The following is a 72,089-nucleotide window of genomic DNA, read 5'->3' on the forward strand; positions in this document are numbered from 1 at the left end:
TAATGAATGCCTCTGCCAGGCTGTTCTGGGTGTGAACATGGGGTATTGGATGTTCAACTTCAACCCCAACTGACATGTAATAGTCATCAAAAGTTTTAGATGTGAATTCTCCAGCATTATCCAATAAAATAAATTTGATCGGATAATCAGGGTGGTTAGCCCTGAGCTTGATAACCTGAGCCAACAGTTTGGAGAATGTAGCATTCCTTATGGATAACAAGCACACGTGTGACTAAAATGTAGGGACGTCAACCAAAACCATAAAATATGTAAATAGTCTGCAGGGAGGGTGAATTGGTCCACAAATGTCCCCCTGAATCCTTTGTAGAAAAATAGGAGGATTCGAACGAATCTTGTCATAAGAAGGCTTAATAATGAGCTTTCCTATAGAGCAGGTTTGACATGCGATTCCTTGATTCGAACCTAAACTTCGGGTTAGTGGATGTTTGTGTGATGATTTGAGGATATAGCGCATTGCTATTTGTCTAGGGTGTCCCAAACGATCACGCCAAAGTGTAATTTCATGCGTTGTCCTAGAGGTAGGGGCGGCTACATAGTGGCTTTCTCTAAGGCGTATGGTCATAATATACAGACCACTTGAGATAAGCTTCATCTTCTCTAGAATACACTTCTGGCCATATTCGTAGGAAGTTATGCATAGAAATTCAACTCTATTTTCTACATAGGTTTCAATGTGGTAATTATTATCTCTAATGTCCTTGAAACTCAGCAACGTTCTTCTGGAACACGGAGAATAAAGTGTCTCATCAATTAACAAGATTTTACCATTGGACAAAATTATACGTGTCTTACCGTATCCTTCGATCAGGTTGGATGTGCCTGAGAGGGTTGTCAAAGGTGCATTCTTAGGTATGAAGTTAGTGAAATAGATGTGCTCACGCAAAACGGTGTGCATGATTGCACTATCCACCAGACAACTAACTTTTCCACTAGTCATACCTTGACATAAAAATTAATTTGAATCAGTTACATGCATAAAAGTTCTAAAAACAAATATCCATTCAAAATAATTGAAGTATTAAAGGGTAGTAATTAATTAAAAACTTAATATCCAAAAACAAATCACCAACAAATAATCCAAACATAAAGGAAAAATGTTCAAAATTAAACCAAAAAACAAGGGAGGTTCGGCCACATAGTGGAATTCGGCCCCATTATTTCTAAATGTAACTGAAAATAGTTTATGTCTAAGATTTTAATCTTCCGTAGGGGTAACAACCTCTTGAAAGTCAGAAATCTCCATCTTGGTACTCTCCTGTTCATCCACTTGCATAAAGTTTGATTCAAACTTCTTACGACGAGAAAGATATTCAGCTAAAACCTTCTGGGGAGCACAGCAAACACGGGACCAATGGTCATTTGAACCACAGTAGTAGCACATGTCTGCATCCATGGTTTCAAGTACTTTGCCCTTATTCTTCAAGTTTGGGGCCTTAAGGGCAAGGTTATGGTGCTTCTGGGCTCGGTTTTCTCCCTTAGATAGGCCTTGCCTCTGTTGACCTTGACATGATGGCTTCTGGCCGCCCTTACCATGCCTATTTTGGCGTTTTGGGCATTGGTTTATGCTATAATGTGCTTCAGGCACAACAGTCGCCCTAGTAGGTCGAGCTTGATGATTTTTCATCAACAGTTGATTCTACTTTTCAACAAGAAGTAAAACAGAGATCAAATCTAAAAACTTAGACAACTTCTAAGCCCTATATTATTGCTACAGGCACTGTTCTAAAAATCCCCACCTGGCACCGCCTAGGCCCTGCCTAGGTGCTAGGCGGTTAGCCACTGTCCCAATTAATGCCTAGGCATTTGAAAATTAAGAAAGGGCGCCTAAACCAGCTGAGGCGCCTGCCTAGGCATCCCCTTGGTTACAACTCACTTAGACAGAAAATAGATAACTTCATTTTGCATTTAATATTTTTTTTCAATAAATTGGAAGAGACTTGTTGAATACTTAAATGAGCACACACTTTCTGCTTGTTCCCCATAGTTTCATTATGTTCTAATACTTCATAATACATATATCATTCTATTTTGTAGTTGATGAAATTATATATATTTTAAGTATAAACAAACACTTATTTACACGAAATATAATGAATTTACTTAAATCCGCCTAGTTCACCTAAGCGCCCACCTAGATCCCACCTAGCCGCCTAGCATCTTTTAGAGCATTGGTTGCAGGACAATATTAGTAACAGAGAAGGTCGAATAGGTCTCCTCTAGTAAATCATCTTCGGTCAAAAAGTCTCGTTACATAACTTGAGAATTATATTCATTCACAGACTTAAAGTCTTGGAAGCGCAGATGGCTTTAGGCAAAAAGATGTCCTTTTGGTGATCAAAACGTTCAACCAAAGCGACCCAAAGTGCTCGTGGATCTTCCTTATCAAGGTACTCAGTTTGCAGTGCGTTACGAATATGTCTTCGGATGAAGATCATGGCAGTGGCTTTCTTAGCTTTGCCAACTGGGTTGTCCGTCTCATCTTCAATGGTGGGACGCAAATTCTTTGCAGTGAGGTGGAGCTTCACATCTTAGACCCACTTGAGGTAGTTTCTTCCAAAGACCTATAAAGCGGTGAAGTCAAGTTTGTTCAAATTCAACATGTTCCTATCACAAAATAAATGGACAAGATGTGGTTAGTGTAATGGAGAAAAAATAAATCCATTCACGTAGGAGTAGAACATTCAGGTTCTAATAGACATGTATTGGTTTAAATTTTCATGAAAAAAACTTCAGGTTTTCATGGGTGATGCTTTTAAAGAAAACTTCAGGTTTTCAAACAAGGCATGTTTCTAGAAACTTTAGGTTTCGAAATAATTATGAACTTCAGGTTCATATATTCTTGCAGACAAACACAAATATATATACAGAAATATGCAATTAGAACTTCAGGTCTAGAATTATAATTGAATTAATTATTTGGACTTTGGGCCAAAAATTAAAGTGCGGGTGAAAAATTATAAATCCCATAGGGCCTAAAAAAAATAGGCATTTAAACTCGGGGCCCAAAATAATAGGCCAAAGCCCACGGGTGGGCAGAGAAAAATTGGTGTCTTGAGGTCCAAGCCTAAATCTAGGCTGGATATGAGGCGGGTCGAGCCAGTGCAATAAGCCCATATGCAAAGAGTTGGGTTGCAGGCGCATGCCCAAATGGTAGAGGCCCAAAAGAGGGCGCCAATTATGTGCATCACGTACACTGATACACCAACACAGGGGTTAGGATTTAGTGTGGTGCGGGTGCATAGAAAACACCAAAGCCCGATTGGGCTGGTGTGACACAGCTAGAAACGCAGCATTGGGCCGCTGTAAGGGAGCCCAGTAGAGAAAAAGGAACAAGGTTGCGAGCCGAGAGAAAAGTGAAGCCCACTGGGCTTCGAGACCAAAAGAAACGCCCTAGCCTAGCTGAGTGTACATACCGGAGAAGGAGACCGGCGTCGTCGCTTCTGACGGCGGTGTCTTGATCAAGAGTACTCGGGGGTGAGTCCATGAGTTAATGGTGCATCAAAAACCCATCATCGTGTGGCGGAGGGGGTATCTTCGACGTCAATGAATGATGAACACCATGGAATCGAAACGAAAAATTTCGAAGAAGAAAAATCCGATAAAATTTCAAAGAAATCTCGGCCATATCCGTAATCAACAATGACTACAGGTCATCAAGGTTAGCCTTGGCTACACCAAATTAGTGGCCATGGTGGTGGTGCACATGTCCGAGCCCAATAGGACAAGGACGACGCCATAGGCGTCACGTGATAGGTTCAATGGAGGGATTCAGGCCTTTTTGGCTCACAGCTCACGGCTCGGGGCTCCATGGCTCGCGGCTCCATGGCTCGCGGCATGGTGGTGTTAGGATGGGTTTAGAGATAAACCCTAATTTAAAGTTTTTCAGATTATAATTTAATTCAATTGCATGCATATTCAACATATAATTCAATGCATGAGCATATATTTGATGCAATTCATGGCATAAAAATTATGGATATAATGTATACACAATTTATGTAGAATCTAATATTCAAAAAACATAAAGTTAGGGTCATGCATTATGGTGAATGTTCATGCTATCAGGACTACAAAAATATCGAGATAAAAACTGCTGTTTTGAAATAACCTAATTGCATGATGATATTGATGAACTGGTTTGATGCAGAAAACTTCAACGTCAGATTCCTAAGCGCATCGGTAAGAGTGTGCTAATAACGTGTTGTGGCCTATATTTAACTAACAAGGGAAAGTGGACCGGCGGCGCAGAGTGAGATGTGTTTGTAGGGTTGTATAGAGGATGTGTTATTTTCCCTACACAGTGCCTTTATTTATAATACTAAGGGAGAGAAGAATCCTTCTCCTCCAAGGAATACAAGTCCTAATAAGAAAGAATAACTAGAATCAAATCTATTGTTGTTGTTGTTGTTGTTGTTGTTGTTGTTGTTGTTGTTATTTTAGTAATTGATATTTGTATTATTATTATCATTATTATTATTATTATTATTATTATTATTATTATTATTATTATTATTATTTTAGTAATTAATATTTGTATTATTATCATTAGAAAACCCCATCACGAATAGGCTAGCTCAATTGCCTATCATGTGCTTAACCATAGTTCCTCGGCAGCACCTCGAGGTGCATTTAGTTGTCTTACATGAGACTCAAGATATTCCACACTCCATGGCAACTTTCATGCATCCATTATGCCTGCCCGTCCGAACGTGATGCCCCTTATCATTATCATCTACCGCCCTTTTTTTCCTCCCAACTATTCCACAGAAGACTTAAGCCCATGCACTGGGTGCTCCGCCGCCTGTGAGGATTCAATCAAAATGGGATTAGAGATGAGCGACTTTCGTTCCTCAGGATTAGCCATATTGGATGAATGCCCAGGAATGTGAAGGGGGGACATGGCGAGTAATTTCTACGGCAGCTGCAGTCTAGATAGGGATATAAGTTGAAACAAGATCAGAAGCCGTTACAAGAATATTTAATTGCCCTGTGAACATCGACTGAATTGAGAAGAAGCACTAGCAGTTTTGTAGGTCGTCCCCCTCCCCTTTCTATGATCATAAAGCCCCTGGATCCCTTTTTTTTATCCCCCCCCCGTCTCTAAACAAAATAAGTAAGGCCCCATCCTTTCAAAAAAGGGAGGTAGGGGGAAACGCCTGGCAAAGGCCTATGCTAAAGTAAGAAAGAAAGTACGTAAAGTACTACTTCACTATCGGTCACCCAGAAATATTTAGCCTTGTAAGGTGGTCTTTGCTAATTCACACGGGATTCCACATGTCCCATGCTACTCAGGTTAGAGCGCAAGCTAGTGATGTTTTCAGCTACTGGACTCTCGCCACCTAGGGTGCGGCACTTCACTGCTTCGCCTAGCAGCACGACGTTTATATTGCTCTCCCACAACCCCGTTTTTAGGGTTTTAGGCTGCTCCCGTAATTAAGATTTGTATTATTATCATTTCAACAATTTTTTTCTATTAATTTAGTGTTAGTAATAATTTTGATACTCATAATTAGTTTCTACCACTCTTTACTCTGAATGAACGAATATAATAAAGACTCATCTAGGCCGTCAATGAGAATGCCAAAACTGTTACTTTTTATTTATGTCATCGAGCTAACTCTAATTAATTAGAATTGTTGTTAAGGATCGTGTTAAACTTAAATATTTTCTTTGACTTCTTCCAAATAGAATTATGAATAATGCTACACTTATCACATTTTTCATACTACATTCATATCATTTTTCTAATAGAGGTAGAACCCACAAACACATATGAGTCTCATCTCTATGATCGAATGATGATAGTGCAGGTTTCTTAACTTACAGTTCTTTTATAAGTGTTAATAGAGAACAAAAAAAAATCTAACGTACATGCACTCCTTTTCCGTCGAGATCATTACGTACATTTGCCACAGAAGGTTTTAGATTTTCAGATAATGGTACAGCTACGACATGCAGTACTTGATTGATATGGATATAGACTAGCTAGGTTTATAGCCGTATAAGTTCTTCTTTGATGTTACAGGAAGAGCCCCAAAACATTGTTAAGGATGACAACCTTGAAGCTTCCATTCACTGGTATTCGAAGGAGGAAGAAGACAGACGATGAACAGTTAATTGACAACAACTTGAACAAATTGACACCGCAAAAATTAGGTCTTGATATCGACTTTAGCGGTAAATCTGAGGAGGAGGACCGGAGGACGGGCCATCTCTACAGAAAATTGTTCTTCCAACTTTGTATTGATATAATAACCCTGGCGGTCGGTTGGTGCCATACAACGTCATGCAGAAGATCAAATCAACAATTCCTTTCTGCATTTTGGAGGTTGTCAGCGCGCGTCAAATGTTTCATTCATGAATACCAACGATAAAATATCTACAGAGTAATTCATATAGAACGGAACAATTCGTCCATAACAAAGTCAAGCCATAAAAATACATCTAGCTGGTTACAAAAAGGAATTGAACTTAACAAACGAGAGTATCAGACTTACATCTATGTGAATGTGCGCTGGAGCGGGACACTAAAAGAAAATGGAGACAGTTAAAGTCAATTAATTACAACTATAGTAAGCATCAAAACTTTACCTAGGTGAGATTTTTTGTTCCACTAGATGATCGATAGGAGGTAAATTATGTTGATTTTAGCTATCTCTTCACCAGATGGTGCTAACCGACACATTTTGCGTCACGGGAAAACACGTTTCGAGCTCATCCTAGTAGCCTACAAGATTGACTTTAGCCTTTGGTTTCATATCAATATAGCATGGTCCACCATAGACAATGAAAGAGGAGACTCAGATCACATTGTAATTAGATACTAATCCAAGATAACTTATTTTAACCCTACGTTGTGGAATATGTACGTAAGATCACGCAGCAACTTGCAATATGCTGATTATGTGATCATGAAAACTATGAAAACTATGTTACATGATAAAACGACAGTATGGAAATATTATCGTACATGTTAGATTATCACTTTCAAGAATATAGGCCAACAATGTACGTCAAGTTTACCGGTTATAAAGTAAAGATGCTTTAAAAAAAAAATGACCTTTCTTTTAATTAGATATAAACAGTCAATACAAGAATTGAACTGACTATTCTAACATAGTGACATCATGACATCGTATAAAGTGAAAAATGATGAAGTGTCAGATGACTCAACTAGTAATTATAAATATATACGAGCAATTTCACCCATTGGAGGAGGATATGCTTTGTACATTTGTTTAAATGTGAACTTTGTAAGTCTGTTCTTTGAAAATAAAACTCATTTTTTCCTCTGATAATTTAATTTCAAATATCAAGCAAAGCAAAGCATTACAACAAATATAATTAATTAAAATAAAAGGCGAATAAAGAAGATAGTTGGATATTTAAAGAAAAAAATTTAAACTATTTACCCTTTTTTTCTTTTTCTTTTTTTTTTCTTTTTTCTCATTGTTTACGCTCAAAATCTGCAGGTTAACAAATTAAAATATAAGAACCTTGGTGGGCTTCGGATATTGCTAAAATGAAATGGACACAAAGATTTAAGTGGTTCACCCTTTAAAGCAGGGCTACGTCTACTGTGTTGCTCAGATTCTATTGATTGCAAGGCTAAAAATAGCACTCGGGTAATATATGAACCCCTTATCATCGATCGTCTGACCCCAATACAGGAGGCTCTCGCCCCTTTATATAGGCCCTCAATGAACACCCAACCTTGGACCTTCCCAACTTGGCATTTAATGCGCCACCTATGTAGACTAGCATACTAACATCTTTTTGCCTATTAACCAAACATTCGGCGGTGAAGTGACAGACGTTCAGTTGAGAATGCATGCTTTTTCATAATGGTGTGAGCCAAACGTCCCGCTCCGAGCACCTTTACTTTCCATCTTTGATCTTTGTCATTGTCTGTGATTCACCGCATGGCCTAGTTGTCCCCTGGGAGACCTTCCCTAGAGACGTATGGCATAAAGCTGTCAACTTGCCCACATGCCCTTGGCGGTGAGAAAGTTCTTTACGTATCCTGGTCGAAGTGGGGTTATAAGCAGTCGGCTTTAGTGCCCGAGATCATTCTTTTCTAAGCCCCTTAGGTCTTGGGCGTCTTGAACTTCTTCGGGTTTTCATGGTTTTCTTCCCAACCTGCACCACTATATAGGCCTAAAAGTGCCCTACATTAACACCCACTTCTCTTTTTGTTTCTATATTTAATGATTAGATTAATCCTGATCATTTGATTTTTCTTGTTCACACTCTAGAATGTGGCACATGGCACAACAATAACTTGTCCGATTTTTTTTAGTTGGAATTCCAACAGTCCAGATTATTAACGACTCTTATCATGCCACGTTAGGCAGCCATTATGCTTTCTTTTAGAGTTGCAACAGCGGGGCCCACAACTTCAGAAGTCGTCGGCCCACTCGACTAAGATGCAAGTGTATTACACGCACTAAACACAGTAAAAAGGGAAACGTGGTTGACATCTCGCTGAAATCAACCTTGTCCTCTGGCAAAAGGCTGGGCTTTACTTGTTCGGGCTTTTGGGCAAGCATCACATGGTCCACCACTTGCCCTCTTTAATTTGGCCTGTTGGAGGTGATTTTTGGGGTCGAAAGGCATCTTTCAAGCCCTTGCTCTTACCATCCATCAATGGGTGAAGTGCTCGAATAATATGTCGATGGTAACATTTGAAGATGACTTAAAACTTAAACCAAAGAAAACATTTACGCTACCAGATGTGAAAGCTCCATGCATGCTCAAGCAAGAAAAACCCAATCCAATTGTTTTATTGAGCCACTTGTCCATTCTTACTACCAAATTTTCACATCAAAACAACGTGCTTTCTAGCTTTTTGTTTTGTACTCATCACTCTTTGTATGCGTGACACTTCACTCCTTAAGTATGTGCTACTTACTTGTTGCTCAATGGAATTTGCAGACTAACAATGCAGAGAGAGAGAGAGAAAGAGCAAAAGAGCCATATCATATGTAACAATGGAAATTTCAATGATCCATTAATACAAAGTAGAACAAATGATCAACCAAACAGATAACATGACTTGACTTTACTTGACTGATTTAATAAAGAATTTCAATATTACATAAAAAATCAAAGAATAAACAGAAATTGAATTGACTCTGAATACTAACGACAACATGGACCGCGAAGAATTGAAATCGAATGTCAACCTACAACTGCTGTAATTCTTACAAAACAAATGATTCTGACACTATCCGACCGACAATTTATCTGCAACAAAAGAATGAATGAATTGAACGCTAATGACAGATTTCCCCTACCTACAAAGAATTATGTATCCCTTTTTTCTCTATGCAACAATGGAATCAAAAGTGACTATTGTGTACGAAGAAGAAACTAAAATCCGCGGCTATTTAACTTGGTTCCGAAAATGATGACGAGCTGCCTGCTACATCAACTGTTGTCCATGCTGAGACTGTGTAAAGAGGCTGATCCATCCAACTTAGAGTAAGTGCCTCTGCTGCTCCGTCTTTCTCTTGCTTCTTCACGGCGTAACTCTCACTGGCATACATCTTTAACAGAAACTGGCTCTGAAGCATTTCCCTCTCCGTTATCCCTGCGCATCGAAACCCTCCTTGCTCCATCCACTTTCTCCACTTCTCAAAGCTCTCGTGCCTCTCCAACCTATCGCTTCCTTCACAAGCAACAATGTTCCTAATCTCTCGCGCAAACATTTCCTCTACTTTGATCCTGGCCTGGCTCCCCAAGGGAAGGCTAGAACCAATCGAGTCAAATATGGCAGAGTAGTACTTCAATGAGTTGGAAACTCTTGTCTCCAGCCTAGCATTATTGTGCTCAGCCTCTTGCTCTGCCATAAGAACTATTGTCGGGTTTGTACTTCGAACGAGTCCTAAGAAATCCCTCAGCGCTCCTCCTGTCATGTCATAAAGTGTTTTGTGCAGTTGGAAAACACAATTCACAGCCACACTCTCATGCTCCTTGACATGAAGCATCCAAACCCTCACATCCTCCAACCTGTCCACAACCGGGTGAAACTCGAAAGGCAGATTCAGTGCCCCCGCAAATCCAGCAAGCCTATCTCCCGTCTCGTTGAGCTCTTGCTTCGACTCCCCTATCCCCGTGATCCTAACATGGCTCGGAGGATTGGTCCTCAACGCCAAACTCTGGAACAAACTAGGCCACTGCAACCCTTGCTTGATGTCGAAATCTATGATGTGAACCCTGTCCTTCCCTTCAAAAGCTCTCAGTAGTATCTCATTCGAAGTGAAATGAACAAACTTTGGAATTGCGCTAACCTGGTTTAGAAGCCTTACCGCAATCCCAGAGTCCTCATCCCTTCGATCAAACTCTCGAGGAGTGTTGATCTGAAACACATGAGGCCAAAGCCTAGTGACTCTCAGAGATAATGCCTCAGTGTAATAAGCAGAAAGCCGACTTATAGCACTTCCTTTCGGCGAAGCAAGCTCCCCCAACTTAGCTATAAAATGGTTGATCGCTGCAATGTTCTTCAACCCAATTGCCTCCACACAAGCTGTAAGCAAGCTAACAAGCTCAAACCCTATATGCTCTGCTTCACTCTCATCATCATCATCCTCCTCCTCCTCTGCCACAACCCCTGCTCCTCCATATGGGACATAAGGATTCCTAGTCCCGTTGCCCGCTTCGTGTTCCGAGGCACTCTCATTTACCCTCAATGCCAAGCTCTGGCTCTCTGATGAAGTACTCGACGCCGCTGACGCTTCCCTCACCAGTCCACGGCTATCCTCCCCACCTCCATCCTTCTTACCTAAGTCAGTGATCTCAGTCACAATTGAGTCCAACCAAGGACTGTTTGACAATGGCAGAGGCTGCGAAATCGCCTCCCCCGGAACATAACAAACCCTCTCGTCATCCCCTGAACATGTCAGAGAAAACGGAAGCTGAGCCGTCCGCGGAGGGAGTTGGAAACCAGGCTGAAACCAAAAATTCCCACCACCCAATTGGCCTAAACCCAAACCACCGCCATTATCCCCACAACCCCTTTTCCTCTTTGCCCTGTTTCTGCAAGACTCATCATCATCCACCGGCTCCGCGAACCTCTTCCCTATCTTCTTCTCCCTCCAAAACTGATTACGATTCTCCTTCCCAGCCTCCACGAACGCCGCCGTTGCCGACACAGGACCGGTTGTAGCCAGAGGAGGCAGCCGGATGCTCTGCTTCAGGGAACAACTCCCCGCCTTCGAATCGATCGATTTCTCAACCGAAAGCCCCACAGGCCTAATGGGTTGCGACCTTGAGGTGTCCTTGCGGGGAAAACTGCATGGTAAGTCCAATCTCTGCGTGCTCATTGATGGTAGCTGGAAACTGCAAGCTTGTAACTGGGCTGCTGCTTCACTCCTCAGTCTATGCCTTGGTGACAACAATGTGGAACTAGAGCAACCAGCCAACATATTCTATGATCTTCCTAATTTTGTTTTTTTCAATATCTTTTTTGTAAATCTTTGGTTAACTTCTGTGCAGCTAAAGATCCACCCACCCAATGTTTTTTGTTTAATTTCTTTCTCGATCTCCCTAGCTATCTCTTCTTCTTTTCGGGTTTTCGAAAAATGTATGAACGTTTGAATGAATGTGTGAGATTAAAAGAGAAAATCTAGAGGGATAGACTATGTGAGTGAGTGAGTGAGTGTGAAAAAATCAACAAATAGGAATCCGATGAGTGAGTAAATCAATCAAATGGTGTTTGTGTACAAGTGTTGTTTTTCCTATATGTATTTTGTTTATGCAACAAAGAACAGATTATGCTAAAAAAAATTCCCAAACCCAAATAAAAGAATCAAAGAATTTTAATAAATTCCTACAAGAAGAACAAGATCATCGGATTCCGAAACGTTCAGAGGAAGCTCATTGGGAAGAAGAAAAGGTGTGATTTTGCATCACCATGGAGAAAAAAACAGAGTGGCGGATGATCAAACTCTGAGAAACTTTCAGGCCCCGACCAGCATTTGAATCCTCCATGGAGATCACCACCATGGCTGAAGCAGAAGCAGAAGTAGAAGCAGAACCCAGAAACCCTTTAAGCTTGCATGCATGAAAAAGATGAAGATCCAAGCAACTCTCTCTCTCTCTCTCTACCCAAAAGAACCAAAAACCATATAACCCTTGTGTTCTAATATACTAATAGGGCTTTTGATTCTCTCTCTCTCTCTCTCTCTCTCTCTCTCTCTCTCTCTCTCTATAGACAATCTCCACGACTGTCTCGATCATGGAATTTTTCATTCAATTTTGTAAATTATGTGAAAAAATGGAGGGCAGGGAGGAGTGAAAACGGTGTTGGGAAAAGACTGAGGGGGGAGTTGGGATTTGTGGGCCGTGGATTGAGATCCGACGGCAGAGAGTGATGGGGTATATGACCGTTGGGGGTTGTCGGTGAAATATAACCGTTGGGGGGAGGGGGTTTGGTGTACGGAAATAGGGTTTAGTCTGTGTTTTTTTTTGCTTTTTGTTTTTGGTAGGGGATGCGTGGAGTCTGCTAATATACACGTGGGGCGCACGTGCCTGTGCTTGCCTGCACTACACTCGACCGTTCGGGTAGAGTCATCATTGGGGCTTTCTGGATTTTGTTTAATTTCCACTTAACTTAATTACGTATGCTTTAACTTCCTTAACTTCTTTCATGGGCCCTCTGACCAGGCAGATTTTTGACACGTGGTGATCAAGCTTCTGCCATGTGTACCTTCCACTTTGTACTTTTTTTGTTTTCGTTTTTGATTAACACATGGCAGAATATCGACAGACGGGAGTTCGAACTCGAGGTTTCTTCCAACATAAGAAGTGTTATCGGCAGTTGCTCATTCATGTACTATTGATTTCTACTTATCAATGTGCGGACTTAAACCCACAATAGGCTATCAAATACCAACTTCTCTTTCTGGATCAAATTCACTTCCAACATGTGGCACACTTGATCCTACGTCATTTGATGTATCATCAAGGAATAAAAACCCCTTGGTCATGTGCCCACATACAATTGATTTTAGCTTTCTCTTTTGAATGTCTAGTTTATACTTAATTATGTAGTTAACTTCATGTGTTGTCTCACTTGCAAACAACGTATTGGATGAGTGCATTATTAAGTTATGCATAACCAAAAAAAAAAGATTGTCCAGCATATGTACATCTAGCATAAGAATGCTGAATTTGAAGGTAATTTATTATTCATCGTTACAACCTTGTTTTATAAAAATCTGTGAATTAAGATGAGTAGGGAGGATGGAGGAGGCTTGGTGTGAAGAGATCTAAAGGTTTGAAGCGTTTTTACGGAGAAAAATAAGTAGATTATAAGATTAGATAATAACACATGACACTATATGAATGGTCGATAATCTTACTAAAAATCGGATCGGGTATTACGAATGGAAAATGACACATGACACTACATGAATGGTCGAGAATCTTAGCAAAAATCTACGACGATAATGACATGTGAAGGATAAGACAAAAAAACCATTAAAAATTAAAATATATATATTTGTGAATAATAATCGTTATTGCCCTTACCCTTCCTCCTTCCAAACTGGTGAATTTGTACAAATGCAATTATTGTTTAAAATGAAAAAGAAAAAGGGCAATTTTATTGCTCCGCCATTGTCTTCTACCAACTTATAAAGATGCTCTTACATAAAAGGAGTAATGTTCCAAAACCTAATATGGTGGGATGGGGGAGAGAGAAGGTACAAGCCTAGGAGGGGCAGTTTGGTTTGGCTTTTACCATGCCACATGATTGATATTGAAAAAATAATATCCCCAAATGCTACAAATTGGATGAAATTAACCGAATACGTCATGATTTCTGCTAACTCTCTTGATCTGAAACGAAAAAAGTGAAACTGCAAAAAGACTGTTAAAGTAGTAGAGATGCTGTAAAATGTATATCATTGATAACACCAAAAACGAATCACCAAAACGAAGTTGCCGCGAAGGAGGGATGATGAAATGGAAACAAATGATAATATTCCTCCACACCCAAAAGTACTGTCTCTTAGCACCATTACTTTACCGTTTACCCCTTTCACTTTCCACTTTCTGCTTTTTAGAGTATTCGGATGCAGAGTTAAAAATAAAAACAAACCAAATAAAAGAGCAATTCTTCAAATTCCACGCCCATGTTTCACACGGTATGTTCTGAGTTCGATTATTGGTGCTGGTGAATCACACAATAGTAGCTAGAATGAGGCTAAAATGCATCTGTGAATCTTCTCGGCTCTTAGAAGGGTGGACTGCCGTGGCGAAACCATCAGCTAGTCCCCTTTTAAGAGGAACAAAAAAAGGAACCAAGGGGAGAAACTTCAATGACACAAGTGTAACGCCCCTATGGCGTCTCATATTGTGAAAGTTGCTCTCCTCACGAAGCCTTAACAGTTCAATAGGTCGGCCTCTACACCCAAAGGTTCCATCCGGATCTTGCATATAAGCATTCATTCTCCTTGTCAAATTATGATTTTACATGTGCATAAAAACTCTTCTTTTCAAAATTTTCAAAAAAAAAAATTCTATAGGGCTCCGGGGTAGCAGAAAAGATTTTAAAATGATTTTTATGATTCTCCAAAGTATCCGATACTCCAAACATTTTAACTGTTTGATCTTTGATCCTAACACACAAAAGACTAAGACTCAATGGTTAAAAAACTTGGGATACTCAGACGCAACATAAATTTTTGGTATATTTTGATTAGTTATTGACATCTTTGATTTGCAAGTACCGAAAATGTACGTTCTACGTTTACGGAGCCAACTAGTGTTTGATCCGACCTAATGCCGATGTTGAGTGATGGGTGGTCGGAAATCGTGTCCATAAGCAGTAGCCGTTTCACATCTTATGATCAATTCTCCCACATCTTAAAGCCACAAGATGAACAAACACAAGGAAAAATCATGCAAAATAGCGGTAGTAATAAGAAAACGACATCAGAACACATGTTTGAAAATTCCGAACGCACAGGATTGAAGTTCAATCCAATGTAGTACCACAGATATAGAAAATCGTTAACTATAGTGGTACTGATGGAAACATAAAATGACCTTAATTATTCTGCATTTAAATTTGATTCTGCCCATGTCCTCAAATCCATGTATGAAGCATTTCATCCAAACATCCCCCAAAAACCAATTGAAAACCAGGATTTCATTCAACAATATATGCGTACAAAGTAAAACTGTGTTCTACCTTTCTACATTTTAGAGCCAGCTGCTATATCGACTCCAAAAACAAAGCCTCTTGTTTGCTGGTAAGTCCAAGTTCATTCAGCGTCAATGCACTTTCTCCTTCGCTAAAAGCACGCCTGGGGAATGGCCTCACCTGTTTACAATTAACACCTCAAGATGTTTAGGATTCATAGCATTCGTACGCAGTTTTGTTCTATTTTCTCCATGAAAACAATTAAATCAGTATAACAATTTGCAAAGATTGACAACATGGAATCACTGAAAGTTAAATGGGTATTGAATAAATTGTAAACTTTACTCACCACTCTGTAAGAGCCGGGTTTGACCCTTCTGCCAATGTCAATAAAGTCGAAAAAAGACTGCAAACAGTCACTCTTGTTTAGCAAGGAGGATGGGCAAAGAGTTAACTCAGTTAAAGACATGTACATTCACAACAATTACCTGCAGCTTGTCTGTCCTGAGAAATCGACGGCCGTGGCGGCTGCCATCTGGCATTCGCACCAGAAGGGTTACAGCATTCTCATCATCTGATGCTGGTTCTTGAGGGAGAGTAGCTTCTTTTGCTGCTAATTGCCTCTCCAATTCCTGCAAGGAAGGCTCATAGAGAATGAAGATATTAGCAACTCTGAAAGTAGAACTCACTAAAAAATGAGTTGTACAATTATGTCTCAGTGTCAGTATACACAAACATACGCAGTGAATGCAAATTTTTCAAATGAAAGTACTAATTGCCCACCACATTTGGGAATTGTAACACCATCTGAGCAGAAAGTGTCAATCATACCAAAAATAACTCCGACACTAAATCCCCGGATGAAAACCAGAATTTCCAAAATGCTTAAATTCATAGCCTTCTTTTACATAAAAGTAAACTAATTATTGTCCATTAAGTTCTTGATTCAGTCTCCATAATAAACTTTAGTTCCTAACTCCGGCTGGCTTAAAAATACAGAATACTATATAATTCATTGGAGTAGAAACTACCAAGTCATTTTCCATCTCAAATGTCAAAAAGTTCGTAATTTTATTGGCAAAACGACACCTACAACTATTTATAGAGAAGTGGCTCCATTCATTCCCATCCTAAATTTAAAAAAACTCATTCATTTTAAAATTCCCACTTCTTATCTTTTTCAATTTAAAAAATGAAGAATGAAAATAACAAAAAGGGCAGTGAACTTTTCAAATTTTGAGAAAAATTGAAAATAAAAGAAAAATAGGATGGGAAAAAATGTTCAAGTGAAAGGGTGGGATGCGCATATGGAGTAGAGCCACTTTTTAGAAAACTCACTAAATAAATTAATAGAGAAAAAAGTCCTCTTTAAAAGGAAAAAAGCCAATGAACGATCTTTGCAAGAGTGGTATATGAGGAGAAAAGGACAGAGAGTAACATAACCAACATCAAATAATCTAAAAGTAATAAAGCATGTGTGCATATGTAGATAAAGTACCTTCTCCTCCTCGATTTTCCTCCTCGATTCTTCCTCTTTTAGTCTGTCTTCTTCACGACGAGCTTCAGCTTCCTCAATAGCCTTCAATTCTTTTTCTCTGTCAGCTTGAAGTGATGCAAGATATTCATCGTCCTGCATGTATCAAGTTAGTACAACCAATCAAACCACTTTTGGTGGCCAACTTTCAGACGTTATTTCCAGTATTTAAACCTGTTGTTCACGTATCAACCGCTGCGCTGTAAGAGAGGGTGAAGGAGGATGAGGTGATGGCCAGACATACGAACTGTCAGGCCGCATAGCATAGGGAAGGCGATATCCGGTCCCTTCAGGAATTCCACCAAACATTGCAGCCTCAAGCATCACTGCTTCGTCATGCTCCTCTGAAGAAATGCCTCCCCACTTCAATTATAAAAACAAGGTCCAGTTTTACTTGGTGTAAACATTTATCAACGTGATCAATTAACAACAATTTCAAACACTCATCAGAAATTATAATATCATAAAGAAGAAGATACCTCAGAAGGGAAGACGCTCTCACTGTGCCTAGGATGACTACCCATATCCTGCTCTCCAGGACTTGAAGGTGAGTTATCCTCATCAGCTCCAACTTCTTTTGCAGTCGCCACATCGCCAGAAGACATGCGCATGGACCTATGTCTGACAAGAGGCTGCTCCTCCACATCTTCAGTTTCTTCTTGGATGGATGAGCTTCCTGCCTCCAACCTAATACACTTAAACCACCCTCATCATATATAATGTTATAACACTTCAATAGCAAATAGAAACACAAGAAATATACCTTCCATTGAATGCTGCTAACTTTCCCAGCTCCACCTCAGCTTCCTTAGAAGGTACTGTTTCTGATGGGCCAACATTTTCCTCCTGGCCACGCAATGTTTTCTCTTGCTCTGCTTTCTGGACTCAGTTCATGTTAAAAAACATAATATGGATACCAATAAGGAAAATAAAACAAAAAAGGAAAGCAAACCTTCAGTGACAATGAAACTGCATGTGCAAGTTCAGGATCCTCTAGCTGAGGCGGCCTTTGCTGAGGCCCATTATCATCAAACTGGGGCATCAAGAAGAGAAGCAATACAAAGACAATCACTTAGTATATAAACCATGAACACAAGGTCCAACCCAACAGCTGTAGGCTATGGCACATACACTTGAAGCACCAAACTGTTGATTTGGTTGGTTTTCTTCAACTTCGCGTTTTGAAGCCTCAATTGCAGCTTGAATCATTTCTTCTTCAATATCATTGCTATAATCCTGCGAATCATCAAATCGAGGAGCACTAAGTCCAAAATTTGGGTGATGAGATCCATCACCTGAAGACATATCTTGCGGTCCACTCCTTTGACCAGCCTGAACAGTTGGGGCAGCTGGAATATCATCATCATCTTCCTCATCGATTATAACAGTCTCAGGGATACCTGGGCCATATCCCTGCTCTGTTCCAGTGACATCATCAATGATAGGATCATGGCCAGAATGGCCAGATGGCTGATCGCCATCTTTGACTTCAATGGGGATCTCCCTCACCTCTCTTGGATGAGTAACAAATGGAGTACGGTTTGTAAAATCTGTACTACTATCAAATATGGTTCTACCAAAGTGTGGATTAAGACTAGAAAATGGATTTATATCACCGGTTGCAGATAGAAGTGATAGAGGATCTCTCCGAGGTCCAACTGGAACTGGATCATCGATATCCATAAAATCATCTTGAGCTGAAACAGGTGTATCATGCACACTGGATGTGAAAAGGCATAAATGTTAGAGCTGGAGGCAACGTCCAATAGTTGATGATATGTCATACTAAATATTTAATAATGAGCAACAGAAAATGAAAGCATACTTCACCGATGTGCTTCTATCTCCTTCAGTAAAGTACGCATTCGCAGCTGCATTGAGATCGCCACCATGCTCCTAATTGCACGCAAATACAACAGAAGATCTATAAGAAATAATAAATAGACCAACATGCTAAAGAATTTATTTATTTTATTCATTTTCGACTTAGTTGTCTAATAAGTCAAACAGGAAAGAGCTTCCTCAAAAATCCAAGAGACTAAAACATAAACCTACTCAAATATAAGTTAAATAGTTTGCTTGTAATAGTAATTGGGAAAGAAACAACCATAGTTCATATGAAGGTTGTATAACTTGTATTAGATGGAGCTGAAGTAAGTTGTCTTTCTAACTACAAAGCATTGAGGCATCCAACTCCAAGAAAAAAACAGTTGCAGCATAGATACAACCAGATACATTCAGCATCTATAGTCACGGTACCAACTTATCAATGGCTGTAATCAGATACAGTTGAACCGACTATTCAACACCCAAAAAGTTGTGCAGGTACCAGTACATTCACAAACCCTCTAACTTCAAATAATCCAACGTCTAACCAACCGTTCACCACCTCTAATACCCATATTTCTAGCATTTAACTGATCAAAGAGAAAACTAAAAGCATAATCCTCTAACCGTACAATGGTAATCTCACTATGCTAAAACAACCATCTATCCTCTACCCGCTGTCCATTCACAACCCTAAAAAACAATCTTCAATTTCTTTCGTGATCAATCGAGCAGCGCAAGTAACTCCGTTTCTACTTCAGATTTCCATAATCAAGAGCCCACCATTTAACTATAATTTTTCAATAACTTTAGCAAAGAGTAGTTAGCTGATGAATAATACAATCAAATAACAATCCAATTAATACACACTTTATCTCAACGAACTATAGTCCACATCCAAATTTCAAATATTCTAAATAAGCATCAATCCAAATGCTCTCCAACTCAAAATTCCCAATTAAAATTCACAACCCAATGCAACAAAAACCCTAATAGCAACATTACCCTAGAAAACGAGAACTAATTCCGCGATTCGGATTTAAAGCTCAGAATTGAATTGGGAGTTGAAGAGTTACCTCGAGCTTTTGCACGGCGATGGTTTCGGAAGCGCCCGTGATGTTGATAAAGGTCTCGATTGCTTCCTGATTAGGCCTCGCCATGGAAGAACTTCAAGCAATTTTTGGAGCTCCGATTCCCAGTGTTTGCTGGTCTTTTATGATTTCTGAATTTTGTTCCGGAGAGTTGGTAGTAAAATTAGTAAGAGATATTTATGTGTGGAAAATATGGGCTGTGTTCTCTCTGTGTTTATGTGTATACATATACATATGTAGAGGGGGAACTAAGGCCGTGTTTGGAATACAGTTTGTTTGGGATTAAAAATAAATAAATACATAAATAAATAATCTTGAATTAACGATATTATCTACGCTAGGGGAATGAGGGTGAGGTTAGCCTCACAATGGGCTAACAATAATATGATTCAAATTCGCCTTTGACGAGAATCACACCTAATACCTCTTACTTATAATTGAAGAGGAATAATACTAAATCGTAGTACATTGTCAAAAACTTTAGTATTAAGATTCAGTAATATTTCGCTTTACTTGTAAATTAAAGATACTAAGTTCGATTCGTGTGAGCAACAATGGTTACGAAAAAATTATAAATAATGGGGGTTAAATTAATTGAATTCTTGTTGAGACTTCGGGTTCCATTTCGGTTGTAGGTGTAACCAAACCACCATTAAGAATATGGAAGAAAGTAATAATAGAAGTCGACTATAAAAGTTGATTTAAGTAGTATGATTCGTCTTAATTATTCTAACTCGTTCAATGTGTATCTTAGTCTGATTTCTTGCATATGTCGTTGTATTTAAACTAAAAAAAAAAAATAGCCAAATAAAAAAGTTTAAATGGTGAAAGTGCTTTTCGGCCGTTCTTCTCTAGTCTCCCACGTCTCCGTCTTGAAGGGCAAAAAGCATCGGAGACACATCGCACAAGTGCACCCGGATAACTTGTTGACACTTGACACATTGCACAAGCACACCCAGATAACTTCTTGTCTAAGCAGGCTATAAAGGACACATCAACTTGGGTTTAATAGTAAATTTGCATACTAGGCATTAGGCTCACTTCTTTTGGAAAAGAAAAAAGATAATGAGAAGAAGATTTGAAATCTCAAAAGCTCGTAATCAGTGGGTCAGAAATTTTGAGTCAAACTCATACGGTACGTCAAAAAATTTTAGCTCAATGATTCTTATAAAACATGGCTCTCACAGCTATTTGTGAAAGACTTAGCTTTGGTTGTAAATTATATTGTAGGTGAAGTTGGCTAGAGGAGTGTACTTTACTCTTAACACTAAGTTTAAAGCCCTATTCTCGTAATTTACAAATATTTAATATAATTATCACATCATTTGTCAAAACAAACAGATAAAACACTACGTCCAATTGTACTAAAACTCTATTTATTTGAGAAGATTTGGTGTTCATATATCATATAAACATACTATAATTTATACTTGTCTCATCAAGTATTGTACATTCACGTGAATTAATAATTTTATTTTAATAAATATAAATTATATATAAAAAAAAAAGTTACGCATTGATATGTTCTCAGTACTACTTTGAATTTCTTAATATGTTAGTTGTGTTTCTAAAATTTTATATTCGAATGATTGAGATTCCAAACTTTGTTTATGTTGTTCATACCATGACAAAAACAAAACAGAGTTAAAGGAGAATGATGGTTCTTTGGTTTGGTATAGAACATTGCAAGCTGTGTTTTAAAATTTCGGTAGCCAATATGTAAGTTGTCGACTAGGACCCGACTTACTAGAGTGTTGGAGATTTGCACTTTGATGATGGAGGCATCATCGTGAGGCGAGTAAAAATCTTCTAGATCTCGATCGCAGAACATGGGGATGTTGGAATCTATGGTTAGTGGTTTGTTGATGGAGGCCACTATTCTTGTTCTTGCAAGCCACTGTTCTTCCTTTTCAGGTGTTCCCCAAATATTCTTGCTCACTATATATGCAATTTACTCTAGAGAATGCTTCTTTTCCTATGCATGGGACAGGGTGGAGACCCTAAAGCCTTCTGGACTTCTTACAGTACTCATCAGGGGCAGGGCGCTGAGGTGGTTCTTTGGAGGTCAAATCGATTACTTCTGTCTTTTAGGTTGCTAATTCTTTGAAGCAAGAAACGGCTTCTTTTAGGTCCTCAATGTGCATTTACATGTTGGCGAGTCTTGCAGATTCTATGATCAGTGGGCTTCGCTGGACGCTTTCTAGGGATGAACAAATTTCCATGCCGTCTTCCCACATGTAATCCATGACGGTGGCCTCGTCATATCCTTGGTTTACGTCGTCTTGGAGGATCATTAGGCCATTGTCATTAATCGAGATTTCAGACATGTCAGTTGGTAGAATAATTTGGCCAAGAGGAATAAAAGTTAAATACTCAATGAAAGCACCAATTGTTGGAACCAAATACGCGCACCGTTATGTGTGGAGAAAGTGCTCGAACTCGGCTACCTACAAAACAGTAAACAACCGTGAGTAAGCCTAGGACCTGGGGTGTGCCGAACAAAGGTCTTAACAGTCAAGTCAGTGAATAGTTTTAGACTCAAGTAGTGGATATGAGAGTTCAAATGTTTAGATTGCATTACCAGAGATAAACCCTAGATGAGTGTACTTATACTGTGGAGAGAGAGAGAGAGAGAGACCTTTTTAGAATATAATCCTTACTCTAAGCCGAAAGAATCCTAGAGGATGTCTAGAAATAGATATTGCATCATCTTAGGACTTATGATTATTTGCAACGCACACCAATTTCTAGATTGTAAGAACTCCAAGACTTAAAGAATCTGATTATGTCCATATCTGGATCAAATCGTGTGTCTTGTGGAACAAGTATCGTAATCTAGTGGAGTCGCCAGGACTCCACCTATTGAAGACAGATGTCTCTTGATCATGGTTATTGTGTAACCAATGCCACATCACCCTAAGTTGTTAAAATGTTTGTTAGGTGGTTAAATGAATTGTTAGTTGGTTAATTAGTTACTTTGTGGTTATTGTTCAGTATATAATGTACTTCAACTTACAAATGTAATCAATTGTCATTTTTCCTCAAATATACAGAAGTTTCATTTCTCTCTCTAAAGTTTCTCTCTCTAGTTCTTCAATCTTTCTCAATTCTTTAATGTTCTTTGATTCTTTCTCAAAGTAGTTAAATGGTATCAGAGCCACTAGGCTCACGCCATGGATTCTAGTGGTTCCATTGTCATTCGATTTTGTCATCTTCTAGTTTTATTTCTCTTCCATTAAGTTTGTTAGTGCTTCTACAATCATTCTCAATTTTTTTTTCTCTTCATCGTTCTGTAATTTCTAGGTTATTTTTCCTTCTAGATCGTGTGTAGAGATTGTTGGGGGTATATGGGTTTTTGAAATTGTGGTGTAATCTGAATGCAGTTGGCTAGTGAGTTCTTGCCTATCACCTGTTCAATCTTATGCGTCAATGAATTTTAGTGTTAGAATAAGCGATCTTACATGCCATGTGTTCGAGATCAACTATTTGATGGATTGCTCAAGTTAAAGATTTAAGAAAGGTTCTTCAGTCATCTAAGATATATTTGGAGTTTTTGTATGATTCGTTTATAAATTCTTGGTTCAATTGATCTATGATCCATGTTGAAGAAATTCAAGAGATGTCCAATTATGTGAGTGAAAAGCTCATATCTTTGGTTTTTGATTATGGGTTTCTTTGTGTCTGATGGAGTTGCCAAAATTTTATGGAAATTCATGACACTCGTTAATTGTCTGCCATGGGTTTGTCACTATGCCTAAGAGAATTGGGTTTTTTTGTTGGCCTTTTCATTTTGCTGTGAAGATTTCAATGGAGTAAGAGAGTGAGATCATAAATGTTATGGACTCGATCGATTGCCAGAGACCTGATGTAAGAGACGACGTCTAATTGATTTTGGAATCGATCCATTCGGAAGTAGCGAAACAAGATGGGAAAATTCCTCCAATTGGTGGTTATGATCCTCTAGTGGTTGCTTCGGCATCTCCTAAGTTTGGCAACTTTCTCTTAATTCACCAAAATCCTAATTCTTGATAACTTGATGTATCTACCAGTGATTTGTGTTAGTTGGAGATGTCGTCTATATATCCAATTGCTCATATTTCTCTGCTTGAATACTGCTTTATTCTTAATTCCTTCTTGAATCTTGCAATTACTACTGCTGACTTGTGCCAAATTGAGAAGTACGATGTTTGGGAAGATTTTTAAGAAGTATATTGAGGAGTTCGTGGAAATATTTTTATTCCATCACATCCTATAATATCAAGTCTAACAAGCTTAGTTGTCGCATGTATCTACTATAACTCCAGTTTTATGTTTCTTAAAGCAATGAAATTTGAAGAAGTCTTTTACGGTAAATCCCACGAAAGGCTTTTACGGTAAATCCCACGAAAGGCAATCCTACATAGATGTTAATTTTCTATTGTTGAAAATGTGAAGGCCGATGCCATTGTTAAAAGAAGTTGTTTATGGTAAAATCCACAAAGGGCGATCATGTGGTACTATAGTTAAGGCCAATGCTATATTATAGTTTTGTTAATTTTTTGTTGTTGTAAATATTAAAGGCCGAAGCCAATGTTGAATGAGATTGTTGACGATAAATCCCACGAAGGATAATTCCGTTTAGAAGTTGATATACCGGCATGTGGATATGTTCCAACTCCTTTATAGAAGGCTATTATTTGTGAAACTATGATTAGAGGCAGAGGAATCACTGGTTAGAGGCAGAGGAATACAAGATGTCATGGCTTTTGGATATGTGCATCATAATTGTTTCAAGTCTTGGAGAATTGGTTCCTACATTTTGTTTGTAAGGGTTTTGGTTTGCAGAAAGATTTTGTGTTCCCAGAAACTACAGAGAAAAAAGCTGAAAAGTAGCTCATTAAGAAATGCTTGAATTATATTGTTGCTGCTCATTTATCTAATCGTTTGCATGCTTAGGTTCAGTTGTATTAGATCTTCATGATGCTAGTGATATCTTCCTGGAAGTAGGGAAGATGTCCAAAAACGGTGGTGCTGAAAAGATTATTAGTTTGACATTTATTATTTTTGTATTGCCTTGGATCATACTGCAACTCATTTACTATCCACTCTAGATCCTTTTGAGTACAAGCTATGGAGTCATCTTGACATTGGACAAGAGCAAACATTCTATAGATGGACCAATATTTTACCATGTTAAATACTCTCCTATACTACTACTTTTTCTTCACATTTTCTGGTGGGTATTTGTAACATCACACATTGCCTAGGGGAGTGGATCTTGTAAGCTTTATATGTATATTCTCATCCCTACCTAGCATGAGGCCTTTTGGGAGCATTGGCTTTGGGTTCCGTAGGAACTCCAAAGTTAAGTGAGTTCGCGTGAGAGCAATCCTAGGATGGGTGACCCACTGGAAAGTTCTCTTGTGAGTTCCTAGAAACAAAACTGTGAGGGCGTGGTTGGGGCCCAAAGCGGACAATATTGTGTTACGGTGGAGTCGAGACCGAGATATAGTGGGGGCCTCAGGCGGGGATGTGACAATTTGGTATCATAGCCAATCCCTGGTCAGAAGTATGCCGACGAGGACGTCAGGCTCCTAAGGTGGGTGGATTGTAACATCCCACATCGCCTAGGGGAGTGGATCATGTAAGCCTTATATGTATATTTTCATCTCTACCTAGCACAAAGCCTTTTGGGAGCTCATTAGCTTCGGGTTCCGTAAGAACTCCGAAGTTAAGCGAGTTCACGTAAGAGCAATCCCAGGATGGGTGACCCACTGGGAAGTTCTCGTGTGAGTTCTTAGAAACAAAACCGTAAGGGCGTGGTTGGGGCCTAAAGTGGACAATATTGTGCTACGGTGGAGTCAAGCCTAGGATGCGGTGGGGACCCGAGTCGGGATGTGACAGTATTGATTTATCGGACACTTGTTAAACAAATCCAAGCAAGAGGCCAGCGTAGTGATAACCTTCGGTCAGATAAAGTCTCACACTCTTTCACATTCCTATCAAGGATGCTCGAAAAAGATTACACATCAGCCTTTAAAGAATGAAAGTCTGAAGCAATCTCAGGCTCAACAGTTCACTTACATTGCTGCAATCTCAGGCTTGGTACCTTAGCTGAGATTGAAGGGGGATGAAGACAAATGTCTCTTGATCATTGGTTATTGTGTAACTAATGCCACATCACCTTAAGTTGTTATAATGTTTGTTAAGTGGTTAAATGAGTTGGTTGGTTAATTAGTTACTTTGTGGTTATTGTTCAATATATAATGTACTTCAACTTACAAATGTAATTAGTTGTCATTTTTCCTCAAATATACAGAAGTTTCATTTCTCTCTCTAGTTCTTCAATCTTTCTCAATTCTTTAATGTTCTTTGATTCTTTCTCAATGTTGTTAACACCTATTACCCCGGGATAGGGTGATGGTAGCACTGCTCCTTCGTCAGATCTAGCTCCGCTCGGAGCCGGTGAGTCCATGACTGAACTTCTGAGGTAACTATATTCAAATTAGCCTTACTTCAGCCGTACAAAAATCATGGTCCCACAATGCCCAAAACCAAAACTTATGTTATTCCTCCATTAATAGCCTGCAAGTGAACATTATGTGTGAGGCTAAGATGGTCATTTCATCCATTCCGTAGTTGCTCTCCATTTAGAAGCAACTATGGAAGGGATGAAACGAAAATGATGGGGCAGGTCATCGTAATAAAGAACCTGACCTTTTCACGGGTGCCTTCAACTTGGAAAACATAAGAATGGAAACGCACCAGTACTGCATCGATCGTCCAAAGGCGAACATACTATCATCAATATGGATTTTGCAAACAATTCTGTGAAAAATGTGACTAAAATTCATCATACAAATTTTTTTGTTGCTCACTGAATCTTACATCTCATCCACAGCTCAATTTCGACAAAAATGTATTCAAATTGCAATTGGCTTTAAAAAAAAAAAAAACATGTTTGAACTTATTCCTCTTTATTTTGTGGACTTCATTCTCAATAAAGAACATTTCCCAAAAATCCATATCTGTCCTACAACATCAAATAACAAACCGAATAGGAGAACAACATCATTCATTATCCAGATTGAAACAACTATCTCACTAAAATTGACTACCAATTCTCAATAAAAGCGGAGTAAAAACACATCATAAAAGTAGAAAGGTGAATGTGCAATTTTGACTACCTCCGTTACATTATGTGCAGAAGCAACCCATCCGTGAGAACCACCATCTGCGTGAGAAGCACCTGTCACCATTTCATCCCTTCAATAGTTGCTCTCCATTTCATCACTCCCATCTCTAGTGATTTCATCATTTCATCGTCCCAAACCCAGTTGATTTGCTTCTAAATAAAAGAGAGCCTATGGAAGGAATAAAATGACCATCTTAGTCTTACATGTGAGACTCACATGCAGACTACTAACGAGGAACAACATAAGTTTTGGTTTTGGGCATATGTCGAAACAAACTTCATTACAAGGGTTTAAATCCTAATCTTTTTACAACATGGCCTATCTTCCGAATACTTTATTAGCACATGATCTTCTATTTACAATCTTAACTATTTATTTTTTGTGCCACTATCAGGGCTAGGTACAATTTGAGAAAAATTGATAAATAAAAGAATAGGCAAAAGACTCCCATACTCATGGATTTAGATCCTCTCCGGATCCCCTCCCTGGAGATCCCGGTGATCAAGAAACAAGGACCATTCATCAAAGATCGTACGGCCATAATTAAATGCTTTTTACACAAAACGAGATTGCTTTACTTTTAAAAATATAAAAAGCATTTAATTGTAGCAGTACGATCTTGGATGAACGATCATTGTGCCTTGATCCCCGGGATTCCCAGGAGGGGATCCGGAGAGGATCCAAATCCCTTACTCATCACCCCTCAGTCCTCACCCGGCAATCAAACAATCTGATACAGTGAAACGCTGCCGTTCTATACCTTTCAAACTCGTCCGAGTCGTCTCCGTCTCTTTCCCCTAGTGACCTCGCTCCCAAAAAACACAGCAAAGCTGTAAGAAAAATGGAGGCGAAGACGGAGGAGCAGAGCACGAAGAGGAAGAAGCAGAAGCACGGAGGCTTCTGGACATGGCTGGCGGCGTCAGTTTTATTCAGGCTCGTCCTCATCTACTTCCCCAAAAATCTCAACCTCTCCTCCCGCCCCGAAGTCTCCACTCCTCTCACCAGCCTCCGCCGCCGTACACACGCCCTCTCTCTCTTTCTATCTCTCTAGCTTCTCAAAAACCTAAGCTTTCACCTATCTTCTAATTTGCTTTAATTTGGTAATTTTTTTTTGCAGTGGCTGAGGGTTACTGGTTGAAGCAATCGTCAATGTCTCCATATGCAGGATCTATGTACCATGGATCTCCTTTGTTACTCTCACTTCTCGGGCCACTCACCGTCAAACGGTACCGTTTCAGCTAAAGCTTTTTCCCTTTTCCAAATTCTGTTCCCATTGGCATTACTCTCTGTGATTTGTATTGGGTCATGTTTGGTTTCATTGAATCCCAATTAAGTAAATGTGAAATTTTGGTGGTGGATTTTTTTCTTTTTGTTTATCAGTTGGTAATTTGTTGGATATTTTGATTGGTGCTGCAGAATTGAAGGGCAACCCAATCATCTTCTCTGTAGGTAAGAATTATCTTGTATCTTTTCCGTAGTTCCCTCTCTGTGCTGCCCATTATACGAATTCATGTGCTACATGATATTTGGAAAGTCTATGTCGCAGCATGACAACCCGTTATAATTCTCCATGATAGTGCATTCTAGTCAATATTGGGAATTTGCATAGCAGTATAATATGATTTGTCGGATTTTTTTTCCTTGTACTTTATTTGATTTTAGTTGAGAACTTACCAAACCGAAAACACGTTCACAGGCTCAATTGTGACAACAAATTCATCTTTATGTCATATAAACGTGGCACATTACACGTATAATTTAGAGTTCCGTAGTTTTCTTTCGTTGTTCGACTTATTCGGAATATCTAGTCAGACAGTTGATATCAACACATTTTGGGATACAGTTTGGTTTTTGTGGTTGCAGATATATTGAATGCCATGCTTATTCGTGCTACTGGTCAGACTCTTCAGGTTGCATACCGGCAGAGTTTGAAGTCACTAGATCTTGATACGATATCAGAAAGCAGTGGTAGGCTTATTATTTAATAGCCAACCCCACTTAGTGGGAAAAGGCTTTGTTGCTGCTGTTGTATACTTATCGTAACTCCTAATTGGAATAGTCATGTTTTTCTTGTATGAATTCCCTGAACGAAATCCAAAATTGTTATGCCTACCCCAGTGCCGTTCACAAGCTGATGCATTGCTTATATTTTTTGTTTTCAGAGGTCCTCCCTTCTGGAGATATTGCTGCTCTTGTGTACCTATGGAATCCTTTGACAATAGTTGCATGTGTGGGTTTGTCAACATCTCCAATTGAAAATTTTGCCATCATACTGGCCCTGTTTGGAGCATGCAAAAGTAAGCAAACGATAATCCTTCTGACTCGAATGTTTCTATTGGCTTTTTGTAAATTATTTTGTTTTATATTTAAGACTCTTCAGTATATTTCTTTCAATTTCTGTTTGTCATTTTGTTCAGGAGAATTATTATTTATTCAAAATAATAATCTAATACATTCTCAACTTTGGTTACAAGATTTCTTATTTATAGTTTGAGACTATATAGGCATTCATGTGAGGTATTACCCATACAAGTAGCCGCCCTTATATTGTTGTGAGTTGTGACATGAAGTTAGTTACAGACAAATTATAATCTTATTACAGGAAACAACTTTATTGGACATAATGAGTTTGGTTCTTTAAGATTTTACTATAATTCTAAGTGAAGCAGTATCACTTGATGACTGGATTTGTGGACTTAAGTGGTAACGATAGCATGCAATTCCAGTCATATGACATTAGCACATCTATTTCATAATTGAATAATTTTCTGATTCCAAATTCTGAAACTTTCTCAAGGAAAGTATTATTTTTAATTGCATTTGACATATTTTTCTCTAAAGTATGCTTTAAGGCAAGATATTAGAATTTGATTTTGGAATGGGTGAAGGTATGTCGGTCAAGGAAAGTATTCTTTTTAATTTTCAATTAGGATTTTAAAGGATTTTAAAAGAGTTATAAATTCGTGGAGTTTAACGGAGTTCCACAGACTGAATTTTGAGTGAAATCATTAGAAATCTTAGGGGGAGAGGCCTGATTTCCTAAAGCCTAAAAAACACTAATAAAATCCCCCCAAATCCATTAAAGTCTTTCATCTTTTAAAATACTTTAAAATCAAATCCTAATTGAACTACTTTAAAATCCGGAATGAATACACTCGGATTTCTGTGGTGTTTTATAAACTCTTTTAAAGTCTTGATTGAATACCCATGGACTTCCATGGAGTCATTTAAAATCTTGATTGAATACATATGGATTTGTAAACTCTTTTAAAATCCTTGAAACTCCTAATTGAATTTTCCTATTATTCTTCTTTCGATGTACTGCAGGACTGGTTCCCTTGGCTGCTTTTGGATGGGTCATGGCAACACATCTGTCTCTTTATCCTATGATTCTCATAATTCCAGTATGCCCCTTTTTTCATTGACTTATTGTGCTTGATGAAATTAAGAAGTTATCTTCCAATCCATTAATGAAGTTATGTTTCTTATCGAAATATAAAAAAAATAAAATATAAGAATATAATTCTCAGGCATGTTTTGTGTGTTTCTTGCCCTCTCATGCGTAGTAGTAACTAATATTCCTTTTTTTGCCAGATGATTCTTTTATTAGGATATGGTCCAGATACTCCGAGGAAACTGTTGCTACAGAGGAGATATGGTAAAGCTGAAGATGCAACGTCAATTGATAGTTGTCAACAACAGGATAAAGCTATTAATCAATCAGAGCTGCCCCATGTTTTCTCTTGGAGACCTGTCATGCTTTTCTTATTGTGGGCTATTGTGTGGTCAGCCTATGTGTTATTTCTCTGTGGCGTATCTGCTAAACAGTATGGTAGTCTCTGGGAGATGTTTGAAAGGTATCAACAGCACATATGCATCTCCTTCTGTTCAAATTTTCTATTTGTTTGTGCAAAATATGATTTGAAAAAAAAGCTGTTGAAGAGAATGGACTAATCATATGAACATTATGACTGATCCAAGTCCTTAATGAGTTTGATTAAGGAGTCAACTGAAAATAAAAAGCTACTTTACAGTTCGTAAAGGTCATCCAATCCACATGTAAAACTCAGGATATGTAAACATTGAGTCAGTAGAATTGCATATGAAAATTAATTTACAAGAAAACAAACTAAATATATCAAAGTTTTTAAAGCTATTCCAATTTGCCTGGAAAATCTTGGTCAAATTAGTATATGAAGGGAAGCACAGCTGCATATAGACTAGAGCTCTGCACAGGATGTCCTGGCGTAGTCTCCATCCCCCTGCCCTCCCGACCCACCAACAAAAGAAAAGGAAAATGAAAAGTGAAGACTGATGCTACTAAAAGGTTCTTCCTTTAAGAACTGAATAATGATTTTATCCAATTATGTCCCAAGGAAAGCCTTATGATCTTATCTCTTATGCCGAAAAGCCACCATATGAAATAGTTGTAATGGAAGTAAATCCTTTTGTTGTGCGATCCTTATTGTGTGAGTTAGTTCAGAACATGATTAACTGACTAATATCATATGTGGTTGGACTTTTATGCTTGCGTTTAATGATATGAGCATTTGCTTTTTGCCTCATAAATGCCATACATGGGTTGCTCTTAGACATGTTATTTTATTGTTAAACACTAGTCAATAAAATCACTAGTCTAAATTGTTCCTAAACTTTGTGGTGGGTTTTGCAGAATGCATGGTTTCATTCTCACTGTGCAAGATTTGTCTCCAAATATAGGTGTCTTATGGTGAGTCCCAATTTACCTATTTTGCAAGTGGATTTTGGTGTGGTTAAATTTATTTTTGGGGTGTGGCATGAATCTGATCCATCATGTAATATTTTGATGTAGGTATTTCTTTGCAGAGGTCTTCGATTTTTTCAGAAATTTCTTCCTCATCGTTTTCCATATGAATATTCTCTTTATGATATTTCCATTGGCTATACGGCTGAAGCATCGTCCGTGCTTTCTTGCTTTTGTCTACATCACCATATCCTCAATGCTTAAATCTTATCCTTCTGTAAGTTCCCCGTGTGCTTTAGAAGTCTCCTACTTTTCACTGGTACTGAAGCTAAAGTGTCGATGCCTGTGCTTCTTATTATGTGATGGGGGACCTGATATTTTATTCTTGAAATTTTGCTTAGGTTGGGGATTCAGCTCTGTACATTGGTTTGTTGGGCTGGTTTGTTAATGAACTGTCAGGCAAGTCAGTAGGTTCACTTTTTGTTCCCTTTATGCATGTGACATGGTTTGAGATAATAAACCTTATATTTTATGATATGCAGAAATGCGATTCTCGTTCTGCCTCTTCAGCGTTTATGTTGGCGTTTCCCTCCTTAGCCCTGTTATGCACAACCTATGGATATGGAGGGTATGTCTCTCTCTATAGTTGCACTTGTTCTGAATGTTGGCATAAAATACAAATGTTTCTTATGAATAAGGAATTTTTTCAAACTTGCAGGGCACTGGCAATGCAAATTTCTACTTCGCTACTGCAATTACTTATGCTTGTTTGCAGGTTTGTAAACTCTCATCAATTATTCTTTGTCCATTAATACTGTAGAGCATCAGATGATTCATATAAGAGTTTCTATGGCAGAAAAAAATGTACCTTCGGTTATTGTATAGATGATTCATAGCTAGATTTCTGTGAAATAAACCATGAGAGGAAGTCATCACCCCTGCTATACATACTTCCACACTTGAATGAATAAGTCTTGAAAGCATGATCATTTCGTATCAGCTTGAATACCATGCAAAATGACCACTTTAGTGTTAAGTATTAATACTTCTGTATAAGTAAAATAAGTCTTGAAAGCATGATCATTTCGTTTCCCAGGTCCTATATCCTATTTAGTTCTAAAACGATTGTTTATTTAGTATGAGTAAAATACTTCTGTATAACAGATCTAAATGATATTAAAAACTTCTGTATATTGCTCCTGTATATATTGAAAGTTGATAATTGTATTTGACACATTAACCAAAATTTTCCTTATTATTTGATTCCAGTTCACGCTTTCAAAATTGTCAATCTAAATGCAGTAACTTAAAATTACTTAATGTTACCGCTTTAGATCAGCTGATTATGGAAAACCTATTAATAGGTGACGCTGTGAAGCTATGTAGGCTGTAAAATACTTGATAAACCCAAAGGCAGATTTGCAATTTTGATCGATCTGTTAATTTTATGGAATATTTTGGCTTATCCCTCTCTACTAATTTGTGCTTTGGACCATGCAGATTGTTTTGGTGATTGAGAGTGTAAGTGCAATGCTCAATCATGACAGGAAGCTAAGAAAGCTATCGAACACAAAGATTCATGTTGACAAATCTTAATCACTTGCTACAAATGAAGTTTGTCTCTGATGGTTCATCGTCTTAGTAAATTCCTTGCAGCAGAAGTGATTTAACAACAGTGGCTCTTCGTTTAACGGATTGCGTGCAACAGTACAAGGCTGTGTTTACAACGGGTTAGAAGGCCATTACTAGTTTTTGAACACGTTTTCATCAGCATCTATGTAGAGTTTCAAAACCTTCTTTCGCTTTTAATTAACCGTGGGGGTTTCAAAACCTACTACGTGATACAATATTTCACACGTTCTTTTCTTTCTCTCTTCTTTTAAGACAACCTTCGGTATTGTCTTCAAATCATTGTTTCATTTGTACAAAATTGGTTATGGTGGTAATCGAGTCATGCCGTCGTTTGTACAACGTGTTCACTTTCTGAACAAGGTTCTTCTATATGTATTCTCACTGCAAAGGCCACACTGTCTCTGCATTGCAGATGGAAGTTGTCGCTAACATTTTTATCACTTGAATTACATTGTAGAATGAATTGTACCGTCGTTCATACATTACGGTCTGTTTTAGTTAACAACGTCGTTTATCGCACTCTGTTCGTTATAGACATCTTATGAAAAAGGTTGCTCGGTTCATTTTCTTGTCCAGGTTCAGATTTCAGTTCTGCTTTTTGTTAAAATGTAGACATGTTTTGAAAAATGGTGTCTTGATTTCCAACAACTAGGTATTGGATGCTTGTAACGTGTGAATCTCCCCATGTAGATTGTCCAGAGGTCGTATAAGAATGTTGCCTTTATTCTTCTCAAAAACATATATGAATGGTGCCTATGGTACATGACAACTGATTAGGTGCGTCGTTATAATAACCAAGTGATTCTCGCACACATTTTTTCTTGTATGCTCTTTTTTATGTCGGACCTTTGGGTTGACTAATTAAGAGAATCAAGATAGAGATAAACATGGGTGTATGGAAGAAGAAAAGTGGTATTTGGAAATCGTTTTCCTATAAGAATCCATCAGAGAATATGTGTTCTTTAAGGAATTGTTATTGGCACGCGATAATAGTCATCTTACAATTCTCTTATTTATTCATTAGGCAGGAGAGTAGGATGACTATTGCAGAGTGCGTTTTCGTTTGTATATAGATGCGTATTTGTTGTCACCATTTAATATCAATCTAATATTCTCCTAGTTGGTTTATTATCCCACGTAAACCGACCACATTGCCAACACTTCATAATGCAAGAGTGAGTATTGTGTGTGTTGGTTGCATGCCCTAAAAACAATCAAGGTTAGTGAATTGCTTAATGGAGATTAAGTTCATTGACCGGGATCGCCTCGAGATCTTATGTATGTGTACTAAAAATAATACTCGTGTCAATAGGAACCCAATTGTTAGAGTAGTGCAAATTAGTCCTTAGACCTGAAACATCACAATTGTCTTGTAATTAGGTATTTAATATTGGATTATGTTATTAGCACTCTGGAATGAAAGGGTGATCCACGGCGTCTTTGATGTTAAGTTACCTAATCACAACACACGCCGAGATTGAAATCAAATGAACAATTCAACAATAAAGTCTGGGTTTCCTCACCCGTACGTAAGCAAGCTCCTACAAGGCATAAGCTGCGGATTTATTCACTGTCAGAAAAGGCCCTATACGGAAAGTTGGCATCTTTTGACTCGAATTCTCCTCCACAACTTCCGCGACAATCGCCACCTCTCCGCCAATCTGCAAATCCGTACAGAAATCCCCCATTACCACAATATCTAAATTTCAAAATTTGAAAATCCGAAAAGAAAAGAGAAAGTGAAATTCGGGACATTAGAGTTTTCTGTTTACCGCGCCGCTGGGAACGGCCATGTTGAGGACCATCTTTTTAGTGCAGTTCAAGTTTCCGGAATCGGAGTTCTTCTCACACGGAGCAGATGACGAAGAGGAGGGTTTCGTGCCCTAATTTTAGCGTTTGGATTCGCATCGTTTCTGTTATTAGGGGAAGTGTGATAGGGAGAGACGGAGGAGAAGGGCGGTTGTTTTGGGTGGGGGCGGCGGCGGCGGCGCCCCGGGGGGGGGGTGTGGGGAGGAAGAGAGCGCGTATTAAAACTGACAGTTTCGTTTATTCGAAAAAAAAAAAGAAGCAAACGACCGTTGCAAAATCTGCCTTAGATCAATTTAAAATAATAAAAATCGAAAACTGTAAATTTTATTTTTGAAAATTTAAAAAAGCAACTTTTATTTTTGGAACTTGTTATTGACACTTTCATTTTGCATTCTAAATTTTCTATACATAGAAAGAAAAATACACTTGTGAGGAATGTATAATAAAAATTTTAAAGTGCTAATAATAGCTTCCTTATTTTTTAATTTTTATTGTCAGTTATCAAACAAATTTTTAGTATCTAAAAATAAAAATTAAAACCAAATAGTTATTGAATGATACATCTGCGATTTTGAGAGTGTGAATATGCGTAGTGAACGTTGAGATTCTTTACAGATAATATTAGACATTGGTGCTTCCTTCAGTAAACACTTTAAGTGTTTTTTTTTTCTTCAGAATTCATTTACATTTTTACAAATGATTGATTCTAAAAACATTTTCACCAACAACGTTTTCAGTCATTTTAAAAGTACATCTAAACGAAGTGAATCATGGTAGTTTTATGGTTATGTTTGCACTCATACGCAATGAGATTTTGAATTAAAAAATTGGGGATTCAACTAAAGTCACCCACTAACAACCACTAGGTGACCCAATAGTTGAGAGACGAATTCTATGCCGGTATTCTATACAACACATTCTGAGTTCGATTATTGACGTTCATGAATCACATGATAGTAGTTAAAGAGAGACTGAAATGACTTTGTGAGTCTTTTCAGCAAAAAAAAACAAAAAAAAAAAAAAAAAAACGTGAAGATTCCATTTAAATAATTAAATAAATAAAGTCGCCCACTATCAAAATGAAATTGCCAACATAGAAAGTTTGTTACATAATATGTGCGAGCCGAAAGGAAGGAAAAAATGTGGATGAACGCATGCTTCAAGTCATCAACAACACGATTCAACGGTTGGGATTAAACAATTGCCAATGAAAGTCATCAACCCATCTGTTTGCTAGTGCTTGTGTGGTGGCGGTAGAGATGGAGTTTGGACTCTTACGCAAACCAATGGCGGCGTGGCAATAACACCTCTCCGCACCCGACAGCCTCCCTTCCTGTGCAGGCGACACGTGGCGAGCCAGTGATCGTCTGCGAGTGCGCAGACACAGCGAATTAAATAATTAAGAAATAAATTAAAATATTATTTCAGAGAAACATTTCGTTTCGAGCAGACCTGCTCGCGCGATGACAAACTAAAAGAGGAAAAAAAACCGCTATATTTAGCTACTATGCGCATTGCCCGCCCCCTTTCCTCCCCCGCCATCGCGACACCTCGGCATCCACGGCGATGGCCGCCCACGACCTGCCGAAGACTCTGTACAAAGTTATATTCGATCGGTGCCGGAGCCTGGAGGCCAGTCACGCCAGGCATCGAGCTGAGTTCCACCAGCTCGGACACCAGAGGAGGAAGGAGAAGGAGAAGGAGAAGCGAGAAGAGGAGGATGAGGTGCTGACGTCAGACTATCCCGGTTCGCTGTTCAACGTGCCCGGTTTCTTCCTCTCGGGCAGTACGTACAAAGCCGTGTTGGATAAAATGGGCCACGCCATCACCGGCGGATTTAGGATTTCTAGCTCGGGGGTCCAAACATAAAATCTCAAAAAAAAAAAAAAAAATTAGACTAATTTGGTTCCGTATCGCTATTTTTTACTTAATTTGGTTCATTGAATAAATCAAGATTAATCGCAAAGGTAATAAAACGAACAAATTCTCCTCAACAATATAACGCAATTAGTGACTCTACAAAGATAAAATTTGTTAATGTAACATATATATTATTAATTGGGAGTTATGACTAGAGTCTAGGATTAAAAAACTTATATGAATTTGGAAGAAATAAAATTAGGCAGCTAAAGGCGGTGGAAGGGCAAAAGGTGGTGGGGAATAGGGTAACTTGGGTTTAAATTTGGAAGGTCGCGACGATTGGGGCTGAGAGTTCTTAAATATAATTTGGACTAGAAAAGACCGGGGTTCTCGGGCTCTATAGAGAAAACAAAGATATTTTAGTTTTTAAATTTTTATCCTATGGTCCCTTTATGTGCTTAGGTGCGTTTGTTAGTGTCGTTTCCGTCTTCTCTTGTTTGCACGGCTCTTCATCAACAAACTAAGGTGAGTGGACCCTTTCCAAAATGCATGATTTTACTATTAGAAATGCATACACGAAAATCATGATTTTATGGATACGTTTTATGAAACGTTTTTGAGAAAATTGGATTCATGCTTTATGTATGATGTTTGGGCTACTAAGCTCTGATGAGATATATTTTGGAAAGTTTAGGTTTATATTTTTATGTGCTTACTTAGTGGTTATTCATACAATCTGCCTACGGGCGAATGATATCATTATATAGCTTTAGTCAGGTGATGTAGGGCCTACGGGCAAATGATACTGCCTTCAAGCGCATGAAGATTTATTTCTACCTACGGGCGAATGATATCATTATATGACTTTAGTCAGGTGATGTAGGGCTTACTGGTGAATGATACCTTCAGACGAATGAAGAATTATATATGCCTACAAGCGGGTGATGAAGTGCCTTCGGGCAAATGAAGATTATATGCGCCTTTATGATGCTACTAAGCACACTATATATGATATATGTTTTATGAAGTTTTATGGCATACTAGGTTTTTGGAAAAACCTATTACTACTTATGCTATATGAGTTTTCTAAATTGGGGGTTAGTACGTTGAAGAATAACTATTTTAGTACCACTTATATATATAAACTTAGTCCACTCATGTTTTGTTTTAAGCCCCTTAGGACTTAGAATCGAGGCGTACAACCCCGGCATCAAGGCACTCTCGCAGCATATCTTCGAGTCTTCTCAATGTAAGACCCATTTCTTTGTTCGTACATTTTTATAATATTCCTTCTTCAATGTTTTGGTTTAGTTGTATGCTCCGAACACGTTCCACAATTGCATATTCATCATAATTAAATTTACAAGTTTTATTTATGTTCGTTCTTTATTCATAGTTCTCATGCATGTAAGTATGGCTTCGTTACCTTCGGGTGTTGGCCAGCACATGCCTACCCTGGTGTTTGGAGGTTATCGGGGTCGAGCGTGTCAACAAATCTCGTATCTGCTCTGATAACACTTTTCTCTAACGTCATCCACATTCATAATCCCTCTGAAATTGGCAGGAGCGATAGCCAAGCAAATCAGAGCCTGAGCATATCCTGTGTCATAAAGACCACTTGCATCTAGAGGAGTGGTTCTGACCCAACGGCGGGCCTAATCACCAAGCTGGGTACCTCGACAAATACTCATTTACTAATACATGGAATAATGGATGACCCATCAGTCACCTAGTTACTCAAATCCTCAGCCAGAATTTGACTATTAGAAACGGCAGTCGTAAAACCAAAAGCCGGAGGTACAGATGGTTGCGGTTGTTTCCTCAAAATCCCTTGCTACAATGCCAATGCCTCCACAAGGATAAACTTGCCTCTTCCTCCACTAAAGCTTGTGAGGGCTTGCTACAAATTCTCTTATGATGAGGATGCAAGGTCAACAATCTTGTACCCCCCGGACCTGGGGTCAGAAGAAAAATAAACCAGTGCCCGCGCTAGTAAAAGTAAAAATAAAAGAAAAACCAAACTTCTCTTATAAAAAATAACTCTTACAGGTGTACAAAAATAAATCAAAAATCTTAAACCTCTCATCTAACACAATCTCAACTCGTCTACCTTTCTTTACACTTGTAGGAACCTGCAAGGTCTAAAATGTGTAGGGTGAGCGAAACCACAGCTCGATAGGGACATAAATCTTATCAAGGATAATTGTCATGGCTAAACCAAGTGTCATGCTCACATAAATAAATTATAACATGTTATCAAACATAAATTATTTATCATGAATGCATCTTAACTTCAATTACCCAACCCGTTAATCTATATAATAAAACACACAGACTTGCATGTCCCATACCATGCATTTTACCATTGCAGCGGTGGTCCGAATGCTCTATTATAACCCCCGTAACTCAATCAATGCAAATTTCCCATTTTGTTGGTCATCTTGTTCTTCTTTCGGTCGCCAGAGTCCTCACTACTTCATAACATTCCTATAATTTCACTTGGCCACCCTTGCTGGTACCTACAAGAGTCGAACTCAAACAGACAAAATAATATTTTATTTTCTATATCCCAATCTCAAATATTCCAATAAAATCCACCCACTCCAATATGTAATGATGTACGCATATTAATCAACATTACCACAATATCCACATTCTCAACATTAACAGTTATATAAATCATAATTCAATATACATAAATATCAATTTTAGAGATATATCAAGTAGAACACATATTTCACAAAGCTTAAACAAGACAAAATCCCAATAGTGATAAGTTCCCAATAAATCCCTACCTCAAGTCCAAAGCTAAAACGAAGATTCACGTCACTAGCTAAACTCCATGCACTTGATCTAACGTCTTGATCACTCCTAAACCAATGTATTTCTTCCACCCTTATCTTTTCTAGTCTCTCTTTCTCTCACTATATGTATATACACACACGTACATACATATATATTATATACCACCTCTACGTAAACTAGAGCACGCAAATTGTAGTTGGAAAACAAATGGAGCAGAGCTCCTATTTATAGGGATATAAGGCGGCTAACAAAGGCTCTAATTGGTTGGCTTTGGCGGCTGGGAAATGGTGGCATGCTAGTTGTAAAGATTGGGAGGACAAAAGATAAGAATGTCGTAGAAATATTACAGCTTATATAGGTGATGATGCTCATAGTTTTTGTTACAATGGCAGGTGTCATTAAAATGGCAAGCCTAATCACTAGTCCTTACTCTTTGCATGCAGGAAGTGAAAGCATGCATGGCTTAACCAAAAGGTGTACATATATAGTGTCACAAATAATTAGGTAAGTAACTAATACAACAATGAAATGGCTAAAAAGGCTCTAGGTCAAAACAGACTGCTAACAATAACATTAATACAAAGTCTAAAGATACATGATCTCACAAATCTCAGGCGCTTTATCTAAACCGACTTCGGGACCACTTGCCAACCTGGTCTTCTTCTTAGATGTTTTAGCCAGAATCGCTCTCAGAGCTGCTTCAGATCAGTTTCTTTCTTCCTTTTCTTCTTGTCCGCCCTAGGGGCATCTTTAGAACGTTTTGGAGGTTTCAATGCATCTTGGGTCCGAACCCACACATGGTTAGGGATAGGATGGTTAGAGCAGAGGTTGATGATGCCGTCTCTCCCGTGCACTCTCTCTCCGGCACACTACCACTTCCAACTCTGGTGCAAAGTAAGAATGGTTTTGAAGGCACTATCAATAAATTCAGGACGACACCGGCCAAGATTCTGATCATCCATTTTGCATAGAATGTCACTTCCGAGCTTACAAGGGACTCTCGGCTCAGATATATCTCCCTCCTAGTCCCTTTTACCAAAAGAATATCTCTGTACCAATCCTTGTCATGACCCGAAAGCTCAGTGATGTAAGCAGGCCAACGAAGCGTAGATCGAGATTGAAAAAAGTAGCAAGTGCCGGTGCTCTTCCGAAGCTGATAGAGAACACGATATTCAGACAAACCTAGTTCGACATGATACCACTCATTCAGGCGATCGAAGCAGGAGATAATGCGAACAGAGGTCGAAGTAAGGTTACAAAGACCGATGTGGAAGTGCGTGAGGATCTCCTTCCATAGCTGTGACAAAGGAAATCTCAACCTCGAATCAAGGTAACAGAGGTGAATTTTGGTACAAGGACAGAGAGGATCGGAAGGCGTGGGCAGGTCAAAGGTCACATCATCAATATCTTCCCACCAGACTTGACATCCATTAAGGAGATAGACTACGATCCATATGGAAGGCTTGTTCTTCACCCTTATTATTTAATACAAAATTAATCAAAGAAATTGTTATTGTTACTCTAAAAATTTTAAAAACAATTGAATGTATCAAATTTCTACACTTTTATTTTGTGTAATTTTTATGTCATCATCTTTTCTATCTTGTTGTATTAAATAAAAACTAGAAAACAATACGTTATATCCTAAATTATTGGCACTCTTTTGTTCTTACTCCAACTTTTTGATCGGCCAAGAATTTAGGAAAAAAAACCACAAATAAATAAAAAAATTTAAAAAAGAAGAAGAAAGTAGCAATGGGGTGAAGCATACGCGCCATGTAGAGGGAGAGAGCATAGAATTTCACCTCCCAACAACACGTGTTTAAATCAACGGCCCCTCCCTCCTTTGACAAAATCTCAACCGTATAAATTCCCTCCCCTTCATGCCCTTATACTCCGCAGTTCCCAAGTCTAACCATCAACACGTTCCTCACTCCCTCTTCCCACTCCTCTCTCTCTCCTGCAACTGCAAATGCAAGTCCATAACCACCACCACTTTCTTACTCCACTCCCATCCCACCGCCCTTAGCCTTCGCACTCCCCACCCCCAACAATGGGCAAAGCCTCCAAATGGTTCTGGAGCATCCTGGGCCTCAAAAAGCTCAACCCCGCCCACCAACCCCCGTCCTCCTCCTCCTCCTCCTCCCCTAAACCACCCACCAAAGACAAACACCGCTGGAGCTTCGTCAAGTCCTACAGAGAAAAGCGCCACCAAAACGACCCCGTACGGCATCACCAACGCACTGACTCCTCCAACGACACTGTCGACCCCAACAAACACGCAATCGCCGTGGCAGCCGCTACCGCCGCCGTGGCCGAGGCCGCAGTCGCCGCCGCCCAAGCGGCCGCCGCGGTGGTACGGCTGACCAGCAGCGGGCGGTTCGTCAGAAGCTCCGCGGTGCACGGTAGCCGCATCGGAATTCGCGAAGAAGAATGGGCCGCTGTGAAAATTCAAGCTGCTTTCCGAGGCTGTTTGGTTCGTATCCCCGTATTAATTCCTTTAATTTTTTAGTCTACCGTTAATCTCTGATTAAGTTACTGGGATCAGCATTGTGCCTGGAAGCTGACACGTGTCCCTTCTTCCATACTTTCTGGTTGGTGCTTACACAAACAGTACCACTTCTTCTTCTATCCAGTTCCACTACTGCACTGTTGCACCTTCTGTAACCGAAGGCCCGATGCGACGTCGTTTCGGTCTTGGTAAAATTATTCTAATGCCCAGTCGGGCTGCATCTAGCTGTACATTCCGTGTCGTTTCTCCGAAAACGGCAACGCGTGCAGCTTCTTTCACTGCCATTTCTAGGTACCCCTATACATTTTTCAATGTTGGAAAGCCCACTATAATGCGCCGAGGGCTGCGTACTGCGCTACTATCCAAGGGAGAGCGTGTGGACCACTGGATCTCCCAAAGGGTTCGGTACACCCACACATGGCCCTTCAATTTAGAGGCCTTCCATTTTTGTTGTGTTGGTGTTTTCAGAGAGAGAGAGTGAGAGAGAGAGAGAGAGAATGGATGATTAAGTCTTGGTTGTTGGTGATTGGAAGTTTGCATAAAATCTGGTTTCTAATTTTGTTTTGTGTGAATTGTCTTTTGTTCCGTGCATTTTGTAGATGGTTTTTGGAAAAAGGTATGTGGATGAGTTGGTGTTGCCGTGGTGACAAATTTGTCAAAATGTCAATGTCATGGATTTACTGTGGCTTTTGGGTTCTTTGATTCCCTCCCACTTGCAACTTAGTATTATAGTCCGGTGATATTCGTATTATCCATAATAAATTTGTAATAATATAGTTCAAATTTGTTTTTGACAAGAATCGAACTTAAGGTTTTTCGCGTGAAGAGAAATAGGAGTTGTACCAAGTGGCTGTACAATTGGGTTTTCAGTTTAAAAGTTTTGGCTTTTTTGTTTTTACTGCACTTTGTCGTTTGGGTTTATAGTGATTTCTTAAAGCTTTTGGATTTTCCGCTTTTACTGCACTTTCGGGTTTTTCTTAGTAACTACAGTGTTAATTTCAATTGAGTTTTCAATGATTTCTTAACGCTTTTGGCTTTTCTCTTACATTCGGGTTTTATAATTGCAAAATTATTTTTATTGGGTTTTTTAGTGATTTTTTGAAGCTTTTGGCTTTTCTGTTTTTACTGCCCATTTGGGGTTTTAAAGTCTTAAAGCTTTTGGCTTTTTCAAGTGCTCTCTCAGTTAGCCACAACAAGTGATTCAGTGGAATTGTGGAAGACTTTCAAGTCAGGTTCGCTCTCTGATTTTTGGTACGAGGCACGAAATTGGCAAAACGCGGATGATTTTCTAGTTGAAAGTTTTGAGACGACCTGAGCGATTTGACTGTGGCCAAGGATGGACTGAAATGTCTTTAGTCTTTCTAGGCCCCACTAGGGATTAGTCTTACCCTTCAGGCAGGATACCTTAGGCTTGGGCAAAAAAATTGCTTTCTCAGTGTTCGATCTTTCCTCATAGTAGCATAGTAGAAACCAAAAGCTAAAGTGTTAAGATTAGCTAATTTAATACAAGCGACGAGTCATGTGGGGTGGGGGAGTTAGTAGGATGGGACTTGCTAAATCTAATCAAGTTTGTTTAACAGTCACTTTTTTGTTATATGCATTTTAGTGGAGTGGAGTGGGTGGATGGCTAAACGTTAAACTCCATGCCTGTTGCCGTTTTTGCCTGTTTGGTCCTGCCCACTTAAAGTCTGGTGGGTTCCTAAAAAGAATTTGCCTAATTGACTTTGTAGGAGGGGAGGAGGAGAGACTCCAGGGATGCTACGGTCATGTCCCAGATCAATCATACAATGCTATGTGCTTTAACTTTCCCACACGTCACTGTATGATTGTCCGGGACGCCACAGTGGATCCCGGGGATGTAGGTAACAGGAAGTCCTTACTGGGTGTAATGTAGGTTGGGTTCTTCAATTTTAAATTAATATGCAGACAGAGATGAGTCAAACAGTGGATAAAAACTTCTTACCATTTTGCAAGGGCTGGCAGTGAAATGTCCTTGTTTGCTTATTGTCATGCCAGAGTCATAGATTTATTTGGTACCACTGGCCTAAAATTGTTTTCATTTAGGCGCCTGTTTCATTCGAATTCTACGTTGGTCTCCTTGGCGCCATGTTTTGAAACGTCATTGAAGTTTAGGCTCTTCAATGAATCAGATTATGATTCTGTTTACGTACTGATGCTCCGACGAAGAGAAACCATGTCTCTTGGTTTTGTTATCAATACCTTATGGCCTGATTATAATCGAAAATGTTGGTTTGTGAAACGTTTTTCATTATTACTTTGGTTGTTAGTGATCAGTATCATCTCCACTGTGTTTTATTAGGTTTTCATAAGCTAACGTACTTTATTGAATGGACATTTTGAAGGCAAGGAGAGCATTGCAAGCATTAAAGGGATTGGTGAGACTTCAGGCGTTGGTAAGAGGTCATATTGTGAGGAAGTTTTATGCTGACCGGTTACAGCGACTGCAAACCATATTGCGAACGCAGGCAAGAGCTCGAGTAGGGAGGGCCCAGATTTCTGAGCTCTCGCACTCAAGGACCAAATCTTTTCAGTTTCACCAATCTGTAAGGAAAATTTACAATGCCCTCCAATTTGAGTGCTTTTAAGTAGATTTAAACAATTGAAATCGTGGACTTTTGATTTAAAAAAAAAAAAAAAAAGGGAGGGGGGGGGGGGGGGTGGGTGTGTGGAGGGTGGTGGTGAACCATTTGTTTTTAAACTGCAGAAGCCTTTTGAATTCATGCATGTACTTTTCAGTCTTTTCAGTACAAACATATAATGTCGTGATGAAGATTTGTTTGGTGGAAATTATAAAAGTTCCATGTCGCATTCATGTGTAAGTTATATGCTGATCACAGCTTTCGCAGTCGAATAAATGAGAATGGCAGGTTGACAAGTAGCATGATACGTATAACAGTTAATGTACATTATCAAACTTGGAGGCGTATAACATGTTAGAGGGAAAGTATTGATGGTTTCCAAGCTACTACTATATAGATTTACCTTGTCCCACTGATCATTAACCTCCACTTTAACCGTGTACTAGCACTGCTTATACAGTTTTCTCTTGGTGAAACGATAAGACTAGTTATTGAAATGAATCGAGTTAACTACTTGCTACTTAGTGTTTAATTTTTTCATTACCTGCAAACCACTGCGTTTTGTAATCTGCAGTATCTAGTTTATTTCTCAATCTCTCTGATTGGTGGATGAGGACATGATATGGGATATACTCTTTAAATTGAAAGTGTATTCGCATTTGATTTGTATATTTTACGAGTTATCCTGACCAAATCATCATCTGTGTTTTCCAAACGTTTGTTTATTCGTTAAAAAGGAAAAATCTCATCTACATGCAGGGTCCAGCAACCCCTGAAAAATTTGAACATCCTATCCAACTGAGGAGTACAAAGCATGAGCAGTTGGCAATACTTCGGGTATGCTCAAATCCTTTCCTTCAACTGCATTTTCATGGTTGCTACTTATATAAGATTCTCATGCCTATTACATCCTGCAGCGAAATAGCTCCAGGTCAAATGGAACTACTGATGATGAAAAGAATGACAGGGTCCTCGAAATTGATACTGGGAAACCATACATTGTACCTAAACGAATAAATCTTATTCACTCTACTCACCTCGCTCTGGCCTCAGACCAATACAGCCATAGCTTTACCACTTCAAAAGCCTCCACAAACCATCAAACACTTCCAAGTCCATCGTCTTGCGAGCTCCAATCTTTTAGCCCATTGAAACTCTCTCGAGAGGTTGAGGAAGACTCTTTCTGCACTGCCAACAGTAGTCCGCAGTTTTATTCTGCTTCATCACGGGGAGCTACTTTGAAGAGAAGCCCCTTCACTTCTAGAAAGCGTGATGGCTCAAAAAGCTACTTAAGCGGCTATTCCGATTACCCAAATTACATGGCGTGCACTGAATCATCAAAGGCTAAGTTGAGGTCTCTTAGTGCTCCGAAGCAGGGGCCTCACTATGATAGGTCTAGCTCAACGAAGAGGCACTCCATTCATGGCTTTGGTGAGTCGAGATCAAGTACACAATGGACGTCTGCCTTGCACGCTAACTTTGCAAATAAAGCCTACCCGGGATCTGGTGGCTTGGACAAGCATGGGATGCCGGTGGGTTACAGATACTGATATGGCGCTCTTCGGCATGGGGGATCCATTGTAATTCTGAATCTAGTCTGGCTAACTGATGTAGTGAACTACTTTTAATGTTGGAGGAGTGTTAAGAGTTGTATTAGCGTAGGGCATATATATTTGTGGGTCTCTAGCTTTTGCTCTGATTCTCTTTTAATTCATCCGATCCAAATGCTAGAAATGAACGAACAAGGGTGTGCAAGAGGAGAATAAGTTTTGTTGAATCTCACTTCCGGTTCCATGATTCTTCCATATTCTTGACTTCATGGTTTCGTGACGTCCCCGTCTCAATTAAGTGGATGGGTTTGAAAGAGTGTGAAAGAGGAAGAGAATGAGAAATTGGCTCAAGAACTTCATCTTAGTTTTTAAATTGCTTCAAGAACTTGACCTAAACATCACTTAAATAAAATTCACAAGAAGAAACGTGATTTACAAGTATGTCTGAGATCTGAAGATGTACAAATGCAAATTGCATGGTCCGATCGAGCTGCTACGAGTTAAAATCTCAGCATTTTATTGTATACAAGCGTAATTCTACTTTAAACTCATCTAAAGTGCAGGAAGAAAAACAAATAAGCATGTCAAAAAGAATCTGAAATACATCAGCCTAGCTATATGTTCAGCTTGCAGTTCAATATCCTTAGAGCCCTAGCCTCGAACTCAAGGGAAAAGATGAGCCTTACAATAGCAGCAGTGGCCAAGATTCCAGTAGTCGATTTCTCCGAAGCGGACTGCTGGAAGCCAGGGACAAGTTCTTGGCTCTCGTTACGCAAAGATGTTTGCCATGCACACGAAGAGTGTGGCTGTTTCGTGATGGTCCTGCCAAACAAATTTACGCCGGAGCTTCAAGACAGAATATTTGGCACATTGGAGGAGTTGTTTGATTTCGCCATTGAAATTAAAGCTCAAGTTCCTCAGGAACAACCTGTTTGGTGGTTTACACAAGTGGCAATATTGGCCATGAAAGCTTGGAAACTGCTATAAGCACGGAGAAAATCCGGGACTTCACACATCTTTTTTGGCCTGACGGAAATTACTGACTTCGGTACAATTTGATCAAATTCAATTATAAAAATAAATTAAAAAAAAAAAAAAACAAAACAAAATGGCAAGGTTGCCCTTGAAAACCTTTTAACAAAAAGAGACAAAAGTATCTCAATCTCCAACATCCATCTGAAATCACATGCTCTTCATCAAAGCAAAAAAATAAAAAATAAAAAAAATAAAAAAAAATAAAAAATAAAAAAAATGACAAAGTTATGGGCTCCAAGAGACAAGCCATGCAGTAAGTTGACATGCATTTATCAAGACAAAGCAAAAGGAGACAAGCAAGTTCACATGCATTTATCAAAACAAGGCAAAAGAAGACAAATAAGTCAGACCACGTTTTAGAAACAGTGCTGACAATTTCAGCAACAGTAGAAGCAAAATGGCAAATGACAAGTACCAAGGATACGTCTACACCATTCATTTGTAAAGATTTTTACTACCATAATATTCTCATTCAATGTAATATAAGAGGAGTTATATTCATTGTAAACACACACCAGAGACACACCATACTTCAATCCTCATACACTCAAGCATCCAAAACCTTTCTGGCATCCTTTGTAAACACTTCTCTTTGTAAACATTCTATATATCAATAAAAGTTCAAGTGTACAGATTCAAGCAATCTCCAAGTCTTAAGTAAGTTTTCTTTTCTTTATTTAGTTTGCTTGTTTAAATAGACTTCTAATCCAAAACAGGGAAACACTATTTTAGTTATATTATTAACCTGCTAAACTGAAGATCATTCTTTGTTCGAGCACTCTGTTATAGTTGAATGCTTGCCATACAAATAACTGGACATTAATCAGGGTACCTCTGAGTTCTTTGTATCTTTGAGTTCAGCCGTTAAGGCCTTATACTTGCATTGTGAGTGGCTGTTATGCTGAAACATGTTGAGTTCCATGTGCAAGGTTTTATGTCTAGTTGTTGTAATGGCCATCTGACTATTTAACCGGGCTTACTTTACGAATTTGGTATCAGAGCCAAGTTTAGCATTTTAATAGTACCTTGAAGACAGAAGTCATTAACACAACTGATATCACTCTTTTATTTTGTATGAATAACATATATTATTGTCCTTGTAGACCTTGTCAACCACAACCACCAGGTATTTATTGTCCCAGACACCCAACTATAACTAGTATAAAGTAAAGATTAACATATATCTCCAAAAGAATTAGCAGGACTTTGAAGAAGTAGAAGTTTTATCTTGGTTATCTTGAACATCCTTCATTTATTAGTAAATATAATAATACAGAAGTGCAACATAAAATTTTAGTAGCAAAAAGAGCAATAGATCAAGTTTTAGAGACTTTGAGAGAAGAAAGAGAGTTTATAAGAAACCAGTTAGCCATAATTTTAGAGAAAGGTAGACTATAGTTTATGATAAATTACCTTAATTTAGAAATTTAGTGAAACTCAAAAAAGAAAAATAACCTTAGACCAAATAGTTTAGTTTGTTATTTTCCATTGAGAAAGCATAATCATATTTTGCATAGCGAAGAAAATCCACAAGCCAATAGTATTGTAGATGTAACGACCCATCCCCAAAAGTTATAGTCTTTATAAAATTTTAAATGTGAAATTTCGAAAATGCCCTTCGAGGCAAATGCATTGACTTTTGTTGACCGCCTTGTCGAGTTATGTAAGATTCATTTTCTTGGTGTATCCTTATAGTACTTGTTGTTACGGACGTGTAGGCGTAAACGGGGCGCAATTTGGAGTTATAACGAATGAGATATTAACATTTTAAGTTAGGGGCATTTTAGTAAATTAATAAAGTTCAAGAAAGCTCCAGATTTTCAGAGCAAAATCTGGAAAGCCACGTGTGTGGCCCAGATTAAAAGAAAAGAAAGATGGTTGGTGCAGATGTAAGATAAAGGAGAGAAAGTAGGGGGAAACAGACCAGTGAGGAAATGAGAGATGAAAGAGTAACCAATCAGAGAAGAGAGAAAGGAAGGAAAGGAGAAAGGAGGAGAAAGAGGGGAACCAAACTGGATTCCCCTTAACCCGCGAACCCGGTTGCGACCCATAGGTTTCTCCGGCGAAATTCATCATTTTTCCGATGGATTGGGCAGATTTACCACTCCCAATCATCATATAGACATTTCTTCTACCATTTCTATATCAAATTTGAGGAGATTAAGTTCGGAATTGGGAAGAAATAAGCTCGTGGGTGCCGTGAGACCCATGGCCAAGATCCACCAAATCTGAAACGTGTTCTTCCAATTATTACCATCATTAGACTCTCCCTGAGGTCTGAAACAAAGCTCATACGTTGGTTGAGCTGTCGGAGTTTGTTTGGAGTTGAATCAAGAACCACTCATTTATAGGGTGCCGACGGGTTTTCGTGAAATTGGGGCTTTTCCCTGCCAAATTGGCCTTGGTTGCAGGTATGAAAGTTGCTCTACTAATTGAGATCTTCAATTCTGTGAAGTTTGAGAATTTTTAGAAATAGTTGAATTTTCAGGCGAGTCGGGACGGCCGACCACCACCTGCGACGACGCGTGGGCCGAGGCATCCCTTGACCTTCCTAGGCTAAATTTGATTCTCCAATTTTGTATGTAAAGTCCGATTGACGAATTTCCATCATTTGAACCTAGTTCCGTTAAGGTCCGCCACTCAATTATTATAGCAATCAACGATCCAACCGTTGGATGATTATTGTAGCAATCGACGATCCGACCGTTGGATCATCACTAAATTTTGATAAATTATAGTACATAATATTTGAGGATATTAGAAACTTACAGATCGGGAATCCGACTTATGGATCTTCCCGACTTATGGATCTTCCCGAGTAGGATATGTAAGTTACATGTTTTATTGATAAGAATTCTAAGACATGATTTGATAATTGTTCTAGGTGCTGATCGTTCATGACGCCTTGATGTTTGTGCTAGGGAGTTCTAGCGTGGACTTCAGGTGAGTGGGCTTTTGGTCTTCTATATATACGTATATATATGTGTTTTCCATTTTCCCAAAAATGGTTTAAATGGATTTACGCTTTTAAAGGCCATGTCAATTGCATTACATTTTAGTATATGCATTAGTATAGATATGCATATTATTGCATGACGCTGCGGATGCCCAAGTAAGCTTCAGGTAAGTGCATATTGATGATAGTGAATGCAGTGTGTATGGTTATGTTTAGATGCATTTAATGCTCGTTATCCTGCACCCCGGTGTTAGTGCTCCGCCTAAGGCTAGGGCCTAGACTTCACGTGATCATTCACCTCTCGCACCATATGCTCACCTTGGATCCAAGGCAGGTGCCAACCTGTCGTACAAACCACATTAGGTGGTTTCGACTCATAGGTGACTTGCGATACTTCGCATAGCCTTCACGTGATCATAGCACTTGAGCGTATGTATTTACACCTAGCTTGTCATATATATCACATTAAATGGTTCCGACTCGTGTGCAAGAATTGGTTAATGAACTATAGGTTCAGCCGTACGGGTCACGTTAGGTGACTCCTACTGGCATATCATTTTATATTGATTCACAACACTTGGCTTACATATTTATTATTGAGATACTTGACATGGCACATACTTTGGTTTTCATTGCTGTCAAGCCTGATTTCTATTATGTATATATTATTATTTTCTGGGAAATTATACGGGTTTTACAGCGAGGGGTTATAACATTTTCAAAAGGTTTTTATTAAAACTTTATTTTTAGGCCCACTCACCCTTGTTTTTCGCCCCTCCATGTTTTAGCTGCTGAAACTTCGTATTGACGAGGATTCTTGGCAAATCTCAGTATATGTGGCTACCTCTAAGGGTATGATCCTTACGCAAACTACTGTACTTTACTTATGCTCTAACGTCATGTGTGAAATGGGTTCATTCCTGCTCACAATGCACTCTTGTCTTTAGGTACTTTTAGGTTTAAATTTATTCACATTTTCCACATCACTATACTTTATGACTTTGTCACCTTCTAGGTGTTGGCCATCACAGCTCGATTCGGAGTCCTAGTGGACATTCTGGGTCGGGGTGTGTCAGTAAATCTTATTCTTAGTCAAGCAGAAAATATAAACTTAGAAAATAATAAGCATAATCATTTGTTAAACCAGTTGTTAGAACATTTTCAGAAAAATTCCATAAAAACAATTAGAAAAAATTTAGATTATATTACATCTCAATTAGAATACAATAATAAAAATATTTGAAGGTTTCCTAGCAAAAGAGAGATAAAAGAGCTTATTGACCTCATAGATAGTAAGCTTAAGCAAGTAGAACTTAAATCATTAAAAATAGTTGAGCAATTAAAATTAGAAGTTCAAAAAATTCAATTAGTGCAGAAAGATTTGAGTGAACAAATAGATAAGTTGCATAAGAAAATAGATAGATTATTAGTTTAATGATTGATTCTAGAACTAGTAGAAAATATATCCAAACTTTGAAAGAAATTAGTAAGTTAGATAAAGAACCAGTAGGTTTAACAGATTTTTCAACACAAGTAGCTAGTAGTAATATTCTCATTAGGCAAAATAATTTAATTATTCAATTAGTTTTAAGTTTGGTTGAAAAATTAGATCAAGTTGAAGAATAAATAGTAGAAATAAATCAAGTTTTACATAACGCATCTTCATCACTTCCACCATCTTTGTTAGAAAAATTAGAAAATTTAACTTGAAGTACAAATAATCATATTAGAAGACCTAAGATAAATCATTTTGATAACAGAAAATGGAACTCTTTAGGAGAAAAGGAAAAGAAGTAAAGAGCTGAAGATATTTATCCAAATGAAGAAGCACAAGAATTTATTAGAATAGGTTTTGAGAGAACACAAAAAAATAAATACAATTTGTATCAATTAGGTTTATTTGAAAATAGAAGTAGAATGGTAAGTAGTATCTGTCAACATGAAGTTAGCTGTATTGATAAAAAGGTTACACTTAATTTACTTAGTAAGGAAGCAGTTATCCATTTGAGAAAATCACATTTCAGTCAGATTCACATATGAACAATATTAATTGGAATAGTAGGATTAACCAGAGCACAAGTAGGCACAAAAGTTTTAGTATACATATACAATGATAGATGAGATACTCACTAACAGGCAGCAATAGCAACAGCTGAAGTAGACTTAAGTTCAAACTTAGCAGTCATATGATGTATTTCAAATTATGTTATGATAATAAACGAATTTAGTAAACATGTTAAAGTAAGCATACGAACAAAAAAATTATAATATGAAAGGAAAGTATAAAAATTTGTGTATTAGTTTAATGTATATTGAAAAAATGTCTGATAAATATAATCATAAGTTTAATTTAGAATTTCAAAATTTAGTTCAAATATTTGGTAGTAAACATGTAAATATGATAGAAGCAAAACTCGTAGATAATAGCTTTTTAGAAGGAACTTAGTGGACATTACCTAATTTACAAGTAGCAAAAAATAGACAACTAGATAGAGTACAAATATATGAAACTAGTACAGGTAAAGCAACAATTAGGTTTAGTAATTACAAGCAACTAGAAAATATAGAAGAGGATGAGAGTGAGATCGAAAATGAGAGTATTCATATGGTTTTTGATAATTTAGATATTAATTTAGTTGAGCAAAATTTTGATCATATTGTAGATAAGCTTATAAAAGATATTAATCATTTAGATGAAGAACAAAACTTAGAAAAATATAAGACATATGATTTAGGATTACATAGAATTTTAGATAAAGAGATGAAAAAATTAATCTTAGAAATAGGAGTAGAACATATTTAAGGATCAAAAGAATATAATAATTTATTAGAATTGAAAGTAGAATGTAATCCAGCAGAAGAAAGTAGTACATCAGGAGTAGAAAATCCAGGATACATAGGTAGAACTGGTCAACAATTTTTGAGACCAACAAATGAACAATATAAAGAACAAGCTGGAGTAGATTACATAGAAGAAAGTATGATGAAACCACCTAGAAAAAATAGGATTCCATATTTAAAAGGATTAGAACAAATTAATATAGCAGAAAATATATTAAATTTAGATAATGTAGATCCACAAGATTGGGAAAGAATGATTGAGAGATGGGAGAAAGGTTGCGTACATGCAACATTAATGTTAGATTTTAGTAATTCATAAAATATGTTAGATTACTTTGAGCATACTTTAGATGGTTTAGTTTTTTATTATTTTTAGTCATGGAAAGTTTAAAATTCAGAACAGCATCATGTAGCTAAAACACGTTTTAATATTGATGGTTTTGTTACTTTGATTAAAAAAGAATTTATAGATCATAATAGGTTAGATGGCAAATGTCACATCCTAGCCCGGGGCGGATCACTTCCCGGGCCCGTTCCACCACCGTAGCACGATATTGTCCGCTTTGGGCTTACCATTCCCTCACGGTTTTGTTTTTGGGAACTCACGAGCAACCTCCCAGTGGGTCACCCATCATGAGATTGCTCTAGCCCTCTTCTCGCTTAACTTCGGAGTTCCTACGGAACCCGAAGCCAGTGAGCTCCCAAAAGGCCTCGTGCTAGGTAGGGATGAGAATATACATTTAAGGATCACTCCCCTGGGCGATGTGGGATGTTACAATCCACCCCCCTTAGGGGCCCAACGTCCTCGTCGGCACACACGCGACCAGGGTTAAGCTCTGATACCAAATTGTCACATCCCGGCCCGGTGTGGATCACTTCCCGGGCCCGTTCCACCACCGTAGCACGATATTGTCCGCTTTGGGCTTACCATTCCCTCACGGTTTTGTTTTTGGGAACTCACGAGCAACCTCCCAGTGGGTCACCCATCATGGGATTGCTCTAACCATTTTCTCGCTTAACTTCGGAGTTCCTACGGAATCCGAAGCCAGTGAGCTCCCAAAAGGCCTCGTGCTAAATAGGGATGGAATATACATATAAGGATCACTCCCCTGGGCGATGTGGGATGTTACAGCAGAAGCGAAAAAAAAAACAGATAAGAGCAATTAGAAATTTAAAACAATTACAAATTTGTGATTTACAGTACATAGCTGAGTATACATCAGATTTCTTTAAATATTTAGGAAGAGCATGTAGAATTAGTGATATTAATTTATTAGATACTTATATGACAAAAATAAAGTGACTAATAGGAGAAAAGATTTGGAATAAATGGCAAAAGCATCCAAAGAAAAGTGATATTGAAATAGGACATAGAATTCAACACGTATATGATACTTAGACAAGAGTGTAGTCAAATAAAAGTTAAGAGACAGATTAGGAAACAATTTTACATGAGTTGTAAAAATATAGATTTACCACAACAGTATGGTTATCATAAGAAAAATAAGCATAAGAAAATATACAAAAAGAAATATAGGTCATATAAACCCTACAAACAACATAAGACCTTGAAGACCATAAAGGAAGAGAAAATATATTCTAAAACAATTTAAGAAAAGAAGTGGCAGACCTTGGATTAGAAAATATAAAGCACCAAAAGATAAGAGTAGTTGTAAATATTATTTATGTGGAGAAGTTGGACACATTAGACCTAAATGTCCAAAATTAGGAAAACAGCTGAAACATAAAGTACATTTGATGGAGTTGTTTAAGTTACAAGAGGATGAGGAAATACACTCAATATATAGCTTAGATGATTTAAGTGATAATGAGAGTATTTATAGTATAGAAAGTATAAATATGATAGATTCAGACTCGGAAGATTCAAGTAGTTCAAATAGTGATTTAGAAGAGTATATGTGTGCATTCATAGAAGAACAATCTGAAGAAGAATATAAATATATAAATTTAGGTTGGCCATAAAAATGTCATAAGTGTAGCAAGTTAGTCGCAAATAAATATTATAATACATATTCAATATTATGTGAAAAGTGTTATTGTAATAGGTTATTATAAATTAATTCAGCAGAATCACAAGAAAATACTGAAATATTAGGAAATATTGTTTATAGTATAGAAAAGCCAAAAAAAAATAGTTCTTTAATTACCATAAATTGTGAAATAGAAATAGCAAAAGAACACAAAATACAAATAACAACTATGATAGATACAAGAAGTATAAAAAATGTAATAAGAGAAGAGTTAGTTTTAGAAAAATATAGACAAAAATTAACAAAACCAGTAAGAATAACATAGTTTGATGAGAGACCAGTTTACTTAACACATTGCATTAATAATGAGTCTATTAAAATAGAAAAATAGCAATTTAATTTACCATTAACATTTATTTCACCAGTAAGATCAAACCCATTTATTTTAGGTTTAAATTTTTTGAAAAGTTTACAAGGTTTTTTATTTATGAATCTTAACATAACATTTTTCAAGAGAGGTATTACAATAACTGATCAAAGTAATACTGTAGAAGCATACAAAAGCATAAATATAGAAGAGCCTAGTGGTCAAGATAGTTACTATTTAGAAAATTCAGAAGAAAATGACGAACATAATAATATAGAAGAGTTTGATGAAGAAATATTTGAACATGAATATCCAATTTTAGAAGAAGGAACTCGTATAGAATTATTACAGTTAGATAGACCAAAAGTTTAGAAGAATTATTACAATTAGCATAACAAACTAGAATTATAGGAGAAGATCCACAGTTAAATTGGAGTAAAAATAAAATATTAGCAAAATTAGATATAATTAACCCAGATTTAACCATTAAGACAATTGATATGCCTTGTAGTTTATTAGATAAACAAGAGTTTAAACAGCAAATAAAAGAGTTGTTAAATTTAAAAGTAATTAGACCCTCCAAGTCTAGACATACATTAGCAACATTTGTTGTGAGAAAATATTCAGAGCTAAAGACAGGTAAGGCTAGAATAGTTTATAATTACAAGAGATTAAATGATAATACATATGAAGATAGTTATAAGTTACCAAATAAGGATGAGCTTATAAATAAATTTCAAGAGAGTAAATATTTTAGCAAATTTGATTGTAAATCGAGATTTTGGCAATTACGATTAACAGAAGAATCAATTGAGTGGACAACTGTACTTGTCCAGAAGGACATTTTGAGTGGCTTGTTATGCCATTTGGACTTAAAAATGCTCCATCGATCTTTCAAAGAAAGATGGACCAAATTTTCAAAAAATATGATAAATTTTGTAAGGTTTATGTAGATGATATTTTAGTACATAGTAAAAATAAACATGAACATAGAAAGCACTTAGAAATAGTTTTACAAGAATTTATCAATAATGGAATTGTGATTAGCAAAAATAAAATAGCAATAGAAAAGTAAGATATAGAATTTTTAGGAATGTATATCAAGTCAGATATAATACAATTACAAGATCATATAGAATTTCCAAATAAGTTAGATGGTAAAAAACAGTTACAAGCATTTAAGAAGAAAAATAGCAGTATTACGTAATAAAACTAGCAAAACAGAACAAAAATATTTTAATAGTGAATATATTAAATTAGTTCAAAATATAAAGGAAGAAATTAATCAACTCAAGTCATTAACATTACCATTAGATGATAGTTACAAAATAGTTGAAACAGATGCTTTATCATTAGGATGGGCTGGTATACTATATTAGAAAAAACATAAGGAGACACCAAAGTTTGACAAACAAGTTTGTAGATATTCATTAGGAAAATTTAGAGATGTATAGTCAAGATTACCATCAATAGATTTAGAAATTTTAGGAATAATTAATTCACTTGAAGCATTTTCTTTATTTTTACATAATGAAGTATTTACGATTATAACAGATTGTCAAAATATAGTTTCTTATTATAACAAGATACATGCTAATAAATAGGTAGCCCGAAGATGAGTTAATTTTATTGATTCAATTACAAGAAATGGTTTTAAACCAATTTTTGAGCATATAAAAGGCAAGTGACACCTTGAAAAAAGAATTGAAAATAAGTTTGGAAACTGATCAACATAAGAATAAAGAAAAAGAGGTTATTAAACCCATAGAACAAGAGGCTAATGAGCCCATAGAAGAGATTAAACTTGAGCTCTCAGAAGAAGACATTGAAATGGAGTAGTATCAAAATAATGAGCAGCATCAACATCTGAGTGACAAAGAAAAACAAGAAAGATATGAAAGTTTTCTTAGGAATATATCTTTAGACTTAATAATACCTGATATCCTATTAGAAGAAATTTCAAAATCAAAATTAAGAATAATGCCACTAGATATGCAAAATGTGATCCTGAGCAAAGTATCACAGTCCATAAAAGAGTTACAATTACAATTATAATGTGCTTTGTATTAGTCCATCTTTGATCCAAAACCAGGGTTGGATATTATTACAAAGATGTATCCACCATGTCTTTGTGATAGTACAAAAAATTGTATTTGTAAATCAAAAGTTAGCATGGATGTGACCAGGATTAACATGAGAGATTTTAGACCATGGCATTTTAGATATAAGTATCAGAAAAAGCATAATGTAGTAGAAGTTACCCCAACCTTACTATTAGAGTTTAGCTATCTTGATAAAATATTCATTAATCATATTTCCCAACTAGAATCATTTCCTGAAAAGCTTATAAAAGTAGCAAAAGATTATGTAGAAAAGTGGAAAGAAATTTGCATAAGTTTTATTAGTAGTCCTCCAGATTGGTATGTACATATGCATAGGGAGAAAGCTAGGCATATAGCCATAATTAATGAAAAGTTCTTTAGACTATCCCCTATCTCCCCACACAGGTGAACTCCTTCATACAAAAATATTTTAAGATTTCAAGGGATCCAAATGTTAGCTGTAGATGAGTTTGAAGATTTTAGGTATGATATGATACTAGTAGCAGAAGAAGAAGAAATGTATATTTACAGTAAGACAAAACTCAGTCATCAGGCTTACTCGAAGCCTCAAAATTTCAAAGGAGAAACAGTAAATATGTATTATAAGGTAAAAAAAGATAGAGAAAGAGATATAAAGCTAGTAGAAGGCGATAAACAGTACTGAAACAATTTGACAGAAGAAAAGTTGCATAACATCGACAACAGGATGAAAGTATAAAGAGCTGATAGCTAATTAGTATAAGTTAAATAGCATCATGCAAAATAATGTATTTTAAACAAACAGGAATGTCAACATCATTGTGGATCTCGCTACAATAATAAAATAATGGCATAAGAGTAAATAAAGAAAAGAGCTTGACCCATTATAGACTTTTCATATACAAAATGTCTTTTTGATTAAGAATGAATAGTGGAAAGCCCTTTTTATTAAGACTCCCAAAAAAAAAAAAAAATCTAACGGTCTAATTTTAAATTCAACGGTTAAAATAATTAGAAAAAATCTTTCATGTGTTTCATATTCTTTCATAGTGTTCCACGAGTTTCATGGTGTCGGTTTAGTAATTTTCAATATTTATCGAAATCTAAATAGTTTTAGGTTAAAATGTTCATAAAATTAAATTAGGATAGTCTACATATCTTTCTTTTTTTTTAAATTATTTTAAGAAAAAAATTATCCTAAATTCATTCTTTAGTAATATGGAGCTAAATATTTAACCCTAAAAGCATCCCCAGTGAGTGGCTCTACATGAGGCTAAAAAAGTGGTAGATACAACGCATTTTAGGGCTCTGAGAAATCTTTGGGGCTCTATAAAATAATCTCTCCAAATGAGGGGCTATATATTTTCAGACTTTATATGAGGCTATATATAGACCTGGTAGTTTCTAACACGACATGGTGACATGACACGACACGAAAATAACGGGTTTCGGGTCAACACGATAACTAATTGGGTCATTATCGAGTAACCCGTTAATAACAGGTTCTTAACGGGTATACACGCGGATAACACGTGGGTGACCCGTTAAGAAAAAAATTATTTTGATAATTTTAAAGTTTAATTACTAAAATATTTATTATAAAATACAATAGCCATATTAATATATACAATATATTCTATATTAAAAAAATAGTTTTGTATTATTATTCTATATAAGTTAAAAAAAAAATTTGAGTCATTATTTATTTTTATTATGAGAGTTCCTTCTTATCATTACTAGGATAAATTTAATTTAACATTTTGTTGTCCAAAATTAAAATAAACTAGTATAGTATTTGTATAGGCAAGAACTAAGAAGACATACATACAAGTATGAAAAATGTGAAAGAATATATAAACACTCATGATTCATCATTATTCTTGTACGAGTAGATAATGGTTACACTTACATTATCGTTTAGATTTTTAAAATCCTCCAAACCCTCATGAATAATGTTTTTTATTTGAGGGAAAAATTAATAAAATTAATAATAATTATTGTAGAAGTGTAAAACATGTAAAAAAATATATACAGTCACTCATAGTGACAAGCTTTACAACTTTCATGAAGGGTCAGCTTCAAAATCCAACACTATAATCCATAAATCTTAAATTTATATTTAACCATCGATTGTCATTTACACGTTATTCTTCTTACCTAATTTCATTTTTTAAATTTTCTTTTTTGAAAACATGATCGTCTGGCGGATGTAAGAAGATGAATAGTTCAAATCTTTGATATCACGATATTTATGGTTAATTGAAATATGAGTTGATGTCATCTAGTTTGTAGAAACTTTATAAACATCAAACAATATTTTCACTAATTGTAAAACTCTGAACATAATATCAACGATTCAAACCATTCATCTTCCTGCATCCTCTAATAGATCATGTTTTCAAAAAAGAAAATCCGAAAAAAGAAAATTTGATGAGAAAAATGAAGCATAAATGTAAACAACAATCAACAGTTAAATTTTGATATATAATTTATATGATTATAGTGGTGAAGTTCGAAGTTAAGCTATTCATGAAAGTTGTAAAGCTTGTCATTATGAGCGTTTATATATTTTTTTTCTATATTTTTTACACTTCTACATTAATTAAAAAACTATTAAAGACTTTACTTAAATAACAGCCGTAAGATAAATGAGAGTAAATCTGTACCATTGGATTCTATTTCACTTATATTATTAGAACTTTTTTGGACAAAAAAACCCCTTCTCTATTTCATTATTTTCCAATTTTACCATTTGATCAAAACAAAAGCCCTAATCCCTTTCTCTCTCCCCACTCCCGTAACCCTTTCTCCCTATCTCGCCGTCTGTTTTTCCTAGCCCTTCTCTCCCACCATATGCTCAGTTCTTCCGGTAGCCTCACTCAGTTTCTCTTTTCTCCTCCCTCGTGCAGTGGACAAAATCATCCTTATCATCTCTGGTCGTCTCTACATCACTGTATCTCCATTCTCCAGATTCCACTCTAGGTTCAATTTTGTCTCTAAATCTCTGCATCTCCTTTCTCCATCTTTTTAAGTTCTTCATTTTCCCCATTTGTTATTAATTTTATGTTTTATGTCCGTGCGTTCTTTGTTCAAAGTTTGGTTGTTTGTCTTCTTTTTAATCTTTTAAATTTGTTGCTATCATTTTGTTTGGCTTTTTTGAATATCTGATTGTGCATCACCTTGCGGTTGATTTTCATACTTTCTCATTACTTTTTTGGGGATATTAAGTTACTATCAAATTACGTCAACATTTATTCATATTAATTGTTCCATGGCAGGCATTTGCAGTTGGATTGAAGAAACTTGGAACCGAGGAAGTTCAGAGCCTGCCTTTCTTTGACACTATGAAGGTTAAGGTTGCTGACGCACATGCAATTTCGGATGCTGCTAAAAAGCTTGGATTAAATTTGAGAGTAGTAGACTCAAGCACTGTAAGTTTTTATTTTTTATTTTTATGAGTCTCTTGCATCAGTTATTTCACTAAATGTTCTTTGAGGATGGAGGATGGAGTGCTTTTACTTCATGAGGTTACTGAATGTTAAACTCCTTTTGTTTGACGAAACAACTACCTTCGAAGATGTTGACAAGCGTTTCAAAGCTTTTGCTTTGAGCAAGCCTATAAGTGTTTTATATCTTTACCATAAAGTTGATATTTTCAATTTATTATAATGTTAAAACTTGCTGCTGTAGAAGAGTTAATTTCTGGTAGGCAGATGATTATAGTGTTGTTCCTATCATGCATAAAGTCGTAGTAATAATATTGTGAGATTTTGTGTCTGCATAAATTCAGTAGTGGTTTTGATAATCAGAAAGTAATCACTCAACTTCGTTGTGATTAGAGTTGATTTGATAATGTCATAGGGACTTTTATCATAAGTTCAAATTGATTTTGATATATCCATTTTCTGTTTAGTATTTATAACACTCTTTGCATATTTACATGTTAAAAACATAATCTATAGTTATATTTTCGCTCCCGCAACAATGTTTGATTTTTCTATGTTTAGTTTATGCGGAAGAGAGTGCTAATGTGGAAAGCCTTACTGAAAACATCATCAATATAACTCTTGAAGACAATATATCAAGCCAAAGTTCCAATACTATTTCTCATGGTGATTGAGGAAAATTGAAGGGTTTGATTGGAAGAAAATGTGCAAGGTTCCAATGTTCTAATGTCCTTAATTTTGCAAATCTTTTGAACATTTATATTTTGTAATGTTCTAATGTTTTTTTTATTTTTTATTATGCTCTTATTTTGGGTATGTAAATATATACTTAAAAGAAAATTGTGTTTATATGTTTTGGATGTGACAATATGGTATGTATATACTTATATAATATTATGTTTTTCATTTGATTATTTATTGGTTTAAAATATATTTTCCTTAACGGGTAATAGGTCGGGTCATATTACCTGTTAATATTATGGGGTCGATTTCGGATCGGGTCATTTTACCCATTTATTTTAACGGGTGTTACACAATACGACCCATTAAAATATTGGGTATGACACAAAAATGACACGAACACGGAAAACACAACACGAATGCCAAGTCTAGCTATATACATTTATTTATGTAGTAATTTGATTATGTGATAAAAAAAAATTGTATTAACTCAAAAAAAAAATATATGAACATTTCAACGTAAAAAAATTCAAATTCTGACAAAGTTAGATTTTATCACTTATGAGCCATTGGTTAGGTTATCTTATCTCAATCTTATTCGTTGATTTGTTTCTCTGAAATCAGACAAGATAAGATTTCATCTCATAACTAAATTGTAATGCTCTTTCAATTTCGGTGTGTTGTTTGTTTATGTTTCGATTTACGTCTCTAAACTTCCAATGTCATTTTAATGTATAGTGTTTTTTAATTTGGAAATTAATAAAAGTAAGCTTTTAGTATAACATCTTATATCATTTTATGTATTAAGCATTAAACATACAAATAAAATGAAGGAGGACCTTTGGAACAAAAATATATAAAGAAAAAGTACTATAAAAAGAATAAAATGAAAGTATAAGTGTATTCACAAGTGGGGAGAGAGTGACAAAATTTGACTTACATGGGCAGCTACTTTTCTTGTGGGAACCACTACTTTTTGAGAGTAGATGTAGCCTAATTTTTTGATATCCAAGGTAGGAAGTTGCTAGCCTAAGTGGTGGATCTAGCCTCATTTTATGGCTCATTGGTGATGAAATTTCTCATTAGAGCTTCAAATGTAGTAGTTTCATGGAGCATAAAGCCCCCATAGGGAATGCTTTAAGGGTTGGAGTAGAAAACTGTTTCTTGGTTAAAACCTAAGTTTTATGGGTTAAAAAATTTAGGTTTAACCTAAGCGTTAGAGATGATCTTAGAATGATGTCATGTCCACTCCATTATCTTATTTTCCTCCTCACTTTAATATGTAAATTTATTGACAAATTTAACCTCATGCAAAATGACCTTGAAGACCTAAACAAAACAAGGTTCTAAAAATTAAGAAAGTGATAAAAGAGAATTCTTAACGTCACTAGCAGACACCCACCCAACCATTTTTGTTGATAACGAGACCAAAGAACACTCAATGATACCAAGAAAATATCAAATCGCCTAAGAAAAATTACAATCATGCACCAGATTGCTTGCCCACTATTCCAGACTTTGAACTTTTCGTGCCAATCTCCTTGATTTCAATGGCACAGTCACCAGAGAGCAACCATAGGAAGGAGATCTCATGAGGACCAAGACGAGGCCTTGTCATTGTCCGCTTGTTCTTGATAAGAATCGGTGTGGATGCAAGAGAGAAGAGTAAGAATTTCAATCCATCATTATCAGTCGTTCATGGTCTGGTGTGGAACTTAGGAGAGAAGGGTAGTGCTTGTCGTCAGCGCGTTGGGTAGGTGGAGACGAGTGCTGGGTTCTTTGAGTTTTCCTTCAGTTTTTTGTCTAATTTTATTTGATTCATATTAAAGAAAAGGTACATCAAGGTTTTTTAGAATCAGTTGGGTGAGAAAAGAGCATTTTTATTTTTTAACATTTAGTGATAGGTGGGTATATAAGGTGGGGTAAGAAAATAAGATTGGTGGGTGACATTAGCACCACTCATCCATTAAACGGTAGCTCAAAGTTAATGACAATAATAGGTAATAACTTATGTTTGTAACAAGATGTTCATGGTATAATAATCAACGTTGATAGTGTAATAAAGATTATGGTTCTATATCTTGGGAACGGATCCACTCCTGAGCTTAGAAGGCTAAGCCTTCTGAGCAAATCACACGGGCCGTTGGATTTCAATCCAACGGCTACAATTATTATAACTTTAAAAGGAGCCTCCTGTTTGTAGCCATTGGATCAAAATCCAAGCAAATCACACAGGCCGTTGGATTTCGATCCAACGGCTACAATTATTATAACTTTGAAAGGAGCCCCCTGTTTGTAGCCATTGGATCAAAATCCAACGGCCCTTATATTTTGCTCAGGAGGCTCAGCCTCCTAAGCTCAGGAGGGGATCCGTTCCCCTATATCTTCAATCATTGTATTGTTAGCATTGGACATTAAACTTTTTATTATTATAGTGATTTTATTGAAACAAAGGAATCAATACCCTTAGTTTTTTTATCCAACTAAAACATCACTGAATGAAAAACAAAAACATAAAAAACTTGAACTTATGTCAAGAAGACAACAAAGGTAACACACAAATTACAAATATGCATAACATCATATTTAGTTGTAGGCATTAGGGTTGGCCACGAGGTAGGCTTCAAGAAGCTTGAAGAGACTGGAAGCCTTCTCTTTGCCAGCCTTAATATGCTCTTCCTTGATCTCAACACCATCCTTGGTATGGTAGTGACTGGTGGTTTTGATGATGGATCCTCCATCAGGAGATGCGGTCAATTTGGTCTCATAAGTGATCTTCTCAATCTTGTCAGACAAGACATCTCCTTCAATCATAGAATAATTGTATGTCAAGTTGTCTTTGTCAATCCCATCGACCCTGTGCTTAACATACCCGTATTGGCTGCCTGCAAATGAATTAAAACATAAATTAGTACACAAAAAAAGTCTTATTAATAACTTTGAGTTCATTCAAGTATAAAACATATGAACAGAGGGAGAGAATATTGAGGGTTGTCTAGCTAACCTTCACCAAAGGTAATTTTCTTGATGGTTCCAACACCTCCATCGCCTTAAACGATTTCAGCGCTTTTGATTGCTTGTGGAGCAATCTTCGGGATGAGGTTATCGCCATCGAGGATAAAAGCCTTGAACAATCTAGGCGCAAGGATGGCAGAGCTGAACTCGGTTTCATATGTAAAAACACCCATGATGAACTTTGGATATGGAAACTGATCAAAGGAAAGTCTGATGCTGGAGAGGAAAGAATGCTGAGGGTGGTATTTATCGATCACAACCAAGAGTCTGATGCTGTGGTTCGATGGCCGTCCTTCTTGTTTGTCTACCAGTTTATCCAAGTTGGTACTAAAATTCTATCAGATATGTCCTAAACTGTCAAAGAAAGCACTCGGGTCGAATTATTTTCAACACTTGCTTTTAGACTCTGTACTAGACAAAATGTTTATTGGGGTCGGGTTCTGGATGGCCTTTAACTTTTTACATTTTAATTTGAATTTTCAATTCATTTGATGTTTTTCTTTTTTTTTTTTTTTTTTTTTTTTTTGTCAAACGATATATTTTGTTAAATTAGATGTTAGATTAATTACCGACGGAATTCAAACCTACGCCGTCATGCACGGGTTTAATTCATTCCCACCGACGGGATTCATTTGATGTTTTTTTGAATGGTTTGCCGTGAAAGTCCAAAATTAATAAAAGGGGTTTTTGAACCTTCATCCTCAAAACATATTAAAATTTGTCATTTGTAAATAAGAGGTCTTAGGTTCGATTATTGACAAAAACGGTTTTGAACCACATTATTACTGGCTCATTGTGAGGCTTAACCCCACTTCCCCACCCTTAGTGTAGATAATGTCATTTGTTAAAAAAAAAAAAAAAAACTTTTGAAATTTAATTAAATTTATTAATATACACAGTTTAACTCATTAATTTTGTTTAACTTCCTCTAGTTGTATCCTTGTAAATGTACCTAAATGAGAAAACATTAAAGAAATTAGTGACACATAAGAAGAATATGTAAATACAGAAGTGTATCAAAATACAATAAAATGAATGGAAAACTAATGAAAAATGTTTGAAAACTTTGAGTTTTAACAATAAGAACAAAATAATGGGTAAAGTGAATAGTACGAAGATTGATTTTTTTGTGTAAAAATGTGGTTTTTTGTTAAAGTGAACAGTACTGGGAGTTCTTCGTTAAAATTCCCTAAAATGAACTAATGCACCTAAATGTCTATATCGAAATTTATTATATAAATTTATATATCTAAATGTCTTACCGAAATGGATATACCAAAATATATTAAATGAATTAGTATACCTAAATGAAGAACACAAAGTGTATCAGAGTATTTATGTAAAAATATTAGTTTGCCTAAATGTCTTTAACAAAATATATTATAATAAATAAAATGAAAATTAGGATAAAATGTAATTAAAACATTAAAATTAGGAAGAAAATGGCAAATTAGCATAAAAATAACTAATACATCAGGTGATTAAATGTATGATGACATGGACATTGGATCAAGCGACTAAAATTAGTTTTTAATCTTACATAATGTCTTTGTCTCAAAATGATATATTTTTTTTTTCATTCTAAAATATTTTTCAAGGACTAAAATAAAGTTTTTTTTTTATTAATAAGGGGGGAAATGTTGGAGAGCTTAATTTGGTTTTATACAACTGAATAAACTGTTATAACTGCACATATAGATTGGCACATTAAATTTCATATTTCAATTTTATTATGTTTTTAGGTTAATTAAGCAAGAATCTCCAAGAAGGGTAGTTTGATTTCTCAGCTCGTAATAGCCAACATCATGGGTCTCTTCACATATGAAACTAAGTTCACCTCAGTCATTGCTTCTACTAAGTTGTTCAAAGCCCTTGTTCCTGATGCCGACAACCTCGTGCCATAGAAGCAGTTAAAATTGCTGAAATTTTTTAGAGCAACTCCACCCCACTAAAGCGATTATTGTTTGGGCTATTGAGCTAAGGCAATTACAGCCTCAATCAAAATCAACTAATCTTTAAAAAAAAAAAATTGTAATGTGACGTAATGATGAAGTTGGCATGACGTCATCTCACCTCAAGTGCAGAGGCGGCAAGAATGACCCAATTGCTAAGTCTGGGGGGGCGTTTGGGCCCACTGAATTGTTGGGTTTCACGTCTAGAAATTAGGTATGTGTTACATATTTGCAGTAATGTCTCGATACCATTTGTTATTGACATGTTATCAATATTTTTTTAATTCTTGTCGATATGTTATTTAAAATCTGTCATTCAACAAAAGATAGAGAAAAAGTCATATATTCTATAGCACTTTTCACTTGTTCCTAATTACCTAATGATAATTTGTTCTTTCTATTATGGCTAGTGAGAGTGCAGATCTATTATACGCAAAAATGACCTCAGAAATAAATCAAGTCGTGATAAGAATGGTGTACAAACATTGGAATGTAGAGAAATACTATGATGATCACATTCAGTCAACTGTTTGCGCTCTCAAATTTATAAAATACTAAGAACCCCGGGCTGCTGGAAATCGACAGGGTCTACCGAGTCATATGGACAAGCCTTTTTACCACCATACTTCCATCAAAATACATATTGTAATGGATCATCATATATAGTATACGCCATTGAATCTGTTGGACCTTTAATATTTAATAGAAAATTTCACCACCCTTGGACTTGAGTATTCCGTCAAGGAACATTGTGAGGTTTGATCCCCTCTGTGGAGCAAAAAATAATCCCAAAAATCATGGAGCTGATATGTGGATTATTTCCTAAGAAAGATAAGACTGTCCCTATTAAATGAGCATGGAGCAGCCTCATTCACCACACACAGCTGAGGTAGAGCAAGCAGAGATCAACGACTGCTCAAGGCACCATTTCCCGTAGGAAAAGTCCAAGGTATTTATGATAGAATAATCCCTTATTTTTATCATAAATACATTTCTAATCAAAGAAGACCTATTTCAAGTAAGTTATCCTAATTCCATATATTTAGGATATTTACCTAATTACTCCAAGATATTTGTTTACACAAATATCTTTGAATATTCCACCCAAAATCCACCCTAGGGCTGGCCACCCCTAAACCCTAGAGGGCCGGCCCACTTCCTCATTTTCTCCTATAAATACTCCATTTTTCTCTAAAATTCAGGAGGCTTTTGTTACTCGCAAACTTTTAAACACATTCTTTCAAGAATTCTAACTTTGGCATCGGAGGTTTTTCGACCAAAGCCCCCCCATTCATCGTAAGTGCATGAGTCTTTTGGCCTTCATCTTAGGTGTTATTATTTTGTAGGTGCAGATTCATCAATCAAAGAAAGGCGGAAATTTGCATCCCCAAATTGGTGTTTTCATTGAGAGCTCTGATCTGAAGACTTGAAGAAAACTCTCGTTTTCAACTTCCTTTGTTCATAAATCCACGACTACGATTGCAGGGAATTTAGAAACTACAACCAATGGGATCCCCTACGTTGAAGGACATGGACTAACCGATGAAGATCGTGACGTGGCTCCACACCGTCGCTCATTGAGGCTCACCACAATAAGGACTGCACCTTTGCCACCATGAAGTACCGTGGCCATGCTAGCAATGGTAGTTGCCGCTGTAGTAACCTACTGGGTAGCTTCCACTCAACACAAGGAAACCGTAGGGTAGGAGGCCCATAGAGCAAGCAGCTAACATAAACAGGCTCAAGCAGCTGCTCGCCCTCGCCGGCGGCCCTTGGCGCTTATTACCTTCACTTGGACACTAGCTGCCCAGACTGAGGCAGCCCAAGCAGCGCCAACCGCAACACAAGATGCAGCGCAGCTCGAGTCCAACACACCTTCAGCTCGAGGCCAAGTAGGACAAATTGAGGCGACCCAACGCCCATGCGCCCGACCTACTGATGTAGCCCTCCAGATGGTCCAGCATGGTCCCAAACCAGTTTAACCAGCCCAGACCCAGATTCCGAGGCTGACGGTTGAACCAAGGGTATTTTCATCCCACCTTACTACAAATCTGACCCATCATGGCTCAACCTTTGCACCCCGAGGTAATTACATTTCCACTACTTAAGCAGATGTTTATTGTCCCAGCTCTTCTATTCCAAATGGCAAACAACACCTATCCCGACAGGTCCTAACTGACAAGCGCACTCACACAACAGACTGCCTTGTTAAATCATCTCCTGTAGCGTACCGAGATGCAGCATGCCCTACACGAGGTGTCCCGAAGGAGGACTAGGGCAGGTGATGACGTTTCTCTCCAATAGCGTCTCGACAAGCAACCCCTCGACTAGCCATGAATTGAACGTTCTAATAGTGTACACTCTCGTTGAGGCCCTCGAGATAGCGTATACTCTCGTCTTAGTGCATGGAGGAGCGTTTATACGCACTATTGGTTAGGCCCATAAACAAGCATACATTCACGCCTAGTCTCGCAATGAGCATTATACACCTCACATCAGAGTAGGCAACATGACGGACGGAAAGAAGCAATCACTCAGTTTGGCTCAATTTCAACCGGCAGCCTGCAAGTAATTTGTTCACCTTTTAGGAACGTACCACATGCATCGCAGCCGTGACATAGACGAGCTGAGTATAGGGAAGAGCAGTTGAGACTAACAGGTCATGATCGGAGGCAGCCAAAAGAACCACTGCCCTGGTAAAGGAAAATTCAGGAAGAAGTAAAGAGGTTTGTAGTTGAACGATTACGTGGAGTCCAGTGCATCGAGACCACGGACGAGAACATTTCGCAGGGACATGGTACACAATGGCAGATCACCTTTCACAGACGAGATCGAGCAGACGGAGCCCCCAAGTAAGTTAAATACCCTGAATTTAACCCTATTTAAAGGAGACAAACCCGGAAAGGCACTTGAAGCACTACCATAATGCGATGAACCTCTACAGAGCCAACAACGCTTCAACGTGCAAGATATTTGCCACTGCTTTGTAAGGCGAGCCACAGGATTGGTTCCATCAAGAAGAAGTCTGATCATTTCTTCAACATCAAGAAGAATCCAAAGAAGTCGATCTGCGACTATGTAAAGAGGTTGAAAGCAGATAAGGCGAAGATAGTCGGCTACAATGACTCGATCGCCAACATAGCTTTCCAAAATAGACTACCTACATATCATCCCATGTTTGGAAAATTGATTATGAAATAAAATCTGACTCTGGCAAAGTCATTCGCTCTAGTGGAGAAGCATGGGTTTTGGGATGAGGCCGGACGAGCAAAAAAAGCACCTGAGTAGCTTCAGAATGAGTCCGAGACAACTCATAATAAGGTGGACAAGTAGTAGTCCAACGACCGAAGAAAGCAAGGGGCCAAATGCAGAGATCGATCCTCGACAAAAGAAGGTTAAGCCGCCAAAAGCTATACCAAGTTCTCAATCCTAATCAACTAAATCCTCTGCAACCTCAAGAGTAAGCCTTGGTTCAAGCTGCAAGGACAACTCAAATGAGACATCTCCAAGCTAGATCACACCAAGTATTGTGCATTCCACTGAGGTCTTAGTCACATGACCAACAACTGCTGTACCTAAAGGGACTACCTAGAGAAGCTGGTGAATAAGGGTAAATGCAACATATACCTGGACAAGCCAGTTGCACATCCTATGAGGAACACACAGATGAGGAGCTGCATGTCAAAACCATTAGAATCAACTACATCTTCACCGAGTCTAAACACTTGGAGGCCATAAACAACTCCAAGAAGATCAAGATCCAGCAGGTTATAGCAATCTCGCAGGTTCAGGCAATCGACGCCACACTTGGACCCATTGTTTGTTTCACCGAGCAGGATGCTGAGGGAGTTGACTTCCCACACGAAAATGCCCTGGTACTATCTGTTCAACTGGCATAAGCTATAGTCAACAGAATGATGATGGACAATAGCAGCACAGTAAATCTACTTCAACTATCCATCTCTCAGAAGATGGCCTTGGAAACCATGATAATACATTGAGCAGATGTATTCACCGGATACACCTCAACTGCTATTGGTAGCATAACACTCGATGTGAGAACATCACCAATAATCTCAAAGCAGACGTTCATTATTATCATCGACCTATCTCCCTATAACAGGATTTTGGGAAGGCCTTGGCTAGTGAAACTGGGCACCGTAACCTCTATTAAGTACCAGAAAATCCGATTCCGCATCCCGGAAGGAAGAGTTGAAGAGATCAAGTCCGACCAGGTTGCATCCTGGTGATGCACAGTGCAAATGATGAAAGAGTCAAAGAAGAAGTCTTTCACCCCCGTAAAAGCTACTAAAGTTTGAAAGGACAAACATGCTACTTAATAGCAGCCACATCAGGCAGATTAAGATGATGGCATTCAAGAAGACACACTGACAGAAGAAAAACAATGGAATCCAGAAGAGGACGCCAAATGCATCCTTCTTGATCCCGAGAAACCGGAGAAGATGGATAGAATCGGCATACGACTGAGCTCAGCCACGCTCAACAGTTTCCTCTTGCACTCAACTAATCGATGTAAACCCTTTATCAAGGCCATCAAAAATACGCAAAGAGACAAATGAGACAACGAGTGTGAGAAAACATTTTAAGACTTGACGAAATATTTTACATCCCCTCCGCTACTATCCAATCTGGAAGCAGTCGAGGAATTATACATCTACTTGGCAATCTCAAACATAGCAGTAAGCACTGCCCTCATACGAGAAGAGTTGGGGGCCCAACTGCTAGTATTCTACACTTCTAAAGCTCTCCTCGATGCGAAAACAAGATACTTGAATATTGAAAAGCTAATTTTAGCGTTAATTGTTGCAGCTCGGAAACTCATACCATACTTTTAAGCGCATACGGTCATTCTCATGACTCAGAATCCTCTAAGATATATCCTACATGGTACAGACACTTCTAAACGAGTGATAAAGTAGGCGTTGGAACTCGGCCAATACGGCTTGGTTTACCAACCCTGTACGATGATAAAAACTCAGGCATTGGCATACTTTATAGCAGAGTTCACTCCCAGCCTAAAGATGCAATAACATAGCCTAAAAGAGTCCCCGAAGCAGCCAAAAATGCCATGGCCGCATAAACCCTTTCTGACAAAGACTTTTGGCACCTGCACACCTACGGTTCATCCAATTCTAAGGGTTCTAAAGCAAGCTTGGTTCTCATCACTCCAGACTCAATGCTTGAGGAGGCAATCACTCTAGGCTTCAAGGCCTCAAACAACGAAGCAGAGTACGTGGCCAATTGGCAGGCCTTTGAATGGCACAAGTTCTGGCAATTAAGAAGCTCGCAATCCATTGTTATTCTTAGCTTATCACAAGCCAAACTACCAGGGAGTATCCAAGGATGGCATTATACCTCGAAAAGGTATAAAAGTAGCTTGAGATGTTTCAGACTTACACCCTCACACAAGTGC

General features: G+C 37.5%; 4 protein-coding genes and 1 pseudogene across 5 annotated transcripts; 2 read left to right on the plus strand and 3 right to left on the minus strand.

The window, feature by feature from the left end:
- Positions 1 to 9,065: 9,065 nt before the first annotated feature.
- Positions 9,066 to 12,411, minus strand: LOC103931838 (scarecrow-like protein 28). The gene has a single exon (XM_009341372.3). It carries the CDS (start codon positions 11,445 to 11,447, stop codon positions 9,411 to 9,413), a length of 2,037 nt encoding a protein of 678 aa, XP_009339647.2. The 5' UTR covers positions 11,448 to 12,411; the 3' UTR covers positions 9,066 to 9,410.
- A 2,660-nt stretch (positions 12,412 to 15,071) lies between these two features.
- Positions 15,072 to 19,818, minus strand: LOC103931837 (plant UBX domain-containing protein 8-like). Its single transcript, XM_009341371.3, has 11 exons — positions 19,610 to 19,818; positions 18,532 to 18,602; positions 17,838 to 18,426; positions 17,659 to 17,739; positions 17,470 to 17,585; positions 17,186 to 17,393; positions 16,881 to 17,069; positions 16,671 to 16,802; positions 15,661 to 15,804; positions 15,522 to 15,578; positions 15,072 to 15,352 (listed from the first exon to the last, which is right to left on the minus strand). The coding sequence occupies exons 1-11, from the start codon at positions 19,691 to 19,693 to the stop codon at positions 15,245 to 15,247; spliced, it is 1,779 nt and encodes a 592-aa protein (XP_009339646.2). The 5' UTR covers positions 19,694 to 19,818; the 3' UTR covers positions 15,072 to 15,244.
- Positions 19,819 to 27,671: 7,853 nt separating this feature from the next.
- Positions 27,672 to 33,167, plus strand: LOC125479805 (phosphatidylinositol glycan anchor biosynthesis class U protein-like). Of its 2 annotated transcripts, XM_048589843.1 has the most exons (13): positions 27,672 to 27,815; positions 27,917 to 28,025; positions 28,216 to 28,248; positions 28,643 to 28,767; positions 28,962 to 29,096; positions 30,127 to 30,203; positions 30,394 to 30,656; positions 31,472 to 31,528; positions 31,631 to 31,799; positions 31,924 to 31,981; positions 32,065 to 32,150; positions 32,241 to 32,297; positions 33,023 to 33,167. In XM_048589843.1, exons 2-13 carry the CDS (start codon positions 27,949 to 27,951, stop codon positions 33,116 to 33,118), a joined length of 1,233 nt encoding a protein of 410 aa, XP_048445800.1. In that variant the 5' UTR covers positions 27,672 to 27,815; positions 27,917 to 27,948; the 3' UTR covers positions 33,119 to 33,167. The 2 variants fall into 2 exon arrangements, with proteins under 2 accessions (XP_048445800.1, XP_048445799.1); XM_048589842.1 differs by lacking the exon at positions 27,672 to 27,815 and having other exon boundaries at positions 27,920 to 28,025; positions 28,663 to 28,767.
- Positions 33,168 to 41,095: 7,928 nt separating this feature from the next.
- LOC125479588 (protein IQ-DOMAIN 22-like) lies at positions 41,096 to 46,522 on the plus strand. Its single transcript, XM_048589092.1, has 4 exons — positions 41,096 to 42,104; positions 44,504 to 44,704; positions 45,500 to 45,577; positions 45,658 to 46,522. The coding sequence occupies exons 1-4, from the start codon at positions 41,682 to 41,684 to the stop codon at positions 46,288 to 46,290; spliced, it is 1,335 nt and encodes a 444-aa protein (XP_048445049.1). The 5' UTR covers positions 41,096 to 41,681; the 3' UTR covers positions 46,291 to 46,522.
- Positions 46,523 to 64,274: 17,752 nt separating this feature from the next.
- Positions 64,275 to 64,876, minus strand: LOC125479565 (annotated as a pseudogene).
- Between the last annotated feature and the right edge of the window lie 7,213 nt (positions 64,877 to 72,089).

The sequence above is a fragment of a genome, unplaced genomic scaffold (genome assembly GCF_019419815.1).
Source record: "Pyrus x bretschneideri cultivar Hongxiangsu unplaced genomic scaffold, Pyrus_bretschneideri_v1 Contig3, whole genome shotgun sequence".
Classification (NCBI taxonomy): domain Eukaryota; kingdom Viridiplantae; phylum Streptophyta; class Magnoliopsida; order Rosales; family Rosaceae; genus Pyrus; species Pyrus x bretschneideri.

Coding starts and splice junctions, on each gene's coding strand:
- LOC103931838 (XM_009341372.3), bottom strand. CDS start 11,447: ATGTTGGCTGGTTGCTCTAGTTCCACATTGTTGTCACCAAGGCATAGA.
- LOC125479805 (XM_048589843.1), top strand. CDS start 27,949: ATGTCTCCATATGCAGGATCTATGTACCATGGATCTCCTTTGTTACTC. Junction 29,097..30,126: donor CCTGTTTGGAGCATGCAAAA/GTAAGCAAACGA, acceptor GATGTACTGCAG/GACTGGTTCCCTTGGCTGCT. Junction 31,800..31,923: donor TGCTTAAATCTTATCCTTCT/GTAAGTTCCCCG, acceptor AATTTTGCTTAG/GTTGGGGATTCAGCTCTGTA.
- LOC103931837 (XM_009341371.3), bottom strand. CDS start 19,693: ATGGCGAGGCCTAATCAGGAAGCAATCGAGACCTTTATCAACATCACG. Junction 17,586..17,658: donor CAGTTTCATTGTCACTGAAG/GTTTGCTTTCCT, acceptor AACTGAGTCCAG/AAAGCAGAGCAAGAGAAAAC. Junction 17,070..17,185: donor AGAGCGTCTTCCCTTCTGAG/GTATCTTCTTCT, acceptor TTATAATTGAAG/TGGGGAGGCATTTCTTCAGA.
- LOC125479588 (XM_048589092.1), top strand. CDS start 41,682: ATGGGCAAAGCCTCCAAATGGTTCTGGAGCATCCTGGGCCTCAAAAAG. Junction 42,105..44,503: donor CTGCTTTCCGAGGCTGTTTG/GTTCGTATCCCC, acceptor GACATTTTGAAG/GCAAGGAGAGCATTGCAAGC. Junction 44,705..45,499: donor CTTTTCAGTTTCACCAATCT/GTAAGGAAAATT, acceptor ATCTACATGCAG/GGTCCAGCAACCCCTGAAAA.